General features: G+C 36.5%; 1 protein-coding gene across 18 annotated transcripts; it reads left to right on the forward strand.

Annotated features, from left to right (window-relative positions):
* The first annotated feature begins 7,009 nt into the window (after positions 1 to 7,009).
* Positions 7,010 to 57,526, forward strand: LOC149237850 (uncharacterized). Of its 18 annotated transcripts, none has more exons than XM_089372839.1 (9): positions 7,010 to 7,098; positions 9,765 to 9,821; positions 33,900 to 34,052; positions 34,217 to 34,308; positions 34,452 to 34,485; positions 34,647 to 34,697; positions 34,937 to 35,045; positions 56,517 to 56,617; positions 56,911 to 57,526. In XM_089372839.1, exons 3-9 carry the CDS (start codon positions 33,903 to 33,905, stop codon positions 57,037 to 57,039), a joined length of 666 nt encoding a protein of 221 aa, XP_089228965.1. In that variant the 5' UTR covers positions 7,010 to 7,098; positions 9,765 to 9,821; positions 33,900 to 33,902; the 3' UTR covers positions 57,040 to 57,526. The 18 variants fall into 18 exon arrangements, with proteins under 18 accessions (XP_089228965.1, XP_089228958.1, XP_089228954.1 ...); XM_089372832.1 differs by having other exon boundaries at positions 7,011 to 7,098; positions 9,709 to 9,821; XM_089372828.1 differs by having other exon boundaries at positions 7,097 to 7,231; positions 9,709 to 9,821.
* The last annotated feature ends 14,563 nt before the right edge of the window (positions 57,527 to 72,089 follow it).

The following is a 72,089-nucleotide window of genomic DNA, read 5'->3' on the forward strand; positions in this document are numbered from 1 at the left end:
AAGGCATAATCTCCATTAATTTAACCTTAAAAATATATGTTTCCACTAGCTTAACCTAAACAAATATTCATTAGTTTCATATTAAAAATAATGATCCCTTTAGGTTAAACTAACATTTATTCATTTGATAGAAACAACAAGATCAAGAGATAGTTGGGCTTAGCATAGCAAGAGGGGTAAAAACATCAACCACGCCCTCTTTGCTGGTGACACCTTGCTGCTGGGGGCTGCAACTTCTTTCAGCTGCCAGATTTAAAGAAGTGCTGGACGATTTCTGTGAAGTCTCAGGCAGCAAATTAAATAATGGCAATTGCCATATTTATTGCTAGAATATCTCTCCCTCGTTCGCAAACTCCATTGATAGATGTTTAGGCTTTGTAGCCTCTTCAAATTGGACCTCTTTCAGATATCTCGGCCTTCCCATCTTCCTCAAGAGGGCCTTGAGCAAAGATTGGAACCCTCAGCTTGAGAAATTCAAATAAAAAATGCAGGCCTGGGGATCCTCCTGGCTCAATATTGCTGGCAAAGCAGTTCTCAGTAGCCTTCCTCTATTCCAATTTTCTGTCCTCTTAGCACCTGTGGGTATTCTCAAGAAGATGGAGGATCTAATTAGAAATTTTTTCTGGAAGGGAGGCAAGCAAAACGAAAAGAAAATCCCTCTTGTCAACTGGGAAATTGTTACCAAGCCACTTCAGGAGGGAGGACTGAATTTCAAAAACCTCTGTGCTCAAAACTTAGCCATGGGAGCGAAGCTGATTTGGAGAATTATAGCTCCCAATCCAGGCTGGGCGCATTTAGCATTATGGAAAAAATACTTCAGAGGACGGTGACTTCGCTGCTTGGATAAGCCCAAATCCCACCTCAGATCCCCCTTCAGCATCCTTAGCAACAAAGCAGCTCCTTTGGTGAATGCGCAGGCCTTCTGGATCCCTGGGAACGACAAATATATCAACCTGTGGGAAGATTGCATCATGAACAGGCTCCCGCTGGCTGAAACGAACCCCTTGCACACGCTGCGGAAGTGGATGACGGACGCCCATATCATCTCGCTGTGGGATATATTGTGCTAGAGCAATGATAGCTGGACAGGCTGGAAGTAGCTCTTGGTCCCTCCTGCTCTCCAAAACGATTGCGCAGATCTCCTTCACCTCCTGCATAGGCTGGCTCCCATCCACGCTCAGAGGAAAGATGCCTAAGGTTTGGGTCTGCATCGTGTAGGTTACTCGGTGGCACAAGGGTACTCTAAGTGAGTGGAAAGGCCTTACGTCTAGCCAGATCGTGCTCCTTGGATTGGGATATGGAAATTCCCCTCCATCCCGAAAATTGACCATTTTTGTTGGCTGCTCCGCCATAAAAATTCTTACAGATGATAGGTTGTAGAAGAGGGGTTTTTTTTGTCCTTCAAGATGTATGTTATGCAAAGAAAAGCCTGAAACCACCCTACATCTCATATTGGAGTGCAAATTTGCTGATCCAGGTGGATATTGGTGGCCACCTGCCAAGTCCACCTGGACCCCCACCATTGTCTTTCTCAGCAGTTTTAGTTTCCTTAATTGTAGCACAACTTACTATTTTTAGCAGTTTTTCGGGTCCTGAACTTCCGGAGCCGTTTTGAGGCCCTAAACGACGTTTTTTGGGGAATCCAGGGGCAACACGAGTCCATGGAATGGACTGGTGTTGCCCGTTCCAACAATGATAGTGCTCGGATAGATCTTTCTAATGAGCTATTGTACGCGTCAAACGGAGATCATATGCCAAAGTTACGACCCCGGGAAGTTGATGTACCAACTTACCCCCAAACGGGGCCCACAGTTTGGCGTTTCATCTCCTAGGGTTAGGTTTTGGAATGTTAAGGGTTTTTTCATTGTTTCTCAACAATAAATAGGCCTTCGAGCCTCATTGTAACACAGTTCAGAGGCATGTAGCCATCACATCTCTTCTCAGAGATAAGCTACCATCGCCCTAGCTAGTCTATTGCCATTTCTGTTTGTAAGCATATTTCAGTATTTTCCATTAATGAAATGAAGTATTATTTCCGCTGCATCTTTGTGTATATGGTTATATCTGTAATTTGTTGCGTTCCTGTTTAAATCCGGATCATTTGCAGGACTTATCTGGCAAGAGTTCCTTGGAGCTTGGAAATTTAACTTCACCCTCCCTTGTTCCATCCCAGATCTATTTGTTGGATGGCTGGCTAGATACCCAGGTCCAAACCCAAAAAACAATCTAATCATAGCAGCTTGGACGACTCTTCCCAAACTCACTAGTTCACAAATTTGGTTAGAGAGGAATAGAAGGATATTCAGAAACAGAAAGCAGGATTTTAAACTTGTTGTAAACACAGTAAAATGTCAGCTAAATGTATGTCTGAGAGACAAAATGGATGATACAAATCTATGCGAGCAAGATATTGAGTTGGGTGCTGCACTCAGTCTCCAATTCCAAAAATCAACCACCATCCCCATTTCTCCCAAAGAATGGAAAATCATAAAAAATGAAGAGGACTTTCAGTCCTGGATTTCCAAGCAAACAATTCCTTCTCTCTTCTTTGACGGGGCAGCCAAGGGAAATCCAGGAATTGTTGGCGCATGAGGTCTCATAATAAACACAGAAGAAACTCCTACTCATAGATATGCTTGGGGACTGGGTCACTCCTCTAGCATGCAAGCTGAAGCGCTGACCCTTCTTCAAGGGATCAAACTGCTTAAAGAGTTGGGACTTAAGGAGGCTAATGTTTTTGGCGATTCGCAGGTCATCATCAAAACAATGGCGACAAACTCTAACCCAGCAGATTTGCGTCTTGCAAGGACGATCACAAGAATCAAAGATATGGCAAAGCCCTTGAAATTGGAATTCTTCCATGTGCTGAGAATAAATAACAAAGAGGCAAACATTGAGGCAAACAAGGCAGTCCAGTTATCTGCTGGGACTATTCCTAGAGACAAAGAAACTTCATGGGATCCAATTCCTTAATCTTCCATGTTTTACTGCATTTTATTGAAGCAATTTGTTTGCATTCACAAGCTCGGGATAATAACAGAAATAGAACTCATTGTAAACTGTAAGAAGAGGTGATTCATAAGCGTATGCGCTTTGATCCTCTTGTTAGAGAGGCGCTCAGAAACCAACTCCATTATTTGTAATCTAAATTGTGGCTTTATGCCAAAAATCTAATGAAATCCCATAAAAAACATTTATTCATTTGAAATTTTCTCCTTTAAGTTTTTTATCTACAAACACTATCTATTAAAATAAATGATTACAAGTTAACAAGTTAATTATTTGGTTATGGGTTATTGTTCTGGGTCATTGTTCTTACTTCTCCATATCTTACTTAATAACATTGAGATAAGTAAAAATGATATTATGGTTTTATTTCAAAGTGACGGTGGTTTTTAATGCAAAACAAATGCATCTCTTTAAATCAAATTAATGAAATCCAACAAGCTATTCCTTAATATCCATTAATTTAACCTTAAAAAATATTTAATTTCTAGTAGCTTAACCTAAACAAATATCTGTTAGTTTCGTATTAAAAATAAAGGTCCCCTTAGGTTAAATAACATTGATCTATTCAAAATCTTTCCATTTTTTGTAATCTACAACACTATCTACTTAAAATGAATGATTACAAGTTAACAAGTTAATTATTTGGTTATGGATTATTGTTCTTACTTCTCCATATCTTATAAGTAAAAATGATATTACAATTTTATTTCAAAGTGACCGTTGTTTCTAATGCAAAACAAACACATCACTTTAAATCAAATTAATGAAATCCAAAAAGATATTCCTTAATAGCCATTAATTTAGCCTTAAAAATATTTGTTAATTTGTAGTAGCTTAACCTAAACAAATATCCGTTAGTTTCGTATTGAAAATAACGGTCCCTTTAGGTTAAATAACATTGATCTATTCAAAATCTTTCCATTTTTTGTTAATCTACAACACTATCTACTTAAAATGAATGATTACAAGTTAACAAGCTAATTATTTGGTTTCAAGTTTTTTCTACAAAAGCTATGTATTGAAATGATTGATTACAAGTTAACAAGCTAATTATTTGGTTATGGGTGATCGTTATTACTTCTCCACATAGTAGTGATTCAACACACTCAGAAACCCCTGGGCACTTCAACTATGAAGAGTTCACCTATTAAACTTGTGATTTCAATGGATCCACAGATTCTAGACAAATTAGATATGAAAATGCACTAGAAAACTTTTCAAAAAGTAACATTTAAAGACTACTCGCTTTTGCATATCTTAATAACAGCGAGATAAGTAAAAAATATATTACCGTTTTATTTCAAAGTATAGCTTATTAAAATTTGACCGTTGTTTTTAATGCAAAACTAACACACCTTTTAATGAAATCCAAAGAAATATCCCCTAATCTCCATTAATTTAACCTTACAAAAAATATATTAATTTTTACTAGCTTAATTTAATTTAACCTTAAAAAATATCTTTTAATTTCTAGTAGCTTAACCTAAACAAATATCCGTTAGTTTTGGTATTAAAAATAACGGTCCCTTTTGGTTAAATAACATTGATCTATTCAAAATCTTTCCATTTTTTTTAATCTACAATACTATCTAACTTAAAATGAATGATTACAAGTTAACAATCTAATTATTTGGTTTCAAGTTTTTTTCTACAAAAGCTATCTACTGAAATGATTGATTACAAGTTAACAAGGTAATTATTTGGTTATGGGTGATCGTTATTACTTCTCCACATAGTAGTCTTTAAGTGGGATTCAACACATTCAAAAACCCCTGGGGCACTTCAACTATGAAGAGTTCACCTATTAAACTTGTGATTTCAATGAATCCATAAATTCTAGACAAATTAGATATGAAAATAGAGTGGAAAACTTTTCAAAAAGTAACATTTAAAGACTACTCGCTTTTGCATATCTTAATAACAACGAGATAAGTAAAAAATATATTACCGTTTTATTTCAAAGTATAGCTTATTAAAATTTGACTGTTGTTTTTAATGAAAAACTAACACATCTTTTAGTGAAATCCAAAGAAATATCCGTTAATCTCCATTAATTTAACCTTACAAAAAATATATTAATTTTTACTAGCTTAATTTAATTTAACCTTAAAAAAATATCTTTTAATTTCTAGTAGCTTAACCTAAACAAATATCCATTAGTTTTGGTATTAAAAATAACGGTCCCTTTTGGTTAAATAACATTGATCTATTCAAAATCTTTCCATTTTTTTTAATCTACAATACTATCTAACTTAAAATGAATGATTACAAGTTAACAAGCTAATTATTTGGTTTCAAGTTTTTTTCTACAAAAGCTATCTACTGAAATGATTGATTACAAGTTAACAAGGTAATTATTTGGTTATGGGTGATCGTTATTACTTCTCCACATGGTAGTCTTTAAGTGGGATTCAACACATTCAAAAACCCCTGGGCACTTCAACTATGAAGAGTTCACCTATTGAACTTGTGATTTCAATGAATCCATAAATTCTAGACAAATTAGATATGAAAATAGACTGGAAAACTTTTCAAAAAGTAACATTTAAAGACTACTAGCTTCTGCATATCTTAATAACAGCGAGATAAGTAAAAAATATATTACCGTTTTATTTCAAAGTATAGCTTATTAAAATTTGACCGTTGTTTTTAATGAAAAACTAACACATCTTTTAGTGAAATCCAAAGAAATATCCGTTAATCTCCATTAATTTAACCTTACAAAATATATATTAATTTTTACTAGCTTAATTTAATTTAACCTTAAAAAATATCTTTTAATTTCTAGTAGCTTAACCTAAACAAATATCCGATAATTTCGTATTAAAAATAACGGTCCCTTTAGGTTAAATAACATTGATATATTCAAAATCTTTCCATCTTTTTAATCTACAACACTATCTACTTAAAATGAATGACTACAAGTTAACAAGCTAATTATTTGGTTTCAAGTTTTTTCTACAAAAGCTATCTACTGAAATGATTGATTACAAGTTAACAAGGTAATTATTTGGTTATGGGTGATCGTTATTACTTCTCCACATAGTAGTCTTTAAGTGGGATTCAACACACTCAAAAACCCCTAGGGCACTTCAGCTATGAAGAGTTCACCTATTAAACTTGTGATTTCAATGAATCCATAGATTCTAGACAAATTAGATATGAAAATACACTAGAAAACTTTTCAAAAAGTAACATTTAAAGACTACTCGCTTCTGCATATCTTAATAACAGTGAAATAAGTAAAAAATATATTACCGTTTTATTTCAAAGTATAGCTTATTAAAATTTGACCGTTGTTTTTAATGCAAAACTAACACACCTTTTAACGAAATCCAAAGAAATATCCGTTAATCTCCATTAATTTAACCTTACAAAATATATATTAATTTTTACTAATTTAACCTAAACAAATATATATTATTTTTATATTAAAAGTAATGCCCACTTTAGATTAAACTAACATTTATCCATTTGAAAATTTTCCCTTTAAGTTTTTTATCTACCAACACTATCTATTTAAATGAATGATTACAAATTAACAAGTTAATTATTTGGTTAGGGGTGATTGTTCTTACTTCTCCGTATCACAGTGACACTGAGATAAGTAAAAATGATATTACTGTTTTATTTCAAAGTGACCATTATTTTTAATGCAAAGTTAACATATCTCTTTAAATTAAATTAATGAAATCCACAAAAAAAAATCCATTAGTTTCCATTAATTTAACCTTAAAAAATAGCTTAACCTAAACAAATATCCATAAGTTCCCTGTTAAAAATAATTATCCTTTTATACTAATTTCACATTTATCCATTTAAATTCTCTCCCAATAACATACAAGTAGTCCATATTGAAGTAGTCCAATCCTAATGTATCATTTAAATTTAAGTTTTCTTGCCCAACACGTACTCTCCATTTAAATTTTTTCCCTCCCAATACCATAGAAATACCATAGGAAGTAGTCCAATCCCTAATACCTAATGTAAAACGGATTCCAACAAACATATGCACATGAGGATGATACCCATCAAATAGGCCTTCTCTTCATATTTATTGGCCCGCCCCGCCAACCCAGTCCGCCTTTGGTAAGTTCATAATCGCTGCCTCCTTTGCTTCTTGAGAGGATTTTGAAATCAGGGGTTTTGCTTTGAGGGTTTGTGAGTGAACCTGCTGGTCGCTTTCTGAGCGTTGAGATTGTTTGATAAAGAGCTACTACAGGTCTGCCTCTGCATGTACTTGATGCTTCTGTTTTGTGCTTTGCTTTGCTTGTTTGAGTTGATCCCAATTTTGTTTATTGCGGTTTGGGTTACATGTACGTAAATGTTTATTGGGGTTGCTTGCGATTTGTTGTTTGAGGATTGATTCCCAGAACGTTAAATGGCAATATGGGTTTTGGTATATTGCAATGCTGTCAGGATTATGTTTAAGAATGCATCCTAAAGGAATTTAATAGAGGCTATTGAATGTAGCAATTGCATTTTAAGTGTGAAATATTCTTGCCAGATAAACGAGACGCAGCAATGCGTCCGCAGAAGCCTCCAACCTTCTTAAGGCTTTGAAGCTTCCAGGTTTAATATAACATCCTTAACACTATCATGTAGATATCTTCTTGTTGGATTTCGGAGGTATACTGTCTTAAATTTATACCATATATAGTTGACAAGGATTTGATCCTCGTCGGCCTGAGGATTTTAAGTGCATCTCTTACAGACACGAAATAGAGAAGCATTGCCATCAACCTCTACGAAAGGTGCCGACAAGGTGTTTATATTTTTCGTTTTGCTTATTCCTTTCTCTGCTTTAAGTAGACAAGTGCTAGGTGTTGCTTTCACACTGTACTCATGTACTCATGGGTTTTGATGATCAGCTTCTTATATTGGTTTTGGTTATCCCTTTTTCTGCTCTGAGCAGACTAGTGCTAGGTGTTGCTTTCGCACTGTACTGATGTACTCATGGGTTTTGATGACCAACTTATTTTATTTATTCTCTTTGTTGAATGCTTTTGGATGCCGAGTTGGCGAAGATCAGGCTTAGATATAATTCTATGTTTTAGGCATCCATGTTCTCACGATGGGTTACAAGTTTAGTGGCAGCTGACAAATATTCCATTTCATTGTTTGTCTTTTTCTGCTTTTAGTAGACAAGTGATAGGTGTTGCTTTCACACAGTACCCTTAGAGGCACCTGACAAATATTCCATTTCATTGATTGTCTTTTTCGGCTTTTAGTAGCCTAGTGATAAGTGTTGCTTTAACACAGTACCCTTAGGTTTTGATGACCAGCTTTTTAATATCTTTTTGGTACTTATTAGAATAAATTATTTTTTATTGCCTGTTGTTAAATGTTGTGTTGTTAAAGTTCATGGTAATCTCAGTAACCTCGGATACTCTCCAAGTCATCTCTTCAAAGACAAAGCTGCCTGAAAAAGGAGACGTATTGGCATCTACCTATTGAAAAGGTGCTGACAAGATGTTTATATTTTTGGTTTTGGTTTATCTCTTTTTCTGCTTTCACTAGATTACTACTAGGTGTTGCTTTCACACTACTCTTGGGTTTTAATGATCAACTTTTTAGTGACTGGTTGGTACTTAATAAAATAAGATAGTCTTATTTTATTTATTTTCTTTTTAAATGCTTTTGGATGCTGAGTTGGTCAAGCTCAGGCTTAAATATAACTTCATATTTTAGGCACCTATGTTCTCACGATGGGTAGAAGTTTGGTGGCAGCTGACAAATATTCCATTTCATGGTTTGTCATTTTTCTGCTTTTAGTAAACTAGTGATAGGTGTTGCTCTCACACAGTACCATTAGGTTTTGATGACCAACTTTAAAATAATCTTTATTTGCATGTAGTTGGATGATGAAGGCTCAAACTTTCTCATAATAGTCTTAATAACCTCGGATACTCTCCAAGTCACTTTTTCAAAGATAAAGCTGCCTGAAAGAGGGCAGGACGTGATTACAAAATGTCCATTAGTCCATTTCTGTGACCTTTGAAGAAAGGGTAAACCAGCAGTGATTACAAAATGTCAATTAGTTCATTTCCATGATTTTGGAAGAAAGGGTAAACGTTATTGATAAAGGCATTAGGATGTTAGAAATTTTTTTAGTTTGGATTGTGTTGTCAAATATTAGTTAGTGTGGTAGATTGTTTGGAATTTAATAATCTATAAAACTTATATTTTTGAAGTAGATATAAAATAGTTGGACGATAAATTATAAGTTTGAATATAAATGTATGCTTTTTGGCAGTTAGAAATTTGGATGCAGGTAGGATATAATTATACACATTTTAGTAGATTTGATCTGAGTACTCACATTGTTAGATAGAAGGTTTTTTTTGTTTCACAAACAAAAATATCTCATATATTAATTTGGTGTCTGACAATTCTGTAACTTTAAAATTTTAAAATTATTGTTGTTATTATTAATATTATAAAAAGTTACAGTTTTATTAGCACAGAAGTATGAAAGTGCATTCTTGAATATCTTTCACAGTTAGAAAATATTTCAACAGATCTTTCTCCCTGCTACTACCGGCTAGTAATTCTATTCTTTAGTTTAGAATTCTTCACCTTGACTAGTTCTGATTTTCTGGCTAGATAAATGGTAGATGTAATTCTTCTTTCAACGTATTGATTTTCCTTGTAGAAAAACAACTTGATTTGTTTTCTAATGGTTAATTGTTTTTTCAGGTCCTTATCTCAGTACAGCACTAAGGACTATCTCAGTTGGTTAATTGTTTTTTCAGGTCCTTACCTCAGTACAGCACTAAGGACTATCTCAGTAAGCACTAAGGACCTGTAATGTAAGTAATATTACACTTCTATATGTTTCTTGCTCATTTTTAAACATCTACTCAAAATATAATTCTAATATTTACAATATTTTATTTGATCTGAGACCTGCTAACAATTCCGCTCTTTAGTTTAAACTTATTAACATTGACTAGTTCTGCTTTGGGGGCTAGATTCTGATTTGGCTGTGGCTGCATTTACTTACTCGTTTTTCTGGGCTGGCTGGGTTGATTTTCCCCGTAGAGAGACAGTTTGATTTGTTGTTCAATTTTAAATTTATTTTTTAGGTCCTTATTTCACAATGCACATATCTCCTTGTGTCAATGGGGGAGAATATCATAGCATTCCTCTTACATATATCTTTGTCGTCTCCTCTTTTAGAACAGTGAAATCAGGATACATGCACATGGGTCTATGATACCTCTCTGTTCTGTATATTGTGTCCAAGTCTCCACTTTTTACACTTGCGAAATCATAATATCCATGTATGTGCATAGATTCTGTGAACCTACTTATAATTTCCTCTTCGTTCACTTGACAAGCAAAACTGATTGATGCCATTGAGATTCTGTTAACTGGTTACATAAATACATTATGTAAAGAAATTGCACAGCCACAGGTGCATAGGCATAGGAAAATAGGAACTGTTGGATTTCCTCTTAAAATCCATGTATTGAAATACTACATCAAACTCACTGGTGGTTCTTGAAATCTCCCAAAAGGGTTTCTTTTTGACAAAATAGCTAAAGAGAGCATGTTGGCAAAGATCAGCACAAACAACGTTACATATTCATTCACTTATAGCAGTTAAGTTAGTAGCTGGAGTTGGTTTTCACCTTGCTGTAATCCTTCAGTGAAAACTTCTTTTGCTTCAAGGGTGCATCAGCCTTCAGGATTGTAGTCACATGGGCACTATAAATTGGGGTATGCACTATATATAGGCCATATTGCCCAGAAGGCGGGAAACTTTGGCCTGCAAGGGCGCTTATAAATCACGTAATTGCCAATAGAGACTAGCACACGCAACAAGAAAAGTGCCTCAAAGGAAAATTTGCAAGCCAATTAATCTTTTTAAGGCTTAACTTTCCTCCTTAATCAATTTGAGTATATATATCTGTTGTAAATTTCCACTATAAAAGCTGTCAGAGTCTCAATATCATTAGGTGAACCTTTTTTCTGTATGATGATTAATCTGCCATATATCATTGTAATGTAGGCTAGAGTTTTGTAAGCGATCTTGACATTTGCTGAAGAAATTCTTTTCATAGTTTTCATAGTTAGAAGAATTCCTTTTCTCCACTTGGTTTATATAACTAGATTTCCTTTTGGCATCACATCAAAAGGCAAGATAAGATGATTGAGGCCACGTTATAGAGGCTTAGTGGCATTGGTAACTTTGATATTCTCAACGTTTCTATTTTGTGCCTATATGAGGTTGCCCTTGGTTATTTATGAGTAAGCACATGGATTGCCATACTTAATTAGGTGTGTCATTGGGATGAAGCGAGGGTGCTCCTTCTTACTTACCTTATTTGGAGTCTATATATAGTTGAGATGGAACCATTCTTGCATATGCATATCTAACTAAGTAATGACTATTTCCATCATGTCTTGATCTCTATAATCTTTTTCCCTAATGATGTGGTTCTTTTATCCTCCACCCTCGAGGGTGTACAAAGAGTTGAGACAATGAGATGCTCTTTCAAGTTTTTTTGACCTTTTGTAAATTGATGACCAATCTTGGGAAAACCAAGCTTATGATTTTCAATTGCTCAAAGAAAGACCCTCTTGGATTTTTACTTCCTCTTTATGGGGGAGGACATTGAGATTACCATAACATACATGGGGGTTAACTTTTTAGGGCCTAGGTTTTGTTTGCATTACGCTCTCCATTCCTAGGTTAATGAGTGTTATGGATTTGTTGCCAGTGTTAAGAGAGTATTTTTTTTAGCATATTTCAAGACAACTAATCCAACCTAGATCTCATGAAATCTATCATTTAACCCATAGTTTTGTATGGTTCAAAGGTGTACTAGCTGAGCTTGCTTGAGTTAGTTTGGGTTGGGACTAAAAGTTTTAATGCTATTGCTTCATTGCATTATTATATGCAAGAGGATGGTTTCGTAGCCCATCATTCAAGGAGAGTTTGTGGCACATCCCTTAAATATTAAGATTGTCTTCCTACTAGTAGAATAGTTGCATTGTCTTTGGAGATTTGTTGACTTGAGAGCTAGTGACGATTAGTATCCATTTCTTGGCTAATGTTTTTTGAAGGCCATTACTTAGCTCATTGCCCCTAGGGAGAGTGTGATGTTGGTTCTTAGAAGACTTTATTTCCCATAATTAACTAGCAAATTAATGAACTTCTTTTCCTTGTTTACATACCCTTTAGATGCTCTTGGCCACCTCTTGCTTAATAAGTAGGAGATGAATGAGATTATTAAAAGGGATATTTACAAGGACTATATATTTGGGCCACCTGAATTGACCCTTAGAGAGGGTTGAGACCTAATATTTTCTTTTATGCAGAGCACTTCATGGAACTAAGTGATGACCTCATAGTTTGCCCCTCTTACACACTTTGACTCTAGATGCATGGGTTCAAGATCCCCTTATGCTAATTCTAAGTGGGTTCCCATTAGTGTTGGGTGGAAGTTGATGGCCAAATTCCATGGGAGGATAGGTTATGTTAGCTCTGCCATAGGCATGAAAGAAGGACAAAGATAGAGTAGAGAAAGGTTGGCTCCACTACCTATTTAGAGTCATCTTTTCATCTCTATTTTTTTCCAAATATTTGGATTGGAGATGGTATTATTTATAGGAGAGGTCCTCAAGCTCATATCTTACATGCTTGCCCACAACCCCACCACGTCCTCATTCTCTTGGTTGGACACTACTTAGAGGAATTACATCTTTCTTATTAGTGCTTATAGTGGATAAGCACACCAAGAAGTAGCCAAAGAGTAGTGCAATTCCAACTTTGAGTTCATACAAACCTCCAGAGGTAGTTTAGCCCTTGTTTAGTCCTTGATAATGAGACACTTGTGGAGTTGTTAATGTAGATCTCAAGACAACTTATGCCAACCTAGAAAGCAACCATGCTCCTTTAGGTTTCTATCATGGGGTCATCTCTTCTAGATAAAGAGACATCCCTCAGGCCAATTCTAGCTCTTCTACTTGGTCATCTATCTAGAGATTATTGCCTTTTGCTTCAAAAGGTAGAAGAGTTGCACATTTAACAATGGATAGTTTAAAGAGAATTATTCCCACTCTCCTTGTATTGATAGGAGGCCCTTTGAGCCTTGAGGTTCTTTCCCTAGCACCCTTTTGCAGAGAATTGTGATTCACTTTGTTGTGCTGTAGCCTGCAAGAGCTTAGATCTTACATTCGAGCTTTGCTTTTTTCCTCTTATAAGAGTGGCATTCTTACTCCCACTATGTAGTTTCACTTTTGTATTGAACAATCTTGTTGGCCTACATTTTGTCATTCATTAAACATTAGTGAACTTAGCTTACATTGAAGTCTAGGAAGCTAGACATTAGTTTTTTTTTAGTTTTATAGTACCACATATTTTTTCCATGTTGTAGTTGCACATTTGACGATGGATACTTGAGGGGAGGACAACCCCCCCTCTCCTTCTATCAATGGGAGGTGTTACTTGGAGCCTTAAGGCTCTTTTCCTTGTAGCTTGTACACTCTTGTTGAAAATTGTAGTTCACTTTGCCATTGCACCCTTAGAGGTTAGTTCTTATAGACTAGCTTTGATTTTCTCTTACAAGAGTGGCCTTTCCACTCTTGCTATGTCTTGTCACTTTCATAGAGTTGGTCTACTCTTGGTCATTTGTTGAACTCAAAAAATACTTTTGGTCATTTGTTGAACTTGAAAAAGCTTACCTTGTGTTGAAGTTTAGGAAGGTACTTGTGAGGTTATTTTTATTTTTATTGTGCCATATAGTTTTGCCATGATGTGGCTAATAACAAATGTATAATAATTTGCATGTTTACTATTGTGATTATTTTGTAGATTAGTATGTGTGACTTTATATCAATGTTTTTGAAAAAAATATTTTTAACAATGTCTCGCATGTGGCCTTGTATTGTTTCTGTCACTATCTTTAGCACCTCTACTTATAAGTCATCAATAATGTCTCTTAGTGCAACTATTTATTTTTTATTGCTTTAGGAGGCTTTCTTCTTCTAGTAATTAAGTAAAGTAATGAGTTCCATCTCCTTTTCATTTTGTCTTGGAATTGGTTATTTCCCAAAAGGGATTTAGGTTTCTTGTATAGATTGAGAAGCCTTTTATGGTTTCATAGGGAAAATTCTCATATTATTTCCTTGTTCATTTTTTATTATCCTTGATCAACATTTGTTTCACCTTTTTCCATTTTAGCTATTATTAGTTTCTACATTCGATATTGTACAATATGTTGAAAGCAGTTTTTTTTACCTTGGTTACAAAGTACATTTTTCTCAAATAGCTTACAATAATTCTTTTTTGAATTGCATATTATATCTTATTGTTGAATAATCGAAAAGACATCAAGGATGATACATCATTGAGCCAAGATGTGGTTATGCAAGCTAATCTCCCTATATAAGTAAGGAGAGCTACCATATTTGTGTTGGCCCTACTCTAAAGAGGGCTTATTTATTTTTGTGGAAATGCCAATACTAACTAAAAATTGTGTTGGTAAATTTGATCAAAAAATTTTGAGCTTGTGTAAATGAAAGGGGGTGGAAATGTGGCTTAACTTTACGTTTTCCATAAAAAGGAGATGTTAGTATATATTGTGGTAATACAAACACTTATCCCAAATTGTTTGACCATCCATCCATCACCAAGAATTATCCTCTTCTATTGATGTATGCAACAAAGGGAATGGTGAACTCAATGCAACCTAATCCTAACAGATTAGCAACTTTGCAACCCCAAAATGCATGTTTAAGTATCTTTTATTTTGGAAAATTTAGGAAAACCTATGTATGTTAGGGTTGGCCATTGAAGACTATGATTAATCACAATTGTTACTAAGTCCTAACCATTTAGGCACCTAAGAGTAAGATTTCTAAATATTTTTGGCACCTTTGAAGTCACTTGTTGTCATCATTATCTTGAATGGCCCATTTTTTCTTAGGGAAATATGCAATATAATTTTTTGATATATGTTTAGGGTAGAGCTTTAGTTTTGTAGTCTACAAAGGCCTTCCCATAAGGTGAATTCCATTGACATTTGAGCATTCCAATTATTTTTGAACAAGATAGACTTAAGGATCTTAAAAAGCTTTGTGATGGTTGTCAATAGCGTATAATCTTTGACAAAAAATGGAATTATTCAAAGTAGCCAATTACTAGATTTTTGGTCCATTAAATCACCCCAAGTGTAGAAACCCTTCTTGGGCGGTCTATCCCTTGTTCAAAAAAGAATAAAGCCATGTTGCCCTCCCTTAAGGGGAAGGCCCATATGGATCTCGCTACTAGATATTAACCACTTCTTAGGTTGTCAAATTCCTAATTTCCAAGCTTGCCAAATCTTTTGGAGGTTATTTGAGGCTTGAGCTAGAAATTTTGAAAATAGTGGTTTTGACAATTATTTCATTATGACTTTTGTTTCCCTTCAAAGTAGTATTATCAACTTGATGCCATAAAATAATTTGCTAGAGTCTACTCCGAAATTGCTTTAACAATCCATTAAGTTGCTTACATTTCCCTTTTTTTTGTGTATCAATTAAAATAGGCCCTCCAACCTTCTTTGGCAAAGTGTTGATGTACTATGAGACTATTGGAAGGCTTAGTAGATGTATGATTTTTCTAAGAACCTAACTTGTTAGTGATCCATTATTATGAACCCAATACCATTATGTATTTGTTGGCAACTCTGTCCCTTGGGCTACCCCTTGTGATACTCACCTTTGAAATACATTATCACAAGAATCCCCAAGATCATTGCCTAATATCACCTTAGTAAGGCTTCTTACTTCTAGCCTAATGGGTGGGGTGGTCCTAAATGTTATTGAATTTGTTGTCAAGGTACTCATATTGTGATTTTGCAATAGAGCATCACAAGTGGTTATTTGATTGAAATGAGATGATGAAATACCAAAGGAATTCTTTTGGGATCTTCATACTAAGATTATGACCCAAAACCATTGGGGTTTTCATTAAGGAATTCATTAGCTATTGGTTTGAATGAGGATAGAGAATTTGACATGGTCTTGGGCTTCATTGGATCTTGTAGATTAATTTCTTGGCTTACTACAAAAATGCTAAAGAAGGCACCCAAGTAATTAGATGACATTTCATTAACATCGAAATAAAATAGGCAAATCAACAAAGAAGAGAGCAAATAGCTTTACTATATAAAGTTTAATAAAACATAGCTTAAACAATTGATTGTTAATCATTTAACTTTTATAGAAGGATGTTAAGGGATATTTAAAAGGGTCACTTATCAATATCTCTTGGTATCTACTATTGTTAGGGACATAGTCCACAAGTAGATCTCACCAAGAGTTATTTCATGAGAGATGTGGATGTAGTTATCCTCAAAAGGGTCACTTATCAATCTCTCCTTTTAGTTACTATTATTGGGGACATTGTCCACAACTAGATCTCACCAAGAGTGATTCCATGAGATATGTGGATGCAGTTTGGGAGTGAGAAGATTGAGATATACATATAGATAATAGAGGAAGAAGTGGTGTAGAGTCAATACAATGACAAAACCAAACCCATAACTTTGTCTCCTAGTAGAAACAATTGGACCTTTTATTCTTCAAACGACTGTGTATAAAATAGCATTGGGGTGCCTGTTGGTTGGTGGACGATGTTACTTGCATTAACATTCGTTCACCCTCTTCTTTGAGAAGAACCATCTTGATTTAAGTTTGTGCTAGCTTATGGTGCTTCATAAGGAGCGTAGGATGGTGTGCAATTTAACCCATTTAATGTGTTTGATCTTTTCAAATTGCTAGTTATTGCCCCTTGAGAATGCATGGTTCATTTCACTTTTTCATGGGCCTTTCTTATCTCACGGGTATAATAGATCCTAGTAGTGTAATGTTAGTCACAAGTTCTTGGAGGAAGAAGTGGTTTCTGTAGAGTCAATACAATGACAAAACCAAACCCATTGCTTTGTTTCCTATTAGAAACAATTGGACCTTTTATTCTTCAAACGACTGTGTATAAAATAGCATTGGGGTGCTTGTTGGTTGGTGGACAATGTTACTTGCATTAACATTCATTCACCCTCTTCTTTGAGAAGAACCATCTTGATTTAAGTTTGTGCTAGCTTATGGTGCTCCATAAGGAGCCTAGGATGGTGTGCAATTTAACCCATTTAATGTGTTTAATCTTTTCAAATTGCTAGTTATTGCCCCTTGAGAATGCATGGTTCATTTCACTTTTTCATGGGCCTTTCTTATCTCACGGGTACAATAGATCCTAGTAGTGTAGTGGTAGTCACAAGTTCTTGGAGGAGACTCGGCATGTATTTATGGAGACTTATTTGGGCACTCTTCAGCATGAGGTTCCACTTGGGAACCCTTGACATTGATTCAAAGAAATGGTTACATGGTTCACACTTTTTTTTGTTACCTCAATTGTTGAGGAGCCTTATTCCTTGGTTGACTTGAGGACCCTAGACCATGTAGATTGAGGACATACACAAGCAAGAAAAACCTAGAGGATGAACGCCTTACCTCGAGAAGTGATGAAGGTATGATTTATGGCAAGGACCACACAGAGCCTAGGAAAAATCACCCTACGTTATTAGAGCATGGCATGTGCCAAGACAAAGCCTAGAGAAGAAAATCACCTTACCTTGGAGGAATCTTGACGCATGACAAATGGTGAAGAAGGAATGCCTTGCTTATAATGATGGCATGTGGTGCTAAATGCATTTGAATGGTCATGTGAGGGTTAGTTTCTAACTTGCTGTGGAGCAACCAATGAAGAATAGTTGGTTGCTTTATCATGAACACAGTCTTATTAAGTGGATCTTGCAATAGGATTTTAAAGCATATTAAAGTGACTTGATGGGGTATTACATATTATTTGAGTTGTATTTCCACCTGTTTAGAGGCATGTTTCCCATTTGACGAAAACTTTTGGGGGTAGAGACAATATTTAATCCATTTTCACATTTTTGTAGGCATATTCTCCTTTGAAGGGTACTTTGGGGTGAGAACTCCTTGTTTAAAGTCTTTCTTTATATGTTTGGAGGAAAAACATTTGCATGAGCATATGACATGTGGCAGCACTATTGACATGGTCAAACCCTCAAATGAATAATAGATCTATGTTCTAAAAGGATCACGTGAAATAAAAAATGACAAGAGGCAACAAGGACTTGTATTCTCAAAAACAAGTTTGAAGAAGGATTCTAGAGCCTTCTAAAAGGAAGGTCTAAATTTTCTAAATTAATATTGATTGGAAGGATATTAATAGAGGATAAAGTACATTTTCTAAAGACATGGTTGTTGATTGTGTGAGTTCCCTTTCAAACATAGTTGAAGATGTTTTGGGAGGAATATGTTAAAGGACAAATTCAATATGAGGTTTCCCATCTCACTTTTTAGTTTTCTTGGATGATTATGATTTTGCAAAAATTGCGATTGTTTTAGTCGCTATAATCTTTTGAAGAAGGGTAGTCTTGCTCCAAGAAGAGGACGATAGGGTTGATGTAGCCTTTATAATTGAAGGAGGTTGTTACAATAATTTTTTGGTTGAGGTAGTGCATTCCATGTCTAAGGATTGTTTTAGCCAAGGAAGAAATTGGTTGTGGCATGTAATGTCTCTGTTAATCTTGTGGTGGAATCACATAGAAGTAATGATGTATTATTGGTTGATCATTCTATAGTTTCATTGGTTGTCTAGTTCATCTATTGTTTCATATGTGGTTGTCCTTTAATTATTCATGGTTACATATTATTGCTTAGTTGTAATTTCATGGTTGTGATGGTGCATCTTGTTTAATGCTTCTCTCTTATTATTTTATAATTTAAAAAATTGTTTTGGTCTAATTATGGCACATTAGTAAATCGATTAATTATGGCTTCTCCATATTATTTAAACTCTTTTGTTCTTGAACCTTGATTCCATCACTCTATGGGATAGGCGTTAATCTTTCCCATTCACATAATGAGATAGGCATTGGTCTTAGCAATCCATCATCATTTTGCCTTTAAAGAGTACCATAAACTTCTTTTCTAGGTTCCCTCCCTTCGCGTCGAAAAAAATGACCTTAAGTGAGAGGAAGAGTTTCTATGGTGATGGTGGGAAACCTTCGTAAGTGCCCTCTAGGGTTGCTTGGTCCATGAAATCTCTTCCTTGCATGTATGCATCAATAGGTCACCCATACGTACATTTATTGATTTTGTGAGCTGGTAGGTGGTTTAGTTTTACATTAACATCTGAGATGTTCGATCTCCATAATGAGAAATTGAAGAATGATCATTGAGAAACACTTTATTTGTGAGTGGATACAAGAGATCTTTGGTGTCAATCAAACTTGAGGAAGGCACTTGAAAGCTCACGTGTTGCTTTTGCTATTATTTTATACCCCTTTAGTTATGACTTGCATCGACCCCTAGTCTATGCTTGCAATCATTAGGTCAATGGCCATGACCATCACACCATATGTTTAGAAAAAGATAAGGGCCTTTTCCTTGGGTTTGTCACATTCTTGGCGTGGTTCTATGGCTTGTTTGATTGTGTCCTTATACATGCATGTACTCCTTGATCATACACATTGGCAACATTGTTTCAACTTATGGACTTGCATACATTTTCTTGTGTCACATGCAAGTATGGGCATACATGATTTACAATTGTCTTATGTTATAAGACTTGATAGTTTTGTTGATATCCCAAAATATGTTCATAAATGTCCTTGACCATTTGTGTATGCCTATAGATCCTTACTTGGCATATCCATGGGTTGCTTCACTCTTTTGGTAAATAAGACAACACCCTCCATGATGACCAATTGGAAATTGGTCATCAGAAATAATGTGGATTTTTTTTTGAATTTATGGGTTGTCTGAATGCCATTTGTATAAAGATAATTGCTTGGGTTCCAATTGTTAATAGTTTCATGTGTTTCTTTATTTTTCCATCTATCTTGTTTGCTTATAGAATGCGTGAGTTGTCTCATGCATGATTTGCCAATCTTCTTTGTGCTTGTTATGATGACACATGTTGCTTTTTGTTCTTTCACTACCCCTTCTTATTTAATGAGTAAGTAGTCCTTTTGTATTTCAAGTAATGACATTGAGCAAAGATTTCTTTGTTGGGTGAACCAACATTTATGCTTTAGTGATGTTCCATTTGGTCTCTTCATTTTGTGCTCTGTATCCCAATTGTATATTTGCTTGTCAATCCGAAAATCCCTTTGCTAGGTGTTTAGAGTTAAGATGGTGCCTTTGCTTCATCAAACACCTAGTTCATAGGTTCGTTGAGTTTGATATGCCAAGCCAAGATCCTTGCCCAACATTCCATGCTTAAACAATCTTAATATCAAACAAAGTCTTTTGGTAAAAAATCACATGAGAGAATTTTTTGGTCGACGCATTTCGAACCAAGAAGTGTGGTTCATTATCAGGACCATATGAAGAGGTAGACCATGGCAAAGGCTTAAATAGAGAGCAATGTAGAGACATAATTAAACGCGTCAGCCAAAAAATTCTCTCATGTGATTTCTACCGAAAGACTTTGTTTAATTCATTATGGATCACAGAAGCTTGAATATAGAAAAAAAATCTTAATATCCTTTGCACCCTTCTTTCCTTTGCATGGTTGACTTGACCAAGCTTTGCTCACTCAACAAGAAGCCTCTGTATTTGACAATTCCTTGTATATATTCTCTTTTTCTTGGTCAAGCACAAAAATCTCTTCTTCTTGTTGAGAAAGAACCCTTTGCTTTATGTTTCCATGCTTAACCATTTTCGCTTGATTTACTTCCTTGTTCTTGAAGTTTGCGTCTTGGCAGTGACTCACACCTTTCCTTGCTCAATGGCTACAAGATACTTGCAATTTTCTACACATCAAGTATCAATTTTGAGTCCATTAAACGTGTGCATCAATCAAGGATCTTTTGCTTGGCACCTTAAATGGTTATATTGGTAAGGTGAGGATGAGATACAAGTTAAAACACTAGCATATCGAGGAAACTTGCAATTGTCCCTTTCATTTACCTCTTGCATGCCCCAAGGTTCTATGAGCATGAGGGGATACAGATGTGTTGCCACCAAATTTAAATGATGCCTCAGATTGAACCTTTTGTGTTTTACCATTTATTTGTTTATCTTCCTCTATCTTGATGTATTTTTGTCTTTCTTCCTTTGATGCCTCAGGGAAAATTGAGATCCCAATGGCCTCACTTTCATCAATCCCCAGTACCCCTTAGAGATGTCTCTTCACACAACTATGATATAAAGTTTTTGTTGTTGACAATCATGCTTACATAAAAAATTATTGCTTCCACTCACTTCTCCACCAAAAGTTTTGCCACAAACTTACACAAGGGCGCGAATGAAGTTTTCCCACCTTCATCCCCTTCCAAACCTTCCTCATCTTCTCATATCGGGTCATTATGAGATTGATCACTATCCCCTTCTTCCTTCTCATGTCTATCCCCAACAATACCATGAGAATAAAAAGTGAAAACCACAAGAAGATAAATTCCCTCAAGTTTCATACGACTGACCTATAGTAAAATGAGGGAGAAGAAGGATTGTGAAACAAAAGGAGAAGAGGGAAAATCCACAAACAATCCATATGAGGATATGCAAAAAACTACAAATAATGGGCTTTGGGATTACCTCTTTAGTTCTCTAACCATTTATAGTAGTAGATGGTAGTGTTTGTTCTCTCCTCCAAGCCCTCACAAATATGCCTTTGTGAAAAACTAGAAACAAGACATAAAAAATTATCGGTTTCACTCCCTTCTCCACCTAAAGTTTTGTCACAAACTTCCACAAAGGTTTGAATGAAAAATTTCCACCTTCATCCCCTTCTAAATCTTCCTCATCTTCCTATAATGGGCTACTATGAGAATTACCATTAACCCCTTCTTTGTTTTCACGCCTAGTCTCCGATAGTACCATGAGAATAAAAAATGAAAGTAGGAGCCACATGAAGATAAATTCCCTCCAGTCTTAGATGAATTGACCTATAGTAAAATGAGTGTTAAAATTGGCAACTAGGGCCAAACTCCATGAGGGTCTTCTTATTTATGGCAGCTGATATTTTTCTTGGATTCCTCTCGTCGAGAGGTGTAGGATTGATCTAAAGATCATCTGATTTCAACATGTATTCATGGAGATATGAATTTATTTGTGTTATGTGACAATTCGTCAAGGTCGGCCAACAACCAAATTACCCCCACTTGTCCTCCACGTTTTAGTATAAATGGAGGTGGCCTTCAAGTCACTTTGACACACTCTTGTGATCTCTCTTCATTTTGTTTTGGGTTTGATGAATATGAGATCTAGAGGGAGTGCCCTAGGATATACTTTGGCCTAATGATGCCCTAATCGCAGTAAAGGGAAGAAGACTAATAATGCCCTAACGTTGCCATGAAGTGCCCTAGACATGGAAGAAAAAGGGTCTTCTTGAAGATCCTACGCTGCCCTAATTTACAGTCAATGAAGCAAGCCCTAAATTGTAGTCATGATGGAGAATCCTTAACGCTGTTATAAAGACAATAATGCAGTCTTGGAATTGCAACAAGGAGAGGCTAAACGTAGGTCTATAAAAGACCCTAAATGCTGTCCTAGAAGAAGACATCTAGACGTAGAGTAAGGAGGGTCATATTATGCCCTAGCCGTAGAGAATAGGAGGGCTAATGTCTGTATAAAGGAGGCCTAATTAGCTATGGAATACATGCCCTAAACGTTGTCAAGAAAGCTCCTATATGCAGTCAATGTATGATCGAGAAGAGCCCAGATCTACTGATTTATAGGCTCTAACTCTGCAGTAGTTAGACTCCCATATGCTTCCCTAATTAGCTGACAAGTGTAGCCCTCATCCGCTGCCAATAAAGGTCTCCTATCCCTGAGTTTGTACGCTGTCTAGAGGAGGCCTTTCCTTAGCAAGTATGGTTCGAATTCACAGCTAGAAAGAGGCCTTAATATTGTAGTCAATAGAGAGAGTTAAAGGAAACTCTAAGCCTGCCAACGGAGCTCTAAATGCCAGCTTATATCAGTGTAGCAAACAACGTTGTAGCAAGATTATGTCTGGGCATGAATAAAGGGTTCATGAGATCTGTTGGAAGAATCTATTACTACAGTCAGCTGCTTTGCTAGGCTGCAAGCCATAGCAAGCAGCAAAGGCTGTTCCATGTTGATAGTGCAGCATGAAAGTGCAACATGGTGCAGCAGAGTGATGATGAAGTGCAACATGAATGGTACAGCATGAAAGTGTAGCATGAATGGTGCAGCATAGTGATGATGAAGTGCAACATGAATGGTGCAACATAGTGATGATGAAGTGCAACATGAATGGTGCAACATAGTGATGATGGATGCAGTATGATGAGTGCAACATAGTGTAATGAAGTGCAGCTTGAATGGTGCAGCATAGTGATGATGAAGTGCAACATGAATGGTGCAACATAGTGATGATGAAGTGCAGCATGATGGGTGTAGCACAATGATGATGAATGCAATATGATGAGTGCAACATAGTGTAATGAAGTGCAACACAGTGATGGGTACAACATGATGATGGAATCACCTGTGTTCAGATTTGCTACCTCATGTGTCATCTTCCTAGAGAAGATCTCTCCTCTTATTTTGACAAGTCAAAATGTTGACTTCTAATATATATGTACTATCTCTCTCTCTGCTGAAATATTGAAAAACATAAGAAGAATTGATCAAGCGTTTCCCCACATTGGGGTTTGTCCTTGGCTAGCGCCACATCTTGTGTCCTCTTGTCTTCTACGATTTATGTTTATGATCTTTCTGCATTTTACTATTATGCTAACTGTGATTGCTAATTTGGAATTGATATTGAGCTAATATGGAAAATTGAAGTAAATTTGCTCTCAGCATAAAACATACCTAAAATTAACAATGAGGGAGAAGCAGGAATGCGAAATAGTAGGAGAAGAGGAAAAATCCACAAACAAACCACATCATGATATACAAAAAACTATAAGTAATGGTTTTCGGGTGTACCTCTTTAGCTCTCTAAACATCTGTAGTAGTAGATGGTAGTGTTTGTTCTCTCCTTCAAACTGTCACAAATATGCCCTCATCAAAAATTGCCAATATGACCATGCTGTCCACTCGAAATTCAGTCACAGAAAGATGAATGCAACGAGAAATATAACTGGGGAAAATTGCTTTTGTTTTTTGATTGAGTTTGCCCTAAACTCTAAAATTCCTCTAGGTCCCATCTTCAAGAGAGAAAAAACAAAAACATAAAAGAAAATCTCAATTTTCCCTGCTCCCGTGGGAGCTTCTGAGCTAGAGTGAGCATGTGGGGAGTGATTTGGGAGGAGCCTAGGGAATGTGTTCCTTGGTCCATGAGTGTCCTAGGGAATGCCAGATCATCCCAGGGTGTGTCATGCTCTTAACAGTTTTTGGGAGTGAGTACTCTTCCAGGGTTGCTCCTTGGATTCTCCTACTTGGAGTATAGTTTCAGGTTGGAAGCATAGCCCATAGGAGGATGATTCCAGTAAATTGCAATTGGCCCATCTTCACTTTTGTGTGTTCTACTTGTGAAAAAGGCCAGCTGATGACAATTTTTGATGTAGTTTGGCCTTGAATACATTAGGTGAGAATTCAAGTACTGTCATGACACAAGGGCTAATAGTAGGTCTAATAGAAATTTAGAATAACAAAATATAGTTTTACAAGAGGAAAAATAGATTTAGCAATGACAACAGTAGAATTAGAAATAAACAATAATAATTTCAGCAATAGCAACAATTAACCAAGTAAAACAGATTTTGAAATTTTAATTAGCAATTAGTTCAACACTAGGAAAGCAACTAAATAATAGAGATCAGCATAGGATAATGTAGATTGATGAACATAAGTAAATATTTTTCGCTCTAACTGAAAGTCTGATATGATTATGAATTTATGATATTAATTGAGGCTTTTGTACCACTGTGATGAACCAACTCAGAATTTTGTTTTTTAACTGATATTTGAAACAAATTAACATTTAGAACTAGATTGAATGCAAGTCTGGAGCAGTCCAAAATTTAAAACAAGGCTTAATTGCAAAAAAATCTTTAGGAATTTTAACTCCCAAAAATACTAGCAAAAAGAGATGAACAATAGTAATCAACAACGAAATGATAACAATTTCAACCCAAACTGAACATGGACTTGAAGAATATGCATAAATCTTACTAAAACACATCAACAACACTTTATGTTCAGAAAAGAAAATACCCTAATGTAATATTATCATCAACAAAGCAGTTATTTTTGAAATTTTTATCATATGGAAGCGATGTAGTAGGGGAAGTGGGTGGTGTTTTGAAATGGAAAAACTGTTAAGATAGAGTTTCAAAACAAGGAAATAAAGAAATGACCTTTGTAATCTGTGACAAGATATTGTCACACTCATTATATGGAATTGGATACACGTAGAGAAGATGTGACAATCTATGGAGAAAAATGGACACTCACAACTATTATATAGGATTGGAATTGAAAAACAACATGAACTCTTAACTTGTAGCGTATCAATAAAATAAAAATGGACACTCACAACTAATAAATATGGTTGGAATTTAAAAACAACACTTGAATTGGAGCGTGTTCTTCCACCCACGAAAGTTCTGACTTATGTAACAAATTGGCTGCAATAGTGAAGAACCTTAGCACTTGATTAATGACATAGGAAACCTCGAAGACAAAGAAAACATAATTTTGATGGGAGAATTTAATGGGCATATGAAAAATCTATAGATTGCCAATTACAACATAGAAAGCTAACACCCATTTTGTCTAGTAGAGGACGAGATCCTGTGTAAAGGAATTCAATTAATTTAGATAGGAAAATTACGCTTGGGGAAGGAAATTTTGTACCTGTGCAATGCACACAAATTGATTACATACAACAGAACAACCCACTGGAGGGATTCAGGAGAGACCGCATCGTAAGGTGCACGCCCAGTGGGCGAAGCGTAGAGTATGCTATTTTTCTGACCAACCACATAGAGTAGCTCCGCTTCTCAATCTGTAATTGTCACAAAGAAATGACTTTGGATCATGAGCCTATATTTGTCAAACTCAAATGGAAAAGAGCTATTTCGAACGGCAGATAATAAAGCAGTAGATTGACATCACAGAGAGCATTCGAAATAAATAAATCGAATGAAGAAATATTTTAAAAACAGATAGAGAGAATCACCTTGCAATTGGGATTTATTAGAGCAGGAATGAACACCAATGAAAGAAGTGAGTAGCTGATAAAAACTATCTGATGTAGTCTTACGGATTGCAAACCCAAAAGTATGCAAAAGAAAATTGAGTGATGAGCCTTGTCCTTCCGATTAAAAGGAGGAAATAGTGACCCAGGGAATTACAAAACAGAATATTTTAAAAACAGATAGAGAGAATCACCTTGCAATTGGGATTTATTAGAGCAGGAATGAACACCAATGAAAGAAGTGAGTAGCTGATAAAAACTATCTGATGTAGTCTTACGGATTGCAAACCCAAAAGTATGCAAAAGAAAATTGAGTGATGAGCCTTGTCCTTCCGATTAAAAGGAGGAAATAGTGACCCAGGGAATTACAAAACAGAATATTTTAAAAACAGATAGAGAGAATCACCTTGCAATTGGGATTTATTAGAGCAGGAATGAACACCAATGAAAGATGTGAGTAGCTGATAAAAACTATCTGATGTAGTCTTACGGATTGCAAACCCAAAAGTATGCAAAAGAAAATTGAGTGATGAGCCTTGTCCTTCCGATTAAAAGGAGGAAATAGTGACCCAGGGAATTACAAAACTACAACAGCTAGCCTAATCTTTGCCAAAGTAATCGAGGGCATCATGGAGGGACAATCATTGACTTGCCGGAGGGAGCAGAGAAAAGAGCCAAGGGATGAGCAGGATTCGGACCAAATCACACTACCGTTGACCATGGCCTTAGTTCAATGCACATGATAAAGCAGACATGGCATACCATGGAAAATAGATTGTGGTTATGTTTTTTGAACTTCATAAAAGCCTTTGACATAGTTTTTTGCGAAAATCTTGTGGAAATGGGGTTTTGCATGAGTGGAGAGTAGCAGTACGTAAGCTGTATGAACAAGTAATTGCCAAATTTCAGAACTCAAGAAGAATTATCAGAATTTTAGCGGTGATGTAGGAATGAAATAGGGTTGCTTCATCTCTCCCAAATTGTTTGGTCTGTATAGGTAAATTAGAAGATTGCATCAATGAGAAACGAGAGGAGTAAATATAGGTGGCATTATAATAAAATTCGTACTGTACATGGATGATGTCGTTCTAACGAGGACGCTATATAATTTGTACGAGCATCTTACTGGGACTTGAATTTTTTTGCACGGAAGTAGGTATGGAAGTCTGCATAGCCAAGATAGAGCCGGTGCTATTTCCACTAAAATAGATGCCGAATCAGCTGAAAAAATGAACCTCTGAAAATCGCCTAGAATTACAGACACCTGAGCTTGGAGTTGAGTGAATACTAAGTTGCAAAGCATGCACAAGCAGCTACCAGGTGGATGAAAGGTAACCCACCTACTTCAAATCAGATACAGGAGAACATGGATTTTGGCATTTTGGGATTGATCGACTCAATTGTTCAGTCATAGCAATTGTGCTATTGTATGGATGTGAGATATGTGGGGGCCAGGCATATAAAAAACAAATGGATTCAAATACATATCAAAGAGTGCAAAATGCAAGAAAAAAGCCTTGTTTGAATAAAGTCAACCACTTTTTATGAAATTATTCGAGTGAACATAGGGTTATTTTCGGTAGAATTGGAGGCAAAGATTGACAAACATGGATACTGAAACTACCCGTAGCAAAATCAATACCCGTAGCAAAATCAATAGAGGTATTGAAGAGAATATAAACAGGGGAACCACAGTGTGGAAGTTGTTTGGAAAGTTAGAATATGGTAGAAGAGAACTGTTTGCTGGATAGAATAGAGTTGAAAATTTACCTACAAGTTCGTCACGTAATGAAAAAAATAAAAATAAAATAATAATAACACACAACACAGACAACTTCGATTTGGAAAGTGAAATCAAAATATAGGAATATTTTGAAATAAACATTTCATAAAAATAACAAATATAAGCCCAATTATGGACAAGTTCATATAAATCAGTGAGACAAGAAGATGGAAGGAACCAAAGGAGATATTGGAAATGTAAAACAGGTTAAGGGTTTAGGGAAAAAGAAACATATAACTATATCAAAACTTCAACTCCGAAAGTGAAATAAAAGTACAAGAATATTTCGAAATAAACATTATATAGAAAGAAACAAATATAAGTCCAGTTATGGACAAGTTCATACAAAGTTTAAACCAGTGAGATAATAAGATGGAAGGAACCAAAAGAGATATTGGAAATGTAGAACAGGTTAAGGGTTCAGGAAAAAGAACATATAACTATATTAAAAAAGAGTAGATATTAAAAATACCAGTTAGGATTTAATAACTTGGGATTCATTTGAAGAGGATGACAAAAGTAGCAGCAAAAATGATATACCTCAAGGATAATTTGTTGAAAGTTAGCCTAAGTGAAATGAAATGAGTAGAGCAACTGATGTTGGACATTGGATAAACCAACACTCTTCGTGCGTTTTGTGACATGGACTAACCGCTTCTTTTGGATCTTTATCTCCAGTGCTGTGATTGTTGACTAATACCTACGGGTTTTGGTCTAATGGCAATCGTGATTCCCAGCAAGTGATATCAAAGTGTAGGTCACGGGTTCAATACACACCCAGCTCATGTTGGGGGGGAGATTGTTGGACATTGGATAAACCAACATTTCCTGTGTGTTTCATGACATGGACTAACTGCCTCTCGTGGATCCTTATCTCTTGCGGGCTTTGGTCTAACGACAATCGTGATTGCCAACAATTGAAACCACATATGAGGTTTTATCTCTCTTCGCCTTATCTTTGTTTTTCATTCTATTTTTATTATTATTACTTTTATGTGGGAATTCTAGAATAATATGTAATTTATTTGTGGCATGGACCAATTGTACTCATGGTTGTCTGACAAAATTCAACTCTATTCTATTTCCTACTTCCTTTCCCCAAATTTGTATCCATGATGGTGATTCTCCTTGCCAATGGCATATATTAGGAAAATTATCCTAGAAGCTTACTTTTAAATCGGTTCAAGATCCAATTCCATTGGGTGTCTCAAGAGTCAATACACATCAATGCCAACACGATTAACCAAATATCTATGATCTGACCTACCTGAATGATCGTTAACTGTTGGACAAGTCATTTTGGCAGTTATGTTTGCACCATAATAAGAGCCATTTCCTTTTGCTCACTCACCACTTTTACGTTTTTGAACGCCATATATTTCCTTCAACAAACCTTTGCATGAGTTCCAACGTAAGAGCAGAAATATAAGCAAAATGAATATTAAGTCTCTCTACCATTTAGAAGAAATGTTCCTCTAATCTTCCCTTTGCACCCGATCAACTCCAAGGAGACAGTCTAGTGTGTCCGTCTTAATAATATATGGATAAGGAGCAAGGGAACATCCTTGTTTGATAGATCTTTGGAATAGAATCGCCTTTGATTATAGGCCAGTAACATAGATTATGGTAGAGGCAGTTGGGAAAAAATTGTCCAAATCTCAAATAAAAACCCCAAGTCCCGGCTAAGAGAGCATATCAAGGATGAGTTCCAGCCAAACCTATTATCAGGCTTTACGAAAGTTAATCTTCAAGAAGAGTTCCTCTTGACTCGTTTCCTTTGCCCATTCAAGGCTTTCCCAGGTTTTATTGTTTAGGATGGTTTTATTAAAATCTGTTTGTTCGTGTCTCCAAGCAAGTCCTAGCTGAGGAAAAAATTGGATAGATTTAGAGCATATATACGCACACATGTATCTACTGTCCTGTCCTTGATTGGCCTCCTTGTATTTGTTCCAGGGGCTCTGATAGCTTGACAGTCTAAATTATCAGGTTATGTTTTTACTATGATGATTGCTGAACAGTTGTCCCAGTCTATTAACTGAATCTCTCTTCGCTCCAACTGAGGTTTTATATTTACTAGTGTTGATGAAGAGATGAGATAATTGGCTACACTGTTTGCCTTGCTGTTAAAGTATGTCATGCAGGTCAGTGAGAAGCAGAGTTTGTATCTGTTCTACCTGTGGTTATCATATTAGGTTGAGTACTCTCTGCTTATTGTGGTTATTCTGCTAGTTGCTTTTTATCTCTCATGGCAAATGATATGTCATAGTGATTAGCTACTCTATTTACATAACGTTACTTGAATAACTTGTAAATGGATGTGAATTCAAGTTGTATTGTGGTTTTCTTAAACCCATAATTCTAACATTCAACTGTTTTACACTGAATCCACCTCTGTAAGCTTCCTTTTAGAAGCCATCAATGTCTGTGAGCTACAATGCCCTTACCTTGGTTGCGAAACATTGAAAATTGTACGTATCAGTGGTTTGAACCCAAAGTCAATGAAAACATATTGGGAAAAACTTAAGTTGAATATTGTTCAACAGATAAGTCCATAGGATGAACTTGGATTCTTTAAAACGAGCTAAGGAAATATCCGAGTGTATTTAAAAGGCCAGAAAGCAGTTCCAAAACGCGTAACTGAATTCTTTGAAGCAACTCTCAAATCTAGCAAGTGGTTCCATATCGTAAACGAGGCTCGTGTAAATTAAAGGCTGACATCGCTACAAAGGAATCTCTGCTGGTTAGTGGTTCTTTGCATACTTCAGATATTACTTCTGAAATTTCTCCTAACTGAATACTAGCAATCAAAGTAAAACGCTTTTCATTCTCTGATACTATTTCTATTTTATGCTTTTTAAATTCCCCAAACACTGAATGTTTCTGGATTTCTTAAAATTGGTAAACATGTTTGATTTGTCGCTGAAAGGGTTATTATCCGTTTGGGCGGTTTCTTGATATTTTCAACTGTCCTTTTGCTTAGTGGTATTGTTTCAGCTCCCATTCAGTGTATGGATGCTTGTAATTGGTTCGAGCTTCAAATGTTTTCATTTATTTCCTTACTGTTCTGGGATGGCCAAGAATGTGTTTGAGCAGAACTGTCTCAATATTTCTGCATGGGAATGGGTGGGAAGGAATAACTTGATACTAGCTAGATTGAATGGATAGATGGAGGTGAGAAACCTTTGGATAAGCTGGTTTCTCCGGACACTGAACCAAAAAAAAGTTCGTAATAATAATGGTGTGTGGTCTTGTTAATTCCATTCAGCAACTCCCTCCCCTCCTAACAATGGTCTCCTCGCCAAGAAAGAACTGGCTGGTTGGGTACAACAGAACAAATGATTCAACGGGGTTCACAACACACTACACTGGTTCCAATCTCAAACTATAGAAAATAGTTGAATGCAAGAGATTCCAACTAGTGGAATGACCGTGCACCGTTTGTATGCCAGTAGAGCCACCTCTTCGTCTGGGTACACCTTCCTGTATTATGGTCTATCGTCCTTTTTCTGCTTGCTTATGGATATGAATACCAGTCCATCCAATCTGAGGATGTTAGTTCATTCCGTCTTTAAAATATATTAATATAATATAGTGTATCTTCAAGCGTTTCGCATTTCAAGTGTATCTTCAAGCGTTTTGCATTCGAGCATTTTAAGCGTTTTTGTTAAATTTCTATGAAACTCCGTAACTACTTAGATGATGCAGAATAACTGAAAACTGAAATCTAGTTTACTTTCACTAAGATACAGAGTTTCTTAACAATTCGTAAGTTGAGGAATAAAAACACTTAGATAAAAATACATGCACAAATTGACACACTTGTTTTCTCAGGAAACCCAACAGGGAAAATCTGCTTCCTCGATGTGGTATTTTATTGATTTTCCTTAATCACTTGGATCTATTACAAAACAATCTGTCTCTTTGAGAAAGCATTCTGCTTCTCTCACAAATCTCAGCTGATATAATTGATCTTGGCTGGCCTTGATCTTGGCCGCATGCAATTGTTCCTCTGCTGCCTCCTTGATTTGCTCGGCAAACCTTGCTCTCTTCTCCTTGATCTTTGCACACTAGAAGCCTCCTAAATCCTTGCGCACAAGGTCCCTATTTCCTAGTGCACATGAGGTGCCTAAATCCTAGTGCAAATCTGCCCCTATTTCCTTGCGCAAAATTGGCTCCTATCTGGTAGCACAATTCCTCCTATTCTCTTGCGCACTTGTGACTTCTTACTCCTTAGGACACAAGCTTTGCGCACAATATCCTACATACCTGCACATTTGTGATCTCCTATTCCTTTGGACACAAGCTCTTTGTGCTTTCTACAATCAAAGATGATCTCACAAACCTTGTCAACAAAACTTATGAATTCCTTGTGCCTTCATCCTCCTCTTTATTGGCCCAATTCCAACATGCAAGGAGGCTTAGTTGAATTTTAGAACTCAAGTTTTGATTGACGAGTTAACTGAGAGTAACTCTCTTTCTCTCTCCAATCAATCCTGGTGTTCTTAACTCCTCTTTCCAATCAATTGGAGACTAACTCGCTCTTCCTTCAATCAAGACTGAAGACTAACTCGCTCTAACTGAACTTGTAACTGCCACATCATTCTGTAGTCAAACTGATGAAGACTCCTCTTTAACCGAAGTTCCAACTCTGCACATGCTAACTTGATGATTATTCCAGTAAACTGGAAATAACTCATCCTAACTGAAATCTAACTCATGAGCTTGCACTCATACTGGGAGAAGGACAATTTGAGGTCTTCACTGGCCAAGGCACAAGCTAGAAGACCTTGCTTGCTACATGTTCAACAGTTTTGCTTTCAAGCATTTCAAGTGTATCTTCAAGTGTTTTGCATTTCATAATTTAAAATTCTGGATTTTCTCCTTCTCCTTCCCTTACAACCAGTGCTTTATTAAATTCTATTATTGATATTCTTTAGATTTATTGAGAGTTTAATAACAAAGCTTTTTAAGTATTGGTATTTCTTCACCTTGTTGGTTCATCCTTTGTCTCAAACATTCTTCAAGTGCTAAACTGGGTGATGCTAGAAATGGAGTTTGAATCTGATTGCCTTGTTTTGCTCTCAAGTATTGGGATTTCTTCACCTTGTTGGTTCATCCTTTGTCTGAAACATTCTTCAAGTGCCAAACTGGGTGATGCTAGAAATGGAGTTTGAATCTGATTGCCTTGTTTTGCTCTCAAGCGACTCTGAAATCATCTTCGCTTTCCAAACATTCCTTAGTCTGGCGAAACTTGCTTCATCTGAAATTTATTCTTTGTAGGCTCATGTTGTTGTTGACTTTATTGACATTGTCAAGGTTCTGTTGGGATACTAGTTATAGTTTGTGAAACACTTTTCTGTATGCCAAACTTCAACCTCCCTCTGGGCCTCTAAAGGTAAGCATGTCAAATATTACCATCAGGAGCTCCTCTTCATACAATGTTTTTTTGCAATCTTTGTGCGCCAATATACATTTCCCTCTTTGAAATGGCCGTCATTGCCTGGAAATGACGTTGCCTGAGGATAGAAGGCCAGCCCTCGGTTGACTCTCTTTTTTAAGTGCACTCATGTTAAATGTATCCTATCTCTTTTCAATTGTACTCATGTTAGATGTCCATTATTTATTAGGAAACCTTTTCTGTGGTGCCTATAAGTTAGTATTTATTTGAAGGTTTGTTCACTTGAAAGGTTGCATGGATGCAAAACATTCAGCAATATGAAAATAACTATGACGCTTTATATGTAGCTTTTTGATTATTGGAACTTGTGAATGATCGACCTTCTTTCTGACGACAATTTACTCTTTGATCATATGTATTGACCAAGCAAATTTTTTTGAGATTAAGAGTCTAGCTTTAGGCACAAGGGCCGATAAATGATTGGATTGTTTTTTTCTGGAAATTTTTAGTACATGGAGAACCAGACATTCATGAAAGGCAGCGATGCGGAGAGGAATCAGAGTATTAAAGTAGCGTCATGTATTTTCCAAAAGCAAAAGCACTTGGCTCGAGGGAGACTCCTGTGGGCCAAAATGGACCCGTCTCCGTGGTGGCCTGTACAAGTTAGTTTTAACTTCTTTAGGCAGTTTCTATGGGATATCCTTTTATGAATAGCGTTTAAGTTGTAGCTTGCAGGTGATATAGTTCTTTTGCCCATTGTTTCACAGCGTTAAGGTTGTTTTCTTCATGCGAAAGATATAATTTTATTTTCAATGATGCTTTATAGATTGTGGACGAGAGAACTATAAGCCGAAACTGCATTTTTAACGACCGAATTAAGGGTGGAGTCCTAGCTCGCTTTTATGGGAGCTGCATTTAGTTCGTATTCTTGTCCCTTGTTTCAGAAAGGATATTTAACAAACTTATCACTATTGTTCTTGATTTTAGTTTTTCCAATATTAAGGCAGTGTCGTGATCACCACAGCTTTTGATTAAAAATTGCCGTTCATTTGTTGCTGCAGTGCTTGGGTAGATCCGTTTGCGGAACCTGAGGAAGTAAGTATCATCTTATGTCAAGCGAAGTCTGTTGATTGCTCTGCTTCAAAAGTAAATTGCTTTTTCTTTTCAAATAGATTAATGTAGAGGTATCAGACAGTGTTTCTTTAATTGAAACATTAGTTCTCATTCCTGATAACCTTCTTTACACTATTATGCAGAGTTTTAAGGGTTCCAATCGTCGTGCTTTTGAGAAGGCCTTGGAAGAGGAGGTGCTCTGTTTTTTTTTAAAACTTAATACGTGTGTTCACAGTTATGATCTCTTTTAGGAATGCTTAAGCGCCTGTTTGCAGCTTCAGAATTGATGAGCATTATTATTATCCTTGTTTAATCTCTAGGATTTGGCAGTTATTTCAAAATGCTAGAGTTTTAGGGGTTTTCAGGTAGGCTAATTTAGAAGAAGTTTAAACTCCCTGTGATTGTAAATTATAATTTTGTAATGTGTTTTCAGATGCTGCTTCGGAGTAAGATTATGCAATCTTCCGTGGAGCCAAATGGAAAACCTAATCAAGAAAAACCTAATCCAGAAAATTCATCTCAACACAATAAGCCTGTTGGTGGTTAGCTCATTTTTTCTTTTTCAAGATTTTTTTTCCATGCTGGAGCTTTTGTCTTTCCTGATTTTTATTTTTATGTTTGTCTCAAAGTCCGTTTGGAGTATGGCATATCGAGGGTGAGCCTTCACTCCTGTAGACAGTGAACATTTATTTAAGGAAGGCATTTTCTAGAGGTAGTAAAGCATTGCGTTATCTCATGCACTAGGTGTTTCTTTTTGGTCCATTTTTATTTTTTTCAAATCAATTAAAAGAAGTCAATCTCAGAGGTGAATTACTCACCCACTTGTAAGATTGAGAAACATATATTTCATTTTTTTAAGCAGGACATTCCCTATTGCTAGCAAATCATTTTCTTAGATCCTACTCGTTTATCAAATTGCAACTAACGGTCAAGTCTGCGTCATACAATTGATTGCATTGCAAAACAAATTGTTGGAGTGCTGTCATGTTCGTAAGTTGTTTCCCTTCCATTTAAAAATGAACTCAAGGCAGGCATTACTTCGCCAAGTTCTTGCAAGAGATTAGAATTTTATAAAGCAACATATGATATGCATGATAATATAGTTGTTCATAACGTGTTTTTATCGAGTGATTTTTTTTGAGTGAAAGCTATGATTGTTTTAGAGGTTGTATAGTGGTATAATGACACAAGTTTCTCACAAAAATGCTTTAATTTGTTCTCTAACAAGAATTCCCTACAAAATTCAATCCTTAAATTTACGCACAAGTCTAGGACCTGGGATAAAGACGGAAGTGTACATATCAAAATAATTCTAAAAAATGTTGTCATATCCCATTGTAAATTGTACCCTATAGTCCAAGTGCAAGTGTTACAAGCTTCACTTTTTGGACTTTTTTTTCATAAAAGAGTAGGTTCCTAGACAATAATTTTTTTTTAGTTAAAATAGGGTTATAGTTTATGAACAAATTTAGTGAGATCAAGCTTGTTGATAATAAGCAAACCTTGGCATAGGTAGTTAATTTTGGTTTGAAGTTGGTATTTGATTCGTAATGGAGCGCTCTTATATGAAAGTTGACATTAGTACAACTATCCTAGGGCTTATAGATTGATTGACATCTAGGAATTGATTTAACACAGTTTACTTGGTATTGTGGTAATTGCCCTGTCACCATCCATGATGTTTTCTAACATATTTGTATGTCGGTAGTGCATAAAGATCTTTCAAAGCCTTGTTAGTAGAAGACATTTTCATAAGTCAAGAACACAATGAAGATTTTTTTCATCACTCTTGATTGATGTTATCCACCTCTTCTCAGTGGAATGTCTTTTTGCTACCTTGTAGAAGCCTTTTAGCAAGGTTGAGAACCTCAAATCAAGATAAGATAGTATTATTAATGTTCACAAGTGTCCAAAAAAAGGGTAATGAGATTAGAAATACAACTAGTTACAAACATAATGTGGGAGTGTGAAGGATACTTTTCAAAGATAAAAGATAAAGATGAGATAAATTGAAAATGAAGAAAAGAGAGTAAGAAGGGCCCAGGGGTGACCTTATTGTTGAAATGAGGATGCACTCATGTATGACCATGGCTGACCTAAATTTGTTAGTCTATTAGTGTGTTTCTAGGGTTTGGATTAAATTTGAACTAGTCAATATAATTACATTATATACCTAGGTGGTTAAGAACACTCGAATGATCATGTGGGCCTTTATTTGTCTTGGGGAGGGCACCCTAGCTCTTGAAAGTTATATAAATAGATTCCCAAAAGTCATTTGTATGTCTTTTTATTATACAAGTGATTCATTCTTTTACACATGAGCACCATATCAAGTGCATGTTTTGTTTTTGGGTTACATTTTCTTTTGTCCAACATACTTATGGGTATGCTTTGGGGTGCACTTCTTCGGGTTTTATAATGTTGCCACCATAGTGTTATTTTTTTTTCTCCTTGCTTATTTTATGAATTAGGGTTTGTATGCTAGTTCCATCCAATCCCTTCACTCTTATATTATGAATCTCAACATAATATAAGAGCAAGCATGAACCTCCTTCACTCATTTCCCTACCGGTTAGGGTATTTTCCTTCTTTGTTTGTGTTGGTGATTAGTTATTGCAATGGAAGATTGATTAACCTAGAGGAGTCTTTGAGATGTTTTCTATGGTGATTTTCTTGATTTGAGAAAGGCATTTTGTCTAAGGTAGTTTGATCTTATTTTGTGCTTTCTTTGGAGACCTTTTGCATAGGGTTGGAGGGCTCAACTTGAGGGCTTATCAATTGATTTATTTGTCATTTTACAAAAGTTGATTTAAGGCTTTTGGTTGGTAGCATCATTGTTGTCTTAGATTGAGGAATAAGGGTTTTAGGTTTTTTGTAGTTGATCTAAAGTTATTGGCGTAATGCCTTCCTTTTAGCTTATTCCTAGGGATAAACCCTCCTTCATGGACAATGCATCTTTTCTATGGGATTCGAGGTTGTTATTAGAGTTTAAAACCCTAATAAATCCAATGCTCTTTCTTCCTATTCTTTGTAGTTGGTAGCATTTTGCATATTTCTTAGAAGATGTTGGTCTCTTTCTTTCACTTGAGTCTATAAAGGTGAATTTTGGAAGACTTTATGAAGTCCTTGCTGCCTCCACAAGTGGGTGACTCCATAAGAGATTTTTTCTCCTAGATTTGTTTTCACTTGACAACCAACAACCCTTAACAAAGACCAATATAATCGATATACTGTGCCATTTGATTGTCGCTCCTTGGGCGAGTCATATGTCCCCTTGACAATTTTTCGAGAGCACATGTTTGAAGGTGGGAAATCCAGTCCTAAAGGTATTTTTTTCATTGTGCAATTAGGTGCTTATGCTTGTTTTTCATTTGACACTTTGGGCATGGATTAGTGGGTGACTTGGAAGATAGAAGAGTTTGGGTTGTAGTCTTGTTCCCTCAACTTAAATGGGGGTTAATCCTCAATCCTACTCTTGTGGGATCTCCCCTATTGGCCTATGGCTTTAGGAAGGGCACTACTTGGGAAACCTCGATTTTGGTAGCGCAGTCCTGTTTTCTCATTTCACATTTTTCACTCCCCTCCGCACATTATGAGCTCTATTTCATCATTTTCCCTCTTTGGGTCCACATCACCACTAGGTCCACAAGGCTCTAGTACACCACCTCCCCTTGTACACATGTATGGGTCGGGTCTGGAATTGTTGCCGCAGAGGTTGATGTAGCTAAAAGAAAGTTAAAAGCATAACATGGCCACAAGCATGAAACAAAACAAAATAATATTATAAAATGCAAAAGATGGCTGAGACATTATAATTAGCACGTGGGCAAAAGCCAAACATGAGCTCTACCCCTTTCCATTATGGCCATCACCCTGGTTCATAGGGCCCCATGAGTGCCCCCACATCATCAAGGTACCCATGAACGTCCCAACTCTTGGTGGGCGATCAACTACCCCACCTTAAGGGGGTAATAATTGTTTATATCATACACAACATGCTCTCATCTCTTGGAGCCTCGAGCAGTAAAACATAGAAGGGTGGAAAAACAAAAGCTGAGTAACTCATGTATCCACAATGGCTCCCTCGTACATCCATACACCCAAATATGTAGACATCCCTCATCATTACCATCCTTGAACCCATGGCATTTGGATTTGAGACCCTTGTGCCCCTTTCCATTTCATCATTATTCACATGGACCCTATCAATTGAAGCATGTACCTTGGACCTGTCTTTCCCCTTAGGGGCTAGGAGCACCTAATAGGGTTGTTTATTAGCCACTCCTACTTAGGGAGGTAACACTATTACATGCTTAAAGCCCCAAAACTAGAAGGGAAGCCCATTATGAAGTCTCTTTTGTGCCCTTGATTAACAAGCTCGGTTCACTTAGATGCACTAATGAATTATTGTACTTGATCGTGAGGAAGTGCATTGGAACTTATATGCTGTTGGTAGGTGGTTTTATCATGAGTTGGGCAATTTAATTGGGGCCCAAACCCACCAAAGGAGCATGTTGACACTTGTAGGGGATGTGTTGATAGACATGAGACTCCGTCATGTGTTAGAGCATCACTTCACACTGTGGCTACACTCAACACCTTCAACAGTTTGTTCATTGCCCCACATTATTCGCGAGATGATGCTCTTGGACTAGCATGCCTTTGCTGGCTTAGCATGATCGTTGGAGTTGATCCAAGGCCTAGAGGAGGTTTGTTTCACCTTAGAGACTTGGGAGAGTAAAAACCATCATCAAAGCCCTTATTTGGAGTAATCTATAGGCTTTTATTTTTCATCAGGAGACCTATGAGACCAACATTTATGCCCCAGACCCACTATGGAGCACCACATCATGAATTGCATGGAAAATTAGGGGCCATCCTCTAATTCATATTTATTGGAGCCGTCTCTTTATCACAACACTTAAAGGAATGAATGTGGCCCTTTAACGACCTTACATTATCATGATGTCACCAACTCAACTTTGTATATGGATGGTTAATCCATTACTTGTGATCAATGTTTTAAGACTCCGACTCTGACTTCGACTTGGTCGAGGGTTGACTCCGACTCCGTATCGACTTGGTCGGCTCGATTTCAATGACTAGGTCGTTGTAAAAATTACATTAAATATTTTTTCATTTATAAAAAAAACATAATTTTAGAAATTTTCATTCATGTTTCCAAACACACAATATTAGAATATAGATAGAAGACAACATATGATCAAAGTAGGCTCATGAATATATCCATTATATGAAAATGGCACCCAGTGCATTTTCCAATACATACATGATGATGATATATAGATCAAAACAAAAACACATAACCAGGGAGGCTAGAAATGGCCTCTACAACAAAAGTAAATTGTGACCAGTACTACTGCTACTGCTAGAGGAGCCAAGATCATTTGGATCAACCTCTGGATTAGAGTCAGACAGGGGGGCCCATGGCTCCTCCTCATCATCATCTCCAACTGCAACTGTAGAAGTGGTAGCACTAGTAGGCTGTGCAGCAATTGCAAGTAGAGATAGACGAGATATGCGCTTCTGTTGTCGTTGAGTAGAGGAAGCGCCTGCAACTGGAGGACTTGTTGGCTTTGAGGCTGAGGCTGGTACAAGTGGATCAGGATCTGCATTCAATTGAACATTATGTTCGAGTGATGCTATTGTCTGTAAATCATAATCAATATACTCATCGGAATGAAACTCTGCTGGATGACTCTCCACTACCCAATCTGATGTTGGATCAATGTCTTCCAACACAATGGGATTTGAATTAGGTCTTTTGTTCAACAATTGGTTGTGTCTGAGCAGGATGTTGTATTGGACATAAACTAGATCATTTAACCGTTTTTAATCCAAACGATTTCTCTTCTTCGTGTGAATCCTCTCAAAGACAAACCAATTGCGCTCACACTTAGTAGCACTGCAAGTTTGACTCAAAATACTAATTGCAAACTTTTGCAATTCAGGACAATGGCTACCAAAAGCCTCCCACCATTGTGCTGCAAAAAACATAGGAGCGTAATGAGTTAGCTCAACAAAATTACAAATTATATCCAACTTTCAAATTATAAACAATTTAACAAAATAAGTATTAAGAATTTGAAATTGAAATTTTTGTTTACTTGGCTCATCTGCTTCCCTTGCAATCTTTGCTAGGTTCTTCCCAAAGGTACCTGAGGCATTGCTGAAGGTTATGGCATGTCGGTGTATCTCCAGTTGATCACACTCCAATGGGATCATGCGTTCAATGCGGTCAATCAATCCATCTCTAACCGCCCCCTTCAAAGCTCCTGCTGCCTTAGCTTTATAATGATATCATGGGTTCAAAAAATACCCAGTTACATGTATAGGGCGATGGAGTTGATTGTTCCATCTTTCATCAATGATTGCCCAAATGAGCCCATACTTAGCCACTTTATCTTGGTACACCCTCTTTATTTGATCCTTTGTTTGATCCATAGCCTCATAAATGAAGCCTATAGCCAATCTTTCCCCATCCACCAACCACAACACCTTAACCAGTGGCTTAGCAAGCTTCACAATCTCTGTTGCCTTTCTCCAAAATATTTCTTCATTTAACTTTCTTTTTCAATTCTTTGCATTCTTGTTTGTGAGACCACTGGCTTTGATTCCATTCTTCACTCGAAAATATCTTTTGCAAGTTTCTATGTTGTGAAAGCATAGATTGCAATGTCAAAAAATGAGTAGCAAATCTAGTGATGGCAGGCCTAATAATATCCCTGCCCCTTGTGTGTTTCCTCATTAGGCTCAAAATCCATGAATGATTGTAGATAAATTTTGTTATGCTTTTGGCATGATCTACAATGTTTTTGACCTAATCTAATTTGCCAATATCCTCAAGCATAAGGTCTATTCAGTGTGCATCACATGGGGTCCAAAAGATGGTTTTGTGTTTTTCCTCTAACAGTTTACCAGCAAGAACATAGTTAGAGGCATTATCTGTGATGACTTGAAAACGTTAGCCACCCCCACCTCCTCAACAACCTTATCCAATAGCTGAAACAATTGTCCATCTTTCACCTTATCAGATGCATGAATTGATTTTAGAAGCATGGTTCCCTGTGGGCAGAAGATAAGAAAGTTTATGATGGTACGGTTTTTTTGATCAGTCCATCCATCTGACATGATGGTACATCCTGTTCTCGCCCATGAGTTTTTGAAATCTTTCAAATACTCATTAATGGAGGCAATTTCCATTTGCAAACTATACCCCCTTATCTCATGCATAGTAGGGCCTTTGAAGCCTTTTCCAGTAGCATGTATGGCATCAAACATAGGTTCATAATATGGTGAACGAGAAGCATTGAAGGGGATATCAACATCATACCACCATCTACATATGTAATCACAAGTAGTCTCCCTCAATTCTTTCTTCCAATGGTCATCTAAAGTGGGCTGCAAAGTTCTACTAGCTTGAGGACCATGTGCATTTGATGGAGAGGAGGGTGTGACAGTGAAATAACTTTTGATATTCATATCACCTTTATTTTTCATTTTACCCTTACCCTTTTCTTGAATAGACTCCAAAGAGGGAGGAACATATCAGAAGGGGTTGGATGCATCAATTCAAGGGATAGAGGAAGAATCCTCAAAATAAAAAATGGGGGTTGGTAGCCATCATTTTTTGTATATTCCTCTTCCTCCCAATTTCAGCCTCTAACTCTTTTTGCCAAGCCTTTTCTTCTTGAAACTTCTCAAAGTTGGCTAACAATTCCTTCTTAATCTCCCCAATTTCATCTGATTCACATGGAGTAATTTGGCCTCTAATCCCCGCCAAGTGTTGTTTCAATCTATTAATGCCCCCAAGACCTTCCTTAATTTTTCTATGGCAAAATTTGCAATGCATTTGACTATCAACCATTTCAACATATGCCCAAGCAGCGTCTCTCCCTCTAGGTGTGCCATTTTTTGACTTTAAAATGAAAGAAAAAATCTGAAAATGAAAACAAAAAAATAGCATTGCTTCAATGTTCATTTCTTTCACAAAAACACTCTTTTCAATTTCCAGATTTGCACATAAAAGTTAATAAGCAAAAACAGATTTTTACAAGTGAAAAAAATACCTCTAGGCACAAACTGCCTCCTCAAGGTTGCTCCAACAAACCAACTCCTCAATGCTGCTCCAAATGGCTGCCCAAGAAGCTCCTCACTCCTACTACAATGCTTGCCCAAGACTCCTCACTGTTGCTCCAAAAATAAACTCCACAACTCTTCACAAACTCTCACTCAAATACTCACTCAAATGTAATGAGATGGTTGTGAGGAAATGAGAGGGGTTGTGTGGGTTTTATAGGGTTTAGGAGAGGGGAATGGACCCCAAATAAACTATAGGCAAATTACAAACCTGTTTGGGGTCCCCAAAAAGCAAAAAAAAAAAAAAAATCATTGTTTATGAGTTTTCGAGCCGCTATCATCCAACTCGCCCGAGCTGACCGAGTTGTTAGACAACTCTGCTGGCTCGATAATAACCCGACCAACCGAACCGATTCATTTGCCAAGTCGACCCGGTGAGGCCTTGACTCAGACCAACACGACCAAGTCAGTTCCGAGTTGACTGAATCTTAAAACATTGCTTGTGATAGCTACTTGGTCAACTTGTGACCAAGGCCTTATTTTTCCACGTTATTGTAATGTTAGGGGCTTTAGGATAAAAATTCGACTTCTAAGGTGTCATATAATTAAAACTTGATCTCATTGTGAGAGAGCATCATAATCACTTTGATTTTTCTCTTGTAAAGAAGTTCACACTTTTCTCATGGTTCACTATTGGAGACTCTTTGATGCATTTTGATATTTGGAGCTAAAAGTTTCGATCTTCTTTGGAGCTACTTCATGGTTTGTCATTGGATTATATCATATTGTCATCTTGTAAGTGCTTCTTGTTGAATAATTTTCTTGGAATAATTTTTAATGTACGAAATTGTTGCTGAATATCATTGTTGAAAGCTATTGTTTAGCAATTGCATACATTATTCATTGCATGAAAAATGATGAATGTTCCTAGTGGATGAGATTTTGTCTTTCTTCCATGAAACTCCAAAAATATTGAGTAGGTAAATGTTAAAGGTTGGTTGCTAGGGCATCAATCTTTAACCTCCTTGAGGACGTTTTTGGCCAATTTTAAATCATCTTAGACCCCATAGCCCAATGGACTAGGCATTGGTTTAGAAAGTTTGGTGATCAAATCCTCTTTTTCTCCATCTTTTCTCTTTCTCAAATTTTTGGCCCCCTTTTCCTAGGATGACTAGCTAGGGTATCAAGAGAAATATTCTGGAGGGAGAATTTGGGATTCTGTTTGGATATAACTCTTCCTTAGTGTTTTATCTTGATCATCTCAAATTTTGGTGGAGTTCTCACAATGATCCATCCATAAATTCTTGTGCTCTAGGTGTTCCTTAGAAGGGAAACTTGGCTTGTATTTCCTCGAATATGTGGTTTTCTTTCTGGTTGGATATAACTCTTCCTTAGTGTTTTATCTTGATCATCTCAAATTTTGGTGGAGTTCTCACAATGATACATCCATAAATTCTCGTGCTCTAGGTGTTCCTTAGAAGGGAAACTTGGCTTGTATTTCCTCGAATATGTGGTTTTCTTGAGGGTTGGATACACATTTTATTTGGTGGAATAAACCATAAGAGACCCCTTTTCCTCCCTTGTCATGACCTAGTGAATACCTTGGAGGCATTACTTCCCATGATTATTCATAAAACCCTAGGTTTAGCGCAAGTCTTTCCTAGGTCTCTCAAAAGGAGCAAAGAGCCATTTGAAAGTGTCGAGTCATCACATAGAGCTTCTTTGAGAGGTCTAATCTCATATTCTAGAGTCTTGATCTTAGGCACACATATTCTCATTGCAAATCTCAAGCCCTAAGTCTTGATCTCCTCCTAGGTCTTTCTTAGAGAGCCTTTAACTTTCTTGAAGCATTGAACCACTATTGTGTCTCTCCTTGAATGGGCTTAGTGGAATCACTTCACACCTAAATCATTGATCTATCCATCCTAATTGATGCCCTTCTACTAGGACTCCTCCCATTGGTGAAAGTCCGTAAAGAGTAGGGGACCTTGATTGAGGTGACAGTGGGTCATTGTCCCATTGTTGTCACCTAGCCTAGTAGTTGTCCCTTAGGTTTCTCTTGCTTAGGGCCTTACTAGATTGTGTGGTAATAGGAAGCATACTCCTCCCCCATGGCATCCCTCCGAAGTTGTTGGCTTGTTCCCTCCTCATCACTGGTAGGCTAAGAATCAATGATGTCACTCACGAGAGCCATGTAACTAAGAAACTCTCTCGATGGTTTTCATTCGTGAAGGTTCTCTTAGGATTCTTTCCATGCTCCTTAACATCTCTTAGTGTTTGATCTAGCTATCTCGTCCTCCTCTTGACAAAATTGAAAGGAGCCTCCAACTCCTCATGGTTTGAAGAGCGAGTCTTTGTTGATGGTGGCGCTGGTCTCTACTCAATCTTTGGAGCCTCTCGCTCTTTATCCTCTGCCACTGCTTGAAATCGTTCATGAGATTTTTGAAAGGCTCAATTCTCCTCAAATTTGACATCCCTTCTCACCACAATCTTCCTCTGCGATGGAATGTACACTTTGTAGGCCTTTAAGGTCTTGTTATACCCCACAAGGATGCCCTTTTGTGATGAGGGTTCCAATGTCATCGTCTTGTTTGTTTGAAGATACATTAATATATATTACACACCCAAGGATGTGAAAATGACTAACCTCCTTTCCCTCTTGTGAACGTTTGCTTAGGGGTCTTGTTCATGTTCTAAATATACACTCTTGTGTTTCATGCCTCTACTCAAAGAAACGTGGGCACTTCTTGATTATGGATCATTGCCTTGGTAATGCCAATGATGACCTTGTTCTTCCTCTTTACAACCTGATTTTGCTGAGGGTTCTAAAGTATTGTTAGCTCCTTACTCATTGCCTTTATGCAAAAGTTCTTGAAGTCATTGGAAGTATACTCATCCTCATTGTTTGACCCAAGAACTCTGACTTTTCTCACTATTTGGTTCTCCTTGAGAGCCTTAAATTATCGAAACTAACTGAAGGCCTCTTCCTTGGCCTTCATGATGTAGATCGATGTCCTCTTGGAGAAACCATCAATGAGTGTCACATAGTAATTGTAACTACTTAAAGATGTCACTAATATAGGACCACACACATTTGAATGTGCCAGATCTAATATCCCCTTGGACTTGGTATCACTGCTAGGAAAGGTTGTCTTGGCATACTTGCAAAGTGCACATCCATTGCACATGCCCTACTACTCTACATTGAATTCGAGAAGACTAGTGATAATCTTCCTCAATATTTGTAAACCTTTGTAGTGCAAGTGACTCATCCTCTTGTTCCATCACTTGCACAAATTGTTGTTGTCATGAACTAGGGCAAGTATAGGTTGAGCCTTCAAGTTGTACAAGTTCCCCTCTTTGCTCCCAATTACTTGTTTTGCTCTTAGATTAGAAGCTCTTGGCTTGACAATACCTGCCCATCTTAGAAATAAACCTCATACCCCTGGTCATCTATGGCTAAGATTGCAAGTAGGCTCTTGGTTAAACCAAGTACATATAACACGTTTGTCACCTCTAAAGGATCTCTTGACTTTAGCTGAAACTAAATAGTCCGAATCTCCTCTACATCACACATGACATTGTTCTTAAGCTCCACATGTATCTCTGAGTCATCCTTTGAAATATTGGTGAACAACTATTGTGGTCCTTTCATATGAGAAGCACCATTATCCACAAACTAGCACCCTTGGCTATGGTGTTAGTAAGACAAAATACCAATGGGAACCCCTTGAATTTGGTGGCATTCACTTAGCCGTGTGTTTGTTGATGTTGTAGCTTGTGCATGTGCCTTATTCTTTCCCTTATTTTTGTTTGGACATTTACTTGCATAATGGCCAGACTTAGGACAAGCAAAGCATTTCATCGTAGTCACTTCCTTCTAGAGAGGTAGCATCCCCATTGGTATTTTTCATGGTTTTCCTCTTACCCTTCCTTGCTTAATTAGCAAGGGCAATATTCTCATCATTACCCTTTTGTTGGCCTCCACGTAGAGATTCCTCTTAAATCTCTTCTTGGGCGAAGTTATCCCACAATATAACCCAGTTTGGAAGTCTCTCTCATGCCATTTTACCTTTGACGAAGGGTGCCCATTACTTAGTGAAGCCATGTAGGGTTATCCTCACCAATTCCTAATCTAACATGACCTCCCCAACTATAGCCAAATCATCATGACCTTGTGAGATCTTGGTGAGATAAGATGCTTTTGCATTTGATTTGGTCATCTTGGTGCCACTGAGTTTCTCCTTCAGCATCATCTTCTTATATTTTTTGTTTAGTATAGTTTCATTAGAACTTCCAACAACTCCTTGGAAGTCTTCTTTTTGGATAAACAAGGCATCACATGATCCTTCATCGCATCCAAAATGATCCTCCAGGCTTTCACATCCCTTTTGGTTATGAGTGGCTAGTTATCTAGCATGATGCATCAATAGGAGAGACGGATTTTTGATTTGCAAACTCCTAGATGCCATTCTCCACAAGCACTGATGCTATCCACTCCTTCCAAGGACTATAGTTAGATGCACCCTCCAACTAGTTTTCAATCTTAGTCTAGTTGCAACCATCCTTCCAACCTCCAAATCAAATACTCAACCCAAAATAATATTATCGTTAGAAATTATTTTGTTGTAAACTTGTGACAAATTGATCTTCCACTCCTTCAGAGTTTATTGCTTTGATACCATGTTAAATTTCCCTAATACCAGATTTGATTTAATATTCCCAACAATAATTTATACCCATAAATGATTTAACCTAGTAAATTATTTTTGTGAATTGTTAAATAAAAATACATCTATAGAAATCACACAACAAAAATTTCATACCTTCCAATTTCCTCTTCACTTATATTACTCAAAATAAATAAGGGCTCTCTCTTAGGGAAAATGCCCCATAAAGAAATATAGAATTATACATCAAAAATGGAACTTGGAGATCTTGGCTCCGTAGAAAATATCATTCCTCGCAAAATTTGACTCCTAGAATATTTTGTCGCTTGGAAAAATTGGCTTCTCTTATTTGCAATTTGGCATCCTCTCTCCTATCCTTTTAGGACCCAAGTGATTGGAGAATATCTCGACCCCACTTAGGTCATGACTTGTACAACGCACTACGCAAGCCTCCATGATGAGTTTTGCTCCCCTTGCAAATTTGACCTCAAAGATCTCGACCTCCTCAAGTTTCCTCCAAAATTTCTTGCTACAATGTTTCCTTTTCCTTAGTTTTGAGTCTCTCACTCTCCAATTGAGAAAATTTCTCTATCAATTTTCAGTTATGTCTTCCTCCTCTCCTTAGGCTTTCTTTTATAATTTCTCATTGAGCTAGATGCTTAACCCCAATCTCCTAAGTGATGGATGGCTATGATTAACTTCTAAGCTTCACTTGAAATCAATGATAGAGATAAGATCTAGCTTACTAAAGTGAATAAATTTAGTGAATAGCCAACATTAATTAATTAATTAATCAGTTTGCTTTTCCTAGTTAGACTTGAGGAAAAAATCATAAAAGTAACTTAATAAATGAGCAAGTACCTAGAGAGGCTTTGGAAAACTTTTGCATGCTTAACACCTACCCTATGTATAAGCACCTATTCAAGCTATGATCATCAACATTTTGATCTCTATCCTCATGTTTATGGATAATATAGTTCTCTTGTCCTCCACCTTGGATAGGTTATAGAGATCAAGGTAGTGATCCCACAATCTTGATTACTTGATAGTCAATTTTGGCAAAACAAAGGTTATGATCTTCAGTGGGTCAAAACATGTCTTATTATACTACCATTTTTATTTTTGGGAGGGTGAAGGTTGAGATCAGTACTTGTTATACTTACATGGATGTTCAACTTTCAAGGCCTGGATTCTTTCCCTGGAAATCCATTAACTTCAAATACTAACGTGGGTTATGGATTCCTCATGCTTCTTGAATGTCATGTTTTAATAATCATTGCTAGGACATTCTATCCAAGTTGGAGCTCATGGATAGCCTAATTAGATTGATGCTTCTCTATAGGGGTTGTTACGCACCATAAAACATGTAACTCTTAGGAGAAAAAAATTCTCCTCATTAGCTAGCCAACTCACCAATAGCCCCACAATGGTTTGCACATATCACTATGTCAGAGTTATCCACCCATTTCTTTAGTTAGATTTGTCTTCCATCTAGAATTTCCTCTTGAAGGAACGTGGGTTATCTCTCAACATGTATTCTAACCATTCTTGCAATCATGTGATTTCATTTAATGTTATGGACATATTATTATGGGTCATGGGGAAAATTAAGTGATTGGTTGATCTCAATTTTATTCTTGTTCTCACACTTCACTTGGGAGGTTAGTCTTTGACTCTAGTCCAATGAGACCTCTAAGGGCATAGGGTTTAGGAGGGGCACTACTGGGGCAACATTGATTGATGTAGCATGCCCGAGGTAATCCATACTTATCACTTTCCATCTCTCCTAGTTATTCAGCTCCCTTCCTTGGGTTGGTAGCCATTGGGATTGACACATTTTAATTCCATATCCTCGAGCTAGGACTCGAAAACTTGGCTTGTTGGTTGATGTAGCTAAAAGAAGAAAACATATAAAGCCACATCGAAAGAAAATGTGAAATGAAAAATGTGGTTGGGACATTATTTAATGCTTGGGCAAAAGCCTAACATGAGCTTTACCCCCCTCATTAACTATCACCCAGTTCATCAAGTATTTAATGCTTCATCTAATGAAAGGAACTCTTAAAAGTTTCAATCTTGATGGGCGAGAAATTGGTACATCTTAAAGCGATATTGGAAAACTATGAAAGTAGGCTTGGGCTCTTAAGCTATGCACCAAAAAAAGATAAATCATTGAAGTAAAAGGTCCACAAGTGGGTGGAAAAAGCAGGCCGAAGAATGGGGTAACCCATGCGATGATGATTTCTTTTTCCTTACATATATACAATCAGGATGTTGGACCCCCATTAGCTTGTTTAAGGGCTATGATACGAGCCTTGAAGTCCTCTCCCACTTTGAGACCATGGTTATCACCCATACCTATGGATTCATGGGCTGACTTTTGACATGCTACTCCCCTTAGGGCCTGGAAACACCTAATAAAGTTGTTGGCCTAATCATCCTTGACATAAGTGAGCTAACTTGCTTAAAAGTCTTGATCTAGTTAGACATTTGAAGGTGAGTTTTATGTGAATTCTTGTGCCCTTGCCATTAGATATGGTCGAATATGATGCTTTAATGGTTTTTGTCCCTAATGATTATTTATTGCACTTGATCTTGAAAGGTTTGTGTCAGGTGTTGTTCTTACAACAATAGATATTCGTTAAGGGTTGGGTTTGGCCCTCTTCAACACCACTCTCGAGGATGTTTCGCTCTAGTATGAGACTAGAGATGATCTTGATGGTTCAAAATTGCCCCTCCATAGATCAATGTTAGGCTTTGAGATGATTCTTTGTGGTACTACATCCCCTCATCGATGCCGAGAGGATGAAACATTGAGCCACAAAACTTGGCTGTTGGACTAGTTAATGATGTGCCCAAATGGACCTAGGACACCCCCAAGTGGGTCTTGACTCTGTTTGAAGGATGTTACTTGTTCTTGAGCCCAGGTGAAGATGATTTGACTTGGGAGGGCTTGCACATTCTCTTTGGACACCGACACTTGCCTTGCATGATGCAGCATCACCCCCACAAGCCTTAGGAGGGTGACACAAACTTCTTTATGGATGATGCCATGGTTGAGGAGGCACTTTTTAAAATGTACCCATGTATTTTAATGATTTATTGAGTGTGGAGCACTCATGGACCTATGCATCACTGCTTGATGGATCTTGACCATTTCTAGAGGATGATGTCATGCTGGAGGCATTTATTTCCCATATTTGTGGTATATTTTTGGCATTTTGTTATGTTTTTGTGCTATTTTAAGTTTGTGAAAGCTCAAGTGAACTTTTAAGGGTTTTTCTTGTAAAATTGATAAAATGAGGCTTGGTTGCCCTCATATAAATGAATGATGAATGATGCCACAAAGTGTCATAAATGAATGATGAATGATTTCTCTTAAAATTGATAATACGAGGCTTGGTTGCCCATGGAGATTTTAAATCAATTTCTTATACAATAAAGGAGCAAGATGTCTAGTTAAATTTAGCAATTTTAACCATGGCACATGTAGAAACCCTACTTTCAACAATATTGCAAAACATAAATATGTGCAACAAACTTACAAAATTTCCACAAGAATCTCTTCAATCAATCCCAAGAAATCAACATCAATAGAATCTTGCACTATAGAGATCATATTGCATCCAAATAGAATACACAAGGAGTTAATGCGTACTTCCAAAAAGAGAAGAGTGTCATAAATGAATGATCCAACCAAATTGTGTTAACCAAGCCATCGTACTAGATCTGCAGTTATGACTAAAAACACTGGACGTTAGATTCAGAGGTGCAAATTGTTTCCCTTCAATTACAACTCGTTTGACCTGATTTGGCATCTACTTGCTCTTTCAAGTGTATACCTTGTACCTCATGAAACAAGGGTGAGTTAAATACTTAACATGTGTTTCCAACCAAGATGAATCCACACAAAATATAAAACCAGTTAAAGAGCTCAAGTTTTTATTCTCTTTGGGATTGATACAAAGATAGTTAGATTCACGAACAAGCTTTAATGATGCTAGTAGCAAATGGTAACACATGAGAATTGACTACTAATGATAAGATGTAAACAATGTGGTTCAACATGAAAGTACTTGGATCAAGACAACGTATATCAAAAGATCAAATCATGTAAATTTTAAGTTGGGAAAGATTTTTTTGGTTTTTGGATGAAGATGATTCATAGACCAATGCTTTAGGGCTATGGAGTCACTACACAAGATTCCAATGAAGCTTAGGGTTTGAGGTGAGATAATGTTGATGGCACTTGAAGGATTGCCTCTCAAGCTTTATCAAGGGCTTCTAGGTACCTCTCAAGGATGGTGGGGGAATTGGTTCTTTAGGAAGCTACCCTAAATACAAGGAAGGTGATCTCAAAGGCTGGCCAAGGCAAGAAGGAAGATCCCTAGGACATCCTACATCAATACAATGACACAAGTCTTCAATGGTGAAAGGGGGAAGGCATGAAAGTTATACCTTGTGTTACCCTTTTTAAGTGTATCAAGGTTAGGTGCGATGATTAGGTGACACACATTCTTTGGCCTTGATGTAGAGAAATCCTTGAACAATAATAAAACAAACTCTTAGAAAAAAGAGTTTCTAACTAATAAAAAAGAAAGGGGTTTCCTCCTTTTATAGATTAAGATCCTCCTTAAAGCATGGTGTAATACAATGTGCTTTAGCTCAAATTATGGGAAAAAACAAGTGGCCCAAGTCAAAGCAATAGAAAGATACATCATGTGGGAACCATTGATCCTCCCCAATCTCCACACATGAGTGCCCCATCAAACATTGTCTAAGAGATAAACTCTTATACATGTGAGCCAAGAGAGGTTAAGTCAACTGTCCCACCCTTAAAAGTGGCAGTGACCTTCAAAATAGTGTAAACAAGGTCAACCAAGGGCCCAAAGGCTAGGGTGCCCCTCCAACCAATTCCCTAGAGTACTGAAGTGGACAAAAAATGAAATAACCATCTCTAGAAGTATGACATCATCCCCATATGCGCAGGATGTCACATGAAGAAACCATTTCTATGTGGTAGGTGTGGCTCTACAAATATAGTGCTCCTTAGTCAATTGAAGGTGGTTAATTGCCATGCCATTTATAATAGCTTGTGAGAACCCATGACCGTGTGTAATGACCTCTTGCAGATCCTCAAATGTCTCAACAAACCCCCACATATGGTGTTAGGAGGAATAATCATGCCAATGTTTGAACAAATAATCCAATTGAGAAGGGGGTACCTCTCAAAGTGATCTGTGTGGCAAATGTGATGATGTGGTGTCCTTGTCATCACTCGGTGCATTGTCACGATTCCCAATTCATTGACATGTTTTCAATAAAATGGCATGGATCTCATTGTTAGTGGATATGGTCAAATAAGGGTACATGGATCTCAATGCAATGTTATAGATCCATTGTAATGTCATTGATTCCAATGCAATATTAAAATTCTTGAGGCATGGTACATAGATCCCAATGCAAGGCACTTGCTTGGAATGATGAGTCCAACTTTCCGATGTGCCATTAGGTTGTATACCCTTAGTAACTTATTCAAATACAACATAAGAAAGGTTAGTATTTTAGCATGCCAAAGTTTTACAATTGGGGAGCAAAAATTAACTTGTATACATGTGTCAATTCCTAGGACAAAGTGTGTTTTTTAAGTCCTTAAGTAAAACATAGGTGATGTGATGAAAAATTATGTAAGGGTAAGGGGAAAATGCCATTTGATAATCCTCAGATTCAAGGAATGATGTAGAGGCCTTACATTTTTTGATTGTCTTGCTTTCAAGAGCTAGGTATTTTATCTATAGAAGCCTTTAAAGAGGGAGCTTAGCATTGAGTTACCTTTCCTCGTCATTGTTTCTTACCACCCCATTTGCCTCTTTCTTTAAGTGATTGTTTTATTTAACAAGCCCCCTTTTCTTTAGATGCTTATAGACAACCATTAGACTAGGGGCAATGGCCTTCGTAGCAGGGTGGCATTCATTTAAGCTTCAATTTTTTTGGCCTTTACATTATTTTCTCATCACCTCTTAGCCCTTTTGGCTCTAATGGTTTAGGCTTTTCTTTATTTGGATCATTTTTGTGCTTGTTGACAAGTCAACATGAAGGGGAAGGTCTCTTTTATGGATGGAATGAGGTGAACAGGTATAACAAGAAGTGTAAGTATGATTGTGGATGTGTAAGACACTACCTTAACTAGTTTCTCAGCAGTACAAGCTGACCCAAGAAATGAAAACACTTGTAAAGAAAACCATGCTTCCCATAATATGATGAGCAAAAGAACAAAATTATATTGCTATGAAGTTTTTTTAGATTTTGTTAGTTTATCACTTTCATAGCGAGATCAAAGAGGTTATAGCACCACATCCCAGTGAAATAACAATGCATGGATTATCACCAAAGAATTTGTTGTAACCACATTGTACCACCAATAAATGCATTTGTAATCTAAGAGGTGAGTGTATAGATCTAACAAAACCACAGTTGAGCTAGCGTAATATTGTATTTGAAGGTTAAAATGAGAGAATTATTTGAGTTTGGAGTTTTTGAGCAAGTTGCTCATGGAATCGACAATCATACATCCTTTTGTGAGGGTGCCTCTAAGGTAGTTACCCCATGGGTGGTAACATTTGCCTCCTACTTGTCTGATGAGTTTAGCTTGTTATAATGGCAGTTGGAGGGTTTGATCTTGGGCCTTGCCCAGATTACTCCAATGTGTTAACTATTTACCATGGTTTAAGGAAAAAAATAAAAAAAATCTACCACCTACATGGGCACATGTGAACATGCAAGTGTATGAGAACTTCAATATTAGCAATTGTCATCTACACACCATCTAACATGAAGAGAACATCAATGGGGGTGAATCTACCACCCTAAGAGACCTAAATCCTACTTTGTATAAAATCAATTTCTTTCCAAGTCTAATGCATTAAAGTCAAAATAGTGGAAGTAAATTTATATAAGACAAAATCAAATATGCATCAGGAAATCAATCTAGCAATGCATGAAATGAGACACAAACACGAGCAAGTGAATGCAAGTAAACAAGCAACTAAATTAATGCTTAGGGAGCTTGTTATTTACGAGGTCAAGCTTGGTGCTAGGTGCCATCAAATGTGTTATCACATACACTTGCATTTGTTGAGATAAAGCTCCAAAGCTCACCTCCCTCTTCTCAGCCTAGGTCAGCGCTTCTATAGGTTAAGATTCCTAGGGTTTAAAGCAATGAGTTTGAAGGTGATATGAAGGGTAAACCCAACAAAATAGTTTTGAAACGGTTTTAGAGTATGAAAGTCGTTGGGAGGACAAGAGACTAGTGTCCTTTCATTTGGGCATATGGGGTCAACCGTGTCCCATGAGATGGTGTGAAGGGATCCAAGGTGACAAGTAGGATTGTCCACTACTAAACCTAGTGGAGCCTCCTATTATTTTCACAAGCTCCAAGATAACTTAAGGGAAGATTCTCCACTAGAATTCTCTACAGGGATTACAAGATAGGATCTATCCAAGAACAATACAAAGTGAATGCATCCACTAGATAAGCATATTTTCACTTAATACATTTAACAAATAAATCTACAAGACTTGGAGAGACTACTTACTCAAAAAATCATTGCTCATCCATAAACCCTAACCGTGAAAATCAATGGAGTGCAAAAAAGTTAAAACACATTAAGAAATCGTCACCTGCTCAATGAGATGCATGTATTAACCTTCAATCCGTGACACCAACTCCAAGACAAAAGAACTTAAAATTTTAGAATTAGCTTGAAAGACACTGATTTCTCCCCCAATCCAACTCTACATTTAGGTCACCCTAGTTAAGTTTTCTTTTAGAAGGTTATGTATCTTCATATATAGATACCGCACCATTCTCGTTAATTCTCATGGGTGTGCCTTGATCTATTCTGTCTGCTAAATTTGTTGGAGTAGCCTCCTTGCTCGCTACGACATATATTCTAAAATAGAGACATCGAATTCTTGAAGAATGCCCCAAGTCATTTACAGTGAAGCGCTTTAAAACATTCAACACTCATATATACAAATGTGAAATGAGACCAAGCTCCTTCTCATTAAGATATTCGACATCTGCATCACCTTCGGAAGGATTATGGCAGCTTTTGCTATTTACCCTTTATGGCAACAGTGCTTTCTTGATAGTAAAAAAGATTTGGCAAACAAGATTTGGCTTAAATCCTCCATGGTAATGACATTGTCACATTTTCTTTTCTTGTTTTACCAGAATTCTCAGGAGTGGAGGCATCGACTCGTTTTGTCAAAATTTGACCCTCTTAGCTGGATTCCATGATAAAAGCACTATGATTGGTTACAGACTAAATCATCACTCAGAACTGAACTGGATGACTCTGATTGACCCTTCAAACCAGGGTTTCGATTAATTTATCTTCTTTAGGGGAGCAGTCTGTTTCAGGAACAAGGTTTAGAAACTGTTCCACGCTCATTCTGAAGTTGACCTTCTTCAAGATTCATATCCCGAGAGAACAAAATAGCTGCTTGTTTCAAAGGCTTATCTAGTGTGTGCTTGAGATGTAACATTCACTGGAGAATCCAATTTTCAGAGCAATGCACTACGGATTCTTCCATTTCAGTTACAGTTGTATGGTTGCTTTTTTTAATTCTCTGAATATAAAACCCTCTATATATGTTTGACTTGGCTGTTAAGATTCGCTGTATGCTACCAAGTAGCTACAGACTACACCAAAAAATTGAAGTGGTCCTTGCAATAGAGATGTTTTCTTCAACTTCTCCTATTCATAGTGTTCTTAATCTATCACTGTAGTCATAGAAGATCGCAGTAACTCGACATCTCTCTCTGCTAATTGGCAAATATGCAAAGGACAATTTACAAGACTATGATGCAGTTGATAAAGAATGGAAGAATGTCATGCATCGGTCAACACATTGATTGTGTGTTCATTTTAGTCCGTTTTAGTTGTATTGAAATATGGTCCCTGACGGCCCTCTATATACTAACTTGGAATGCATTCATGGTACACTTGGCTGTCTGCTTTGTGTTTCCTACTGTTCGTGTAAGATCTCAAATGAGAAATTCCATTGGTGATGAGAATTCTTTGTACTCTGAACTAGATTATGGTGTTGATGCATATATATTCAGATTCCGTTTGCAATTCTGTGCCAATGTCTTATTTTTCTTAGTTTCCGACAGTATCTTACATGCTGCAATTTTTTGCATTTTTTTCATTTTATGTTCAATGAATTTTGATGCAGAGGGGCTTAAAATAAAAATTTGTACTCGTAAGAGAACAAAACGAGAAGAGCTCGAGCGAATTCGTAATCAAGGGAAAGAGAAAGAGAAAGTCCCTTCCAATGTGAGTCTAAAATATTCTGCGAGTTTGATGTTTATGTGATCTGTATTTTTGAATGATAAGAATTATAGTTTATAGAATTGTATCCGTTCAAGCCAGTCATTTTTCTTTGTACGTTACCAGGGAACTTGTGTCTTGCGTGTGTGTGAGATTGAGAGGGAGTGGGAGAGAGGACGCTTGTCTATGCTCATAATTACTCTATGTTAGAATGTGGCGTGGGGTTTGTGGCTCATTGAATGAATTGTTAGTCTGTACAACTTGGTGAAGCTGATCAAACTTTCTTTTCAATTTGCTAGGAACAGGATGTTATGACAGATGGTTCTGGGAAAAGGACGCGCCGGATAAAAGTCCTGCGTCATCTTGGTCTTGCTGCTCCACCTGATTCCCCTTTTAATGCCAACTCTCCGCTCAAAATTGTTGCATGAGTTATGCCATGATACATATTCGCTATTTTTTGGGTTGTCATCTAGTGTGTAGTTTCCGGCAAATAATATGGTCAGTCGAAAACTGAAGGAAATCGTCAATGCAACCTGCCAAATCTGAAGATATTAAACTTTTTCCTCTGGTTTATGCTAAATTCATTTTTGCCTGGTTTGCAAGATAGCGCAATTGATTCTCAGTTCAAAGTGTCTGGGAACAGTTAAATCCTAGGATACATTTTATATTTATTACATTTGTTCTCCGAGATATCATTTAACTTTAAAGATGTCAACTGGACAGAGAAAAGTGAACTCAAAATTTTGTCTTTTAACAGTGCAGTGCAGCTCTGCTTATTTACTTTATCCTACTCTCTGTGGGTAGAAATATAACTTATGAGACTAATAAATTCGAGGCTCAAGGCGAAGTTGACTGTCCAAAATTTTTGATGCATAGCAGAGAAGTTGAGTTCACGTCTCTATTTTCACCATTTTATATGCTTGTTTGGAAGCCCGAAGAATTTAAGGACTCTCTAAATTTTTTTATGCATAGCAGAGAAGTTGAGTTCACGTCTTCATTTTCACCAATTTTAAATATGCTTGTTTGGAAGTTCCAAGAATTTAAGGATCTAGAGCTTGAGATTGGAATCGGAGAAGAAAAATAAATTTCTAAAGTTCAAAGTCCACTTAAAAATATAAATAAACGCATATTTTCTTTTCAGATGGTTATTTGATTGGTTGTGAAGTCATAAATGGTCTCTTCTAAGTTTTTGATACAATTCTATATTTTTCTTTGGCAGCCACGGTGTTTTGTGAAAACATGAATATTTTCCCTGTATTATGCCAATTATTGTATGTTTAATTTTGTTATTAATAAAGCTGGGCAATGCCTTAGATAGTTAGTGTATTTATTTTATTTGTAGAACAAAGTGATAATTATTTTATTTGTACACTAATTATCGATTTGCTAGGTCAAATTATTTATGGTAGGAAAAGAAGGTTGACACCCACCTATTTATTCGGGCCATCTGTAGCTTGGAGACTTGTAGTTTGTATATTATTGCTGTAACATTGTTGCGAGGTGTATTTCCAGATACTGATTTAAATCTTTCTTTGAAAGTTTTTGATGATCATTTTCTCTCTCTATCGTGTATAATTGGGCTTGTTTGTATATTTTGCTGTAACAATGCTGCTAGGTTTATTTCTAGATAGTGATTTCAATCTTTCCTTTAATGTTTTTGATAGTCGGTATCTCTCTCGATCTTATATAATTGGGGCTTTTATTTGATGAAAAGCAGTTCCTTCTCATAGTCATTATCTCTCTTTCGTATAATTGAGCCTTTTATTTGATGTAAAGCAGTTCCTGCTAGCTTCCATGGTGGTTAAAATATTGAAGTCATTATTTATCTAGACTTCCTTCTTAATAGTAATACATTTTGGAAACACAGTGGGCTATCCTTTATATATGGCATTACATTGAGAGGGAGAATATAGTTTGTCTTGCAATGAGTGTAATTTGGAATGTTATCTTCTATTATTGAGCTTGATGCACCCTTTCAAACAAGTTTCTAGAAAATATTTCTTTGTATAGACATTTTACTTGTGCATGATGTGATTTCTCATTACATGGAACAAAATCAAATATTTTCTTTGTATAGAAATTTTACTTGTGCATGATGTGATTTCTCATTACATGGAACAAAATCATCTTTGAGTATATGGTTCAATTCACACAGTCATTTTATTGCAACCTTGTGAATTAACAACAAAATTAGTGTCTTTTTACTGAATGCTATATATTAGATAAATGAAGTACCTTGTGTGAAGTGGAGAGATAATTGATTTGACCCTAGGGGGATTCATACTTCTTACATGCCCTTGTTTGGGAAGTTCTGGCTTCCCTGACTCTTATAGAGAGGCTTAAAGGGGATTTGCCTTTTAGCTATTGGAGTTTTTTTACCCTTTTAACACTGTATTGGTACAGAAATCCAAAGATCCTGATAAACATAGAAGCCATGAACTGGGTGAAATGTTGGACTCGGTTGGGTATTTAGTAAAGCTAATTATATAGAGTTCTTGGTATAGAGGCTGGCTGACCTGGACAGTGAACTCTTAGGTCACTAAAAATTAGGCAAAAATGGAAAATTTATTTGAGAGATTATTTTTGTCACCCACCTAAATAAGATGGACTGAAGCATATAATTTGTTATTAGACCTTAGTTGATAGATCCAAGGAGTCTGATCAGCCTTAACAATGAACATTTTTTTCTCTAAAAATTAGATATGCCCTTGCTTGGGGAAGATCTGGCTGCCCTGACTCTTAGAGAGGCTTAAAGGTTATTTGCCCTTGAGTCACTATAATTTTTTCCACCTTTAAAAACACTCTTGATACAGAAATCCAAAGAGCTTGAAAAGTGTTGAAGCCATGAATTGAGTGAAATGTACGACTTGGCTTGGGACTTAGTAAAGTTAATTATATGGAGTACTTGGTTTGGGACTTAGTAAATGGTTTTCCATTTGGACAAAAATGGAAAATTTCTTTGGAAGAATATTTTGTCACCTGCCTAAATAGGAAGGAATGGAAAGCACATGGTTTGTTATTAGACCTTGGCTGATCAACCTTGACAATGACCATTTTGATCACTAAAAATTAGACATGCTCTTGCTGGTGGGAAGCTCCCGTCACTCTGATAGAGAGGCTTAAAGGGGATTTTCCATTTAGTCATTTGGAGTGTTGTTTTAACCCTTATAAAACTTTGTTGCTACAGAAATCCAAAAGCCCTGACAAACATAGAAGCCATGAATTGGGTAAAATGTTGGACTTGGTTTACGACTTCGTAAAGCTAACTATAGAGTACTTGGTTTGTTAGTCTTCAGTTGGAAAATCCATGGAGTCTAACTAACTTGGACAATGAACTCTTAAATCACTAAAAATTAGACAAAAATGGAAAATTTCTTTGGAAGAATATTTTTGTCACCCTCCTAAATAGGAAGGTCTAGAAAGCACATAGTTTGTTATTGGACCTCAGTGGATAAATCCATGTAGTGTGATCAACCTTGACAATGAAATTTTGATCACTAAAAATTAGAAAAATTTGGAAAATTTATTTGGCATAATGTTTTTATTGCACACTTAAATATGGACTAGAAAATAATTTTCCGTGGAGCTCCTTGATTTCACTAATCATTGTTTCTTATTTTAATTGTTTTTGTTTGTGTTCACTTCGGAGAAAGTTTTGCATAAATCATAAGTATAGGTTGGGGCACCCTTTTTCTTTCGACCTATGTAAAGAAGAAATTTTGCCTTTATTTATTTTGACAGGGAAATATGTGGTTGTAGCCTCCTTTGAGAATGATGTTGTATTGTGTGTGCATATGTGTGGAGGTACTTAAAGAATGTTACCAATGAAAACTGTGTATTGTTTTTTCATTCAGAATATATCATTATGCTTGACTAAGAGCGGCTGGTGCGATGAGCATAGCTAATGTGCAAAAGATTAACAAGCTAAGTGGAAATTCTTGATAAAAATAGCAATTAGAATAATAAAACTAAGAAAACAATTAAGTTTATCCTTGGAAAAATGTAAAACCCTTTGTCAAAATTAAAGTAGAATGAGTTTTGAAACCAATAGAAATACATCTCAATTTTCGAAGTCCTTAGAGATCCTATAATTACATCACCAATATGGGTTTTAGTATCCTTTGTATTTTTTCACATATGAGAAGAATATATTTTCCTTTAAACCTAGCCACATTTAGAAATATGTGGTTGTAGCCTCTTTGAAGGATGGTGTGTGTCATGTCTATATATTTGTGCGAAAGTACATACAAAAATGTTACCTAGAAAAAATCAATTTGATGTGCTTTGGTTGACAATATACCAAAATGCTTGGTTAAGGGCAAAGTCCTTTATACAAAGTTGGTGCCATGGGCTTTGCTAATAGGGAAGAGACAATGAAACTAAGTACACATTCTTGGGAAAGCTAATGAGGAAGTAGAAGGATAAAACTAGGAAACAAGGTAGTCTATCTTGCAAAACCCCAATAAAATTTAGGTAGAATGAGATTAGTCAACCAAAAGGAGAGCAATCTAAAAATAAAGAGGAATCCAAAGATGAATAAATGCAAAGCTAAAAGATATGAATGGGGAAGAGTTTTGTTATGTATCATCTTATTAAAATGATATGTGTTTGTATATAATAATATAATCAAATGTCTTTTATATGTTTTTTTAATAAAGAACTCTTATTACTAGCATATAATCTTTTTAATTAAGATCCATTAAAGATTGAGGAGAAAAAAATTTAGGTGTAAGCCTTGTGGACCTTGTTAGAACTAGTTATGCTGATTACGACCTATTGAGATAATTGATGTATTAGACACCCTTTTTTTTTCCAAGGGACCCCCCTTTGTGTTGTGATTTGATTGGTTAGTGTATGAAGGTGTACATATCCTATCCATTTTTAGATTTGAACTTGTGACGCACAAAGAGAGTATGTTTTTCTCCATTAAGCCTATAACCTTTTTAAGTGTTGCATACAAGACACTGAAGTTCTTTCCCTATTGAGGTTGAACTTTTTTATTGTTACATACAAAGTAATGTAGATATCTTGTCCCCAACTTGACCCCTTCAATCAATCCCATCAACCCTTTAATGTTGGCTTTTGGTCTTGCACATATAAAGTAGTGAATATCCCTTGTTACTTGCGATGTAAAGCACCTTGCCTATTTTACTACATGCGCACGCGTGTGCGTACACACACATTCTACTCACAACCTTCCATTCAACTAAGATTGAATGTTGTCTTAGTATTTTATACTTTGTTGCTCAATGGACTCTTTAAATGGCTAGGTGGTATTAGCATTGTATTAGAGTTGTAATATATTGCCCTTAGGGCCATTATATGTAATTTCTCATTCTTTTTGAAACATTGTGTTTCTTTTTGACATATATGCTCTTAAAAATGACTTTTATTGTTTTGCACATAAAATAAAAGACCATTTTCAACCACTTTTCCCTTTTGACCTTATCTCTTACAACTCTTGCTTTTTATTTTTTACTACTGAGTCACATTTTATGTTTACAAAATGTTTGCTAGTTATCTACTTATTTTACATCAACATGGCCTTTTACATCTTCTCATTCTTCCTTCCACTCTTGCTATATATGATGTGCACACATACTCATGCCTTATTCACAACCTTCCACTTATGCAAGATTGAACATTGAGCTAAATATTTATGCTTTGTTGCCCAATGGACTCTCTAAAATGATAGGTAGTATTAGCATTGTATTAGAGCTGTAGAGCTGTATTATCTTGGCCTTTGCATATTTACATGTAATTTCTCTTTCTTTTTGACATATTGTGTTTCTTTTGACGTATGCATCTTAAAAATGACTTTTATTGTCTTATTTTGCACTAATTTCTTGTATGATGTTGATGTTCTTTGTCCTTTATTTTCATGTTTTTCACTTGAAATAAAACACTCAATTTCAACCACTTTTACCTTTCAACCTATCTCTCTAAAACTCCACTTTCTGTTTTTCACATGATAGTTAAATATTTTATGTTTTGCAAAATGTTTCCTGTTATTAATTTATTTTACATTAATTTGGCCTTTTATATATTCTTTCCATTTTTCCTTCCACTCATTAATAAAGTAATTAACATTGTTAGAGAGCATGTTGTGAAAAATTGATTCCAATGCTTGAAAACTACTTTAGAACTAAGATGATGTTTGTAATGTAGTTGAAGAGAGGAGAGATTTGTTTAATATTGACACTAGCTGCACGACATCTCTATCCTAGAGTGAAGATGAGGGGGACCAAGTAAAGAATACACATTCATCTTGCAAGAAATTAATCATTTAGTAGGAGCGCCACTAACTTTGTTGGCACCCACATTGGCATAATAATCATGGTAAGTTGGGATGTATATGCTACCACAAACCAATTTCGACAACTATTGTGGGTTGAGACATTGTAGAAGAAATTTTATATTCATAGAAACTATTCCAAAACACAAACGTTCTTTATCATTATGTTTATTGTTGACTTGTATCCACATAACATGTCCTAGAAATTAGGCAAATGGGTGAGGGATGAGCAAGTACACATTGTTGCGAAGATAAAAAAAATCGAATTATTTCAGCTGAAACTAATGCTGCCGAAGATTAAAATAATTCAAATTAAAACATAACAACAAGTAAATGGAATGCCACTGCATGAAATATAGATATGTCAACAAGCACAGGTTGCAAAGAAGACTATATAATTAATACATAACATCCAATATTGTATCAAAAATTTATTCAATTATTTTTTAATTGGGAATGTTTTATTGCTTGGTGGCTTTAGTTTCAATCTCAATAATTGGATTTGTTTGAGCTTTCCAACAATATGAATGCTTGCTCTTTGGAGCATGTTGTGTTGGGTGTGAATAAAGAAATATTTGCAAAGAATATTATGATGGTGAATCAAAATGTATATGTATTTAATATGTGCTTCCCTAATTATGTTAACTCTTTCAGTTTGGGGAATGCATAACTTTCCCAAATGATACAAGAATTGGTCCTTAACATGATAATCCAATTCTTCTACCTTTTTGCCATTACTTAAAGCTGCATATACATCTTTAAAGTCTATGTCTTGAGCATATTTTTCAATGTAGCTTTCATACATTACTGAGTTATGCTTAAGTATAGTAGATGCATTTATGATTGGTCTAGACAGCATATCTACAACTTTATTATGTATGCCTTTCTTATATTTGATGACTGGATGAAACTGCTGTAGGAAACCCATCCACCTATAGTGTCTTGATTGCTGCAATTTAGTTTGTGAGTGCAAATACTGAAGTGGATGATGATCAGTATGTATAATTGTTTCCTTGCCCATTAAGTAATGTTTCCACTTTTTCACACTCTGGACTAATGCATACAATTCTTTATCATATGTAGGATAATTGACTACTGCAGAATTAAAAGTCTCAGAATGGTAGCATATGGGTTTACCATGTTGCATCAACACTGCTCCCATGGCATAGTCACTGGCATCTGTTTCAATCTAAAATGGTCTTTGAAGATTTGGCAATGCTAGCATTGGTGCTGTACTAATTTTTCTTTCAAGGTGTCGAAGGCTTTCTGTTGTTTGCCTCCCCACTGAAACACCTTGTTCAATCCTGTTAAAGCATGTAAGGGAACTGCAATCAAGGAAAAGTTAGCAATAAACTTTCTCCAATATTGTGTTGCTCATAGGAAGCTTCTAACTTCTGTAGCAGAATTGGGGTTTAGGCCAGTTTACAATGATTGCAACCTTAGAGATATCTATCTTCAATTCACCACCCCCTACAATATGACCCAAATAATTCAAAGATGTTCTACCAAATTCACATTTCGATAATTTAACATAGAGATTTTCTTTTTTCAAAACATCTAGAGTCTGCTTCACATGCTTCAAATGTTCTTCCTATGTTTTACTGAAAACAAGAATGTCATCTAGATATACAATTACAAAATCATTAATAAAAGGCCTGAGTACATCATTCATAACTCTCATGAAAGTGGAAGGAGCATTAGTTAAGCCAAAAGGCATAACTAGCCATTCATACAACCCTTGCTTTGTTTTGAAAGCAGATTTCCATGCATCTTGCTCTGCTACTCTGACCTGATGGTAACCACTACGTAGGTCCAACTTGGAAAAGTAAATAGCTTCTTTTAGTTGATCCAATATATCATCAATGCGAGGAAGGGGATAATGATTATTGATCGTTATTTTATTCAGTGCTCTATAATCAATGCACATCCTCCACGAACCATCTTTCTTCCTCACCAACATGATTGGAGATCCACATGGTGATGTGCTTGGTCTTATGAACCCTTTCTCGATCAGCTCTTGTACATGCTTCTTGATCTCCGCATTCTCTAAAGAAGATAACCTGTACATTCCAATGTTAGGCAATGGAGCATCTTGCTACAAATTAATATCATGTACAATTTCACTTTTGGGTGGCAGACCTTTAGGTTCTTGGAATAAGATATCATATTCTGAAACAACTTTTTCTAAATCAACTTTCTGTTTAGCATCACAGCCCTCAAATACATTGGTTTTATCAGGTTTCTTTTCCTTTACAACCATCAGTAAAAATTGCTTGCATGAATTTACAATTCTTTTCATCTGCCCTGAGTTTACGAGAGTATAATTATTCTTGAGTTTATGAGATTTTACAATATATTCGATTCCATCTTTAACGAGTTGATACTTATTTTCAACTCTATAGAAAATGGCTTTTCTATCATACAAGTGAGGACTTCCTAAAACAATTCCACATATATCCAAGGGAACGATATCTAACTCAACCTCATCTACAAATGTTAACCCAAAAGAAAACCTAAGTTTACATTGTCTAGTCACTTGTAGCTTTGCTTTATCGCATACCCAACCTAATGGATATGGCTTCTTGTGAGGTGTGGTTAGTAATCCCAACTTCTTTACAATTGCTTCAGAAATCAAGTTTACTTGTGAACCACTATCAAATAAAGTATCAATCTTTTGATGCTTGGAAATAACTCTAATACCACTATCAAATAAATTATCAATCTTTTGATGCTTGGAAATAACTCTAATATGAAAAAGTTCATGTCTTTTCCTCTCATTTTCTTCACTATCAACAGTTTGTGTAGAATTACTAGTAGATGCTTCAGAATTTTTACCTTTTATACCTGTGGTTGCGATTGTTGTTTCATCCTCTGAGTCTAACCTCAAATCTTTCTGTATAGCAGCAACAAGCTTCTTCTTCTTGCCATCGAACTTCTTGGATTTCAGCTCCGGATGCAAAGAACAACAATGTTCATCATCATGTCCATCCTTTTTGCAGTGAGTGCATGAAGGTTTGGCCTTCTGTACAACGCTTGCCTTCCTCTCTTTCCATTTCTGCTTCCTCTTTTCCTCATTCTTGCTTACAGTGGGCTTTGATGATCCCCCAATCTCTGGGTTTACATTCTTGCCTCTATCCTCTAGATGGGTAGCCTGAACAGATACCTCATCTATGCTAGTAGGTTAAACATGAGAATGGTGTGCCTACAATAGTTGTGTAGACCACCTATATACTTCAGCAAAGTTTCAGGCGAGTCTAAAGAAATGCCTAGAATTAAAGATCTTTTTCTAAATTCTTGGGTGTAGCTTTGTACACTTTGCCCCTTTAACTGGTGAACAATATGCCAACTCAGCATGGCTTGCTGTATATAAGCTAGTGGATAGAATTGTTTTTTAATTGCAGTAACAAATTCACTCCAGATAGAAAGGATTTTACCATGCTTCTTCAAGTCAGCTTGTGTCCTGCCTTCCCACTAGACTATGGCAGTTCCTCCAAGGTGTAGGCTGGCCAACTGAATTTTACTCTTGTCTGAATCAATATTCAGCACCCTGCAATACACATCAATCTGTCTAATCCAGTTATCTAGCTTCTCTACATTTAATTCTCCATCATATATTGGAAAACCAAATTTAACAACTAACTTAATCAAATATGTTTTCTTCTTTTTATTTTCACGGCTATCAGGAGGTGTGGATAGAGGAGCCACTTTTCTTTTCCCTTTGCCTTCAGAATGACCATCTAGAAGAGATTCTTCTGTTCCTTTGTCTTGTTTGGAGGTTGAAGAATCTTCACCTCTACCTTTCTTAAATTGTTAGTACATCTCTTCTACCATGGCTCTCATGGTCATGAAATTGTCAATGAATTGAGAGTCTGATTCCAATGGATTTTCTTCTGCCATTTTCCTCCTAGGATAGACTCTTCCTATTTCTGGGTTAGTCTCAACCAGTCCTCCTCCTCCTAATTTGAGCTTTGACCTAATTGCTTTTCTATGTTGAAAATGCAACAAGATGATGGAGCTTAGTGAAAACAAGTCGCCTTCACTAAGTGGGCCCGCAGGCTATTTTTGGCGCAAAGTCTATTTTTAGACATATGGATCATGGTTTATGAATTGCAGGATGCTATTTGTGGATGATTGGTCATGTTGGTAAAAATAGATGGACTCCTATTTTTAGACTATGGGCAAGTCTATTTTTAGACTGCCAGTCTAAAAATAGAACAGTCGAATATTATTAGCTCTTAATAATATTTGGACTATAAACATTATCTTATCCCCTTGGAGCACTTCAGTTCGAGCTACGGACGTGGCACATGCAACTGCCAGAAGGAAATACGCTTTTCTTATGGGTTAGTTGAGCTATTGCATGATGGACTTCAGTTAGAACTCAAGTGATTGAGTTTGGTGGAGTTGATTAAGGAGTTGATGGAGTTGTGTTCAGTTTGACTTAGTTGAACTAGTTGTATTTAGTCTAACTGCAAATACACTAGTGATGAGTGATGTGAATTAATTATTAATTAATTCACTAATTATTAACTCATAAAGCAACTAAAGAATACATCAGTTAACTCAGTGCATGGATAGTTCAGTGGAGACAAGTGTTAGAGGTGAGTGAAAGGGCAAGACAACTGTCAGTTGTGACTATAGTTATGCATGAGATTTGCACAATCAGTGGATTGAGATTGCCAATGAGGATTGCGTAGTGCAACACAAGGGAAATACGAGTTTGGATCAACCATTCTCATCTATTGTCATGCAGGACTGCACAGTGCGCAGTGGAGGCAGGCAAGCAGTGGAGGAGATTTGAACCTGTGATTGATTCAGATCTGAGCTAGTTTGTGTGTAACAGGTGGAGATAGTACTGAGTACTTGCGAGGAGTATTGACTATGTGTTGTTACATGTTCTCAATCAATATAATATACAGATAGTTGGGGGTTTTCAGCTGTATGCTTTCCTCGTGATATACTGTGTTGATATGTGTGATTGATGTTTCAATGTGCGCATGCGATTGTTTCTGAATACCGCAAATTGATGATCAATGGTAGAAGAGGTTATGTATTATGCATGCATTCCACAAATAGTGTATAATCAGGATAATATCTGTGAATAAGTGTTATATTATTCAAAATTTCTACAGTCTAACCTTAGCAAACCTAAAGCTCTGATACCACTTGATCTGATAATGAGATCTAAGACAATTAATAACGTATTACAGATTCATGTGCTTGTATGTGCCTATGTTATTTTATGCAATGGATTGATAAGATTGCGAAATACGCAGACAATGAAGCAATAAACAAAAACATAATAGACAACACATAACACAACAAATTTAATGAGGATTTCACCCAATACTCTTGGGCTACATCTCCTGGTCCAGTGTTTAGTGGTGGCCTCTCTATTATGTCTTCAAGCAGAGTTTTACAATAGTATGAGCTCAATTTGAGACTCAATACACAACAAATACAACAACAAGAGTTTTCTTGAACCTCTCAAGCCTCTCTGAGTACACAGACTCTTTCAATCATTCTCTCTCTCTACCTTAGCTCTGTCTCGACATTGCCTTCAATATTGTTTGTCTCTGTTTGCTCTATGTCTGTGGCTTTAAAGCTAATCTGCGCTGCATGTTCGTTTCTCCTTCTCGGATTTCTGCCTCCCAACCTCTGTCAGCTCAAATATCTCTTCTAGCGTTACACAATCATTGCATAATGCATTGAGGGGAGGTGACCACCTATTCTGTAACGTAAGAGTGCCTCGTGCTTTTGGAACCCTTGAAACAATCGCTCTCTGTTATCACAGAGAATTGTATTAGAAACTGAGAAAATCCACCATCACACTGTATCGAACTTTAAAAGTCCTCAAATCCAGTCTATACTCTTATCGGGTCCGCCCACAAGTCACTGTCACATATTGCAATGGCTTATTCCTTTGTATTTAAAAAATACGTTAAAACTGTGAAAATAACGTGAAAAATGGCTTCCTCTGGACTTGAAACAATATACATTTTCATTCCCGAACCCTTTCGGGTCCGGTTTATCGCATCGACGCTTTATCCTTCGCATTTCGTTTAATAAACGAAACTGCGAAAATACATTAAAAATGGCCTTTCTATGGATCTGAAACTTTATCGCATCCCATTTGTAATTCTATCGGGTCCGGCGCGCGTATATATATGTGTATGTGTGTGTGTGTGTGTCCACCCTTCTGCATGGCTCCGATGCGATGTTGCAATGCGACTTGTCACAGTCGTAAGTCACATGGGCCCCGGGTCATTGTGAGTGCTACTATTGTAATCCGCCGATGCGATATGGCGACGCAAAGTGGGCCGTCGATTTGTGCGCTTGATCAATGGTCCTTGTTGACCCCACCAATCGCTATCGCAACAGACATGTGATCTCCACCGATTGTCGCTGCCGATTGCGATTCGCCAATCCGATCTGGACCGTTGATCGCCCAGATCCGATGGCCCCTATGCATTCACTGTTGCCATCGCCGATACCTCTGTTTTTGATGTTTTCTATGTATTTTTGCCTCCTGATAGTGTTTTTCAGTGTTTTTAAAAGGTTTTCTCATGCGATAATTTTGATCTTTGGCATGATTTTAAGAGATTTTGAAGACTTAGAGAGCATTCTAGGATCCATTTGGATCACTACGAAAAGACATTGGTATTTTCATTATTAAAGAAAAAGAGAAAATACATTCTACATATACACACATTCATGTGCATTCTGTTTTATCTGAAACAAAATAAGATATTTTTGAAAAATTTCCAATAATATACGATATATATTTGTTAGTGTATCATCAATAGTAGAAAACATATAAATACTTGTTTTATTTGACAAAAAAAAATATGAATATGTCTGTCCATAGAACATTATACATACAAAATGGTTGTTGAACAACATAATATATAAGTAGGATAAATATTATATGCGAGAAATCAAAAGACAGGCCCATCTAAATAAGGTCTGTGATAAAAACAGAACTGTTCAATGCCCCTGAACTCACTCACCATCCATAATCTCGGATCCAAGTGGACTCCAACTTTAGAAAGCTCGTCAGTGGCCTTGTTCCTATCCCTATAAACATGGTAGCATGAGAAGAAAGTGAAAGATAACATAATACGCCGAATGTCACCCACATTATCGACAAGTAATAAGTTCCTGCAACATTCAATCCTGTTCACCCAGTTAACAACAATAAGAGAATCCCTAAAGCATAGAAAATGTGATACACCTTGCTCAACAACAAAAGGTATAAGTGCCCGACAAGCAAGAACTTCAACCCAATTTTTAGAACCCCTTCCAGGCCCATCTTCACATGAAAGGATGATGCTCATTAAGATGAAGAACAAAGCCCTAGTGTAGTGTCCTACCTTGGAAATGTTAGTTTTTTGACACTTGGAGAGGGTCATTTTGATGCAATGATATAAGTATATGCATGCTAGACTTATGTATATGCTTGTATGCTATAGACCTAGTTTGGGTCACTTGGTTTCTGTGTGTTTATGATAATATCTATGGTTGTGTGTATAAGACTGATGTTGGTTAAGTGCATATTATCAAAGTTTTCTCTTTTTGTATCCTAGACATAGGTGTAAGACATGGATGGTGATCTGGTGATCCAAGATTGAGACACATATATCCATGGATGATAATGGTTATGTATGATGATGGTTATGTGGAACATATGGTTAATTATGATTGATGTATGATACATGATTTGTATGATTATATATGCTTAATATTATACTATGTAGGATGTGGCAGGGGACCTGGTCATTGCTAAAAAGGATGCTCAAGTTATAAATGATTGCGGAAGTCATTTCTCCAAAACCAAAATGACTGTGGAAGTCATGCAAAATAATTGGTAAAATGTGAATAAATTAATTATGAAATTCATTTGATTCTTTTGATCTATGAGATCGTGATGTGTGCAGGCACTGGAACAAGACCTTACCAACAAACCATTAGATGGGTATGACCCCATAATCAGTACCTTAAGGTGAAGCGTGAAGTTTGAAAGCAGAGTATATGAGAAGCCATGGAAATTAGGGTGCGGAGTCCTAAAGCCATGAAAGATAAAGACGTGGAGTCTTGGATATATAATAAAAGGATTAGGGTGCAAAGTCCTAAATCCATGCAAGATAAAGACGTGGAGTCTTGGATCTATAATAAAAGGAATAGGATGGGGGGTTTTAAATATTTAAAAGATCAAGGTGCGGAGTCTTGGATCCTTAGAGTAGATCAGGGTGTGGAGTCCTCAATCTACTAAGGCAGAGAGGTGCATGTAATAGGGATGCGAAATCCCTATTCTCCGGAAGAAAAATACCACTCATGGGTAACTTAGGGATGAATTTCCTTAATAAAATATCATTTTTGACTATTCTGGAGTGACTTTCTAAAAATAGAAAGTCATGTCTAACATCTCAAGTACGACTTTCCAAAAATAGTAAATCACCTTACATCAATTGGTAATCAAGTATAGTTGAAGGAAAATCACTTAACTCATCACTAATCAATCATAATAGTTCAATCTTGAGTTAATTATCATTATTATTATTATTATTATTCTCTATGAGACTATGATATTATTAAAAGGAATTACAAGTCACCTTCATCACCTCAATCACTTCACACTTCTCTCCTTGATGACTCTCATGGCTCTACATAACTCTCTCTCTTAATGATACATTACACTATCTCTTACGCACTCATCAAAGAGATGGCATATTCCTCTTACACTCATTAAAAACATGTCATAAAAGATTCCTTTTACGCTCTTTTTAATGCATATGTTACACTCTCCTTAACTTAGGCATGCATACCTCTCCTTATTGGAATGAGTTACACTCCTCTAAATGGAATATGTTACTTTTCCTCAAGACATGCATATTACTTCTCCTTTATGACAAGAATTTGTTGCTTCTTCTATATACGTGTCTCATGTCTTCTCACTTGGGAGAGAGAGGTGGATGGTGATACCAAAAGTTTGAGAGACTTGAAGATTGTGAGAGGGAGAGATTTGGAGAGTAGCCAAATGCCAATCTAAATTACTATGTATATCTACCCAATGGATTTGAACATGAGTGGTATTGAGAGGAAGTGAAACTTATCTTCCTCAACTGTCCTTGTATATCTCTCTACTACTATGTTTAGGTACTGTTTGTGAGCTTATACAACTTG

The sequence above is a fragment of the Pinus tabuliformis genome, chromosome 8 (assembly GCF_031772625.1).
Source record: "Pinus tabuliformis cultivar Carrire ecotype Pingquan chromosome 8, CPIR1, whole genome shotgun sequence".
Lineage (NCBI taxonomy): Eukaryota > Viridiplantae > Streptophyta > Pinopsida > Pinales > Pinaceae > Pinus > Pinus tabuliformis.

What these genes read in the sequence shown, in the direction of transcription:
- LOC149237850 (XM_089372825.1), top strand. An exon ending in AGAAGGCCTTGGAAGAGGAG is followed by an intron (nt 34,698 to 34,936) that starts GTGCTCTGTTTT and finishes ATGTGTTTTCAG; the next exon opens with ATGCTGCTTCGGAGTAAGAT. An exon ending in ACACAATAAGCCTGTTGGTG is followed by an intron (nt 35,046 to 56,516) that starts GTTAGCTCATTT and finishes ATTTTGATGCAG; the next exon opens with AGGGGCTTAAAATAAAAATT.